Here is a 63,531-nt window from a genome sequence, read left to right as displayed (position 1 = left end):
CTGAATATGTTAGGGAAATCCACTGCAGCAAAGCACAACTTGGATTTGTTATCCCAAGTTCGACTCTTGATGCGGATAATCAAAGGATGTTGAACATAAATGAAAAAGGAATAAGATTCAATCAATAAAATAGAAAATTCAAGAATAAGAACCTAATTTCTTTTATTCTAAATTACTCTAATTTAAAGATAGGTGGATTGATGCTTAAGTGCAAGAGAACGGGTACAATGTCTTGACCAACTACATAAAATTTCAAATTCATATATGCAAAACGATTTGTCCTTAGATAGAGTTGATCCATGTGTGTAAATATGTGTAAGTTGAGGCATCTTCCATCTCTAACTGAGATGTAGGTCGTAGAATCATGCATTGTATGAACTCAATGGCATCCAAACAGTCTAATGGCTCCTAAGAAATATTATAGACAATCGCAGAAATGCGAGTGAGAGATTTCTGGCTGTTGATGTATAAGAGTTCATAAATGAATCAATGATCGCACACATAAGTGATGTGTTTATTACATTTTGTATATAATATACACAATGCTCTAACTAACTGACCTAATCCATATTTGTCATCAACAAACTGATCTAATCCAATTCTATGTCTCAAACATTTCTTTAGCTCACAAACTTATACCTTCCTATTATGATACTAGTAAAAGTGAACCAATCAATATCTTCTATTAGAGATTATATACGAGTATAACTTGATATTATTTATTTAAAAATAACTTTTTACAAGTTTATAATTTTGGATAAAATTATATTTAACCATTTCAAATGAAAAGGAGGAAAAGTATCAATATCCTGTCCAAATTAGGAAGCTGCAGTGGGCCCCAACCAGCTGTCCAAATCACCCACGTGGCGGAACTGATAGAGAGGATGGATGCCCAATCTTGTTGGACACTTGTGTCAGTCTTTTTGTTGTCTTTCACATTATTCCCATTATTACCGCTCATCAAAAATAAAAAATACAATTTTATTTAAATTTGCAATTAAATAATTTTAAATTTATAATTTGGTTGGATCAAATTTCAACGATTATTTAATTTGATGAATTTGAAAAAAGGATCGGAGAGTATCCCTTTCCATTATTTATGTATCACAGAATTTCCAATTTATTTATTTTTCTAGTCCATCAGATATTCAGATCTCACTCTTTCTAATTCGTCTTCCTCCTCCTCCTTTCTGCTCCACTCGCTCTCCCTCTTCCGCTTGGCTCCTCGCGCTCCAGATCGAAAAGTAGGTACGCTTTCAGATCCGTACGCATTATCAGCCGCTTGATGGCAGTTTACTTGATTCAATTTGACTTTAACCGTATGATCGTCGACTCCAAAAGGCGCGAACTTCACGTGATTGAAGACCACGTTCATCGAATTGTTGTTGCAGATCCAAATTTGGTTATTTTTAACCAAGTATTGGAATCAGCAATTGGCTTTGTTTTTGTTTATCGTTAGTTGCTTTTAATCAATTTTGAGGCTTGTTTGGTTGCTGAGAAAATTGATGGTAATGAAGAATAGCGGAATGTCAAAGATTATAGTTTTCGTTGTTTTGATTCGGAGAAACTCTACCGTACAGTTACCTGAACTTTGTTAAGTATTTGGACATGTTGGATTAATGCAATTCAGTGATTTATTGTGTTTGATTATATTTAGTGTGACATCATTTTCCCAGCAGCCAAACAGAAAGTAAAAGACCGAGAAATTTTTTATTTTTTTAAGATTTTCTGTTCTCATTAACCTGCGTGCCATTAGTGATAATTAAGCACAATCGTATTGATATGATCTAAATCTTCACTCAGTTGGTTCGACTAATTGGAAATTTAACTTTAGGAAGTGGTCTTAGTTGTCATACAGATTTGGTTTCAGAATTCGCAGTTGATTTGGATTACTTCTATTGATTTTTGTTCATAATTGTTGATAATTTTTCTTTTTTCATGAAGATTGCAAATGGCTGTTTCACAAAACAATCATGACATGGACGAGGGAAACCTAGAGGTCGGAATGGGTAAGTCTTGGACTGGTTTACTTCATACTTTTGTGGTAGACAGGGTGAAGTAATTTGATGAGGTAATAGCTGTAGTGGGCATCCAGTTTTTGGTCAAAACTCATTAGTCGTAATGGAATCAATATGAGTCAGATTTCAAACTCTTCAAATATGTCCTGTTAGAAAGTCTTAGCATTGCGATGATTGTTTTATGGAGTGTTAGACTTACATTAATGGTGTCAAGTTTGACATTTTCATCTTACATTGACATTGCAGAATACAGAACTGTGTCTGGTGTGGCCGGACCTCTGGTTATCCTTGAAAAAGTTAAGGTAGGTTATCCGCTCTCTTACTCATTTAAAATGTTTTTAAGCTTTCTCAACGAGGAATTTGTCCTCTTCAGAATCAAAAACTAATATGTACTCTTAAACTGCCCCAGGGACCTAAGTTTCAAGAGATTGTTAACATTCGTTTGGGAGATGGAACAACTCGACGTGGTCAAGTCCTGGAAGTTGATGGAGAGAAAGCTATTGTACAGGTGACTGCTGTGTAGCAATGATTATTGGTTTCTTGTGGTTTTGCCCCTTCTTATCATCCTGGCACTGGTGCATAATTTTGAGAATTTTAATTTTTGGGGGTTTGTGTGCATCTTCTGGGACAGCAGCTGTTTTGATTGTCTTATCCTTTTTAAATAATAGCATCATTAGGTTTTCTGCAATGTGGTTATTATTATTACTGTTTACACAATCAATTTATATGCTGCCAGGTTTTCGAAGGAACATCTGGAATTGACAACAAGTACACTACTGTGCAATTCACAGGAGAGGTATTAAACCCTCTAATTATATTCTTCCTTCATTGTTTGTGGAATCAAGAATAAATATATGTTCTGACATGAACCGTAGAACTAGTTATGCTGTTTTGACCTTCCCCCTTGCATATTTGTCAGGTTTTGAAAACTCCAGTCTCACTTGACATGCTTGGGCGCATCTTTAATGGCTCTGGGAAGCCCATTGATAATGGCCCCCCTATTTTGCCTGAAGCTTACCTAGACATATCTGGTGTGTTATTTGTTTCAATGATAATAAGTTCTGCTCCAAGTTTCTTTGCATTAACATGTGTGTCAATCTATTGTTTGTCGTCTCCAGGGAGTTCTATTAATCCGAGTGAGAGAACATATCCTGAAGAAATGATTCAGACTGGAATTTCTACTATTGATGTCATGAACTCCATTGCGAGAGGACAAAAAATCCCCCTTTTCTCTGCTGCTGGTCTTCCTCATAATGAAATAGCTGCTCAGATATGTCGCCAGGCCGGTTTGGTCAAGCGGTTGGAGAAATCTGAGAGTCTTCTTGACGCTGGGGTATACTTTATGCTAAATATTTTTTTGTTAGCCAGCAGAGATCACATATATCTACTATTTTCATGTCCGACAGTCTTAAGTGCATGTGTAACATTATTTTTTTCATCTTTGATTTCAAAATGAAATTCATTTACATATAGTCATTTGATAAGATAGTAATCTTGTTGATACTAGTACATTGGAACTCTTAAATGAGTAAGTACCAAAAAGCCTGCTCAGCTCGCTCGAAATAGTTTGAGCCCTTCACTGAAAATTTTGATTTGGGCCTCTTTATGTTTTTAAGCTTTGAATTTTCACAGAAATTTGAAAAAGAGTAATTGCAAACAAAAAAAAAAGCAACAGTGAGAAAATACATAACAGTAATAGGCTCCTTGTGAAGTTAATGGATTATTGTACATGGATAGGTTCTTGATTTATCACAAATTATCATTGTCTTCTAGCATTCATGTGACTAACCTACTTGGTGAAATTACAGGACGTAGAAGACGACAACTTTGCCATTGTGTTTGCAGCTATGGGAGTAAATATGGAGACTGCACAGTTCTTTAAGCGTGATTTTGAGGAAAATGGTTCAATGGAGAGAGTGACCCTTTTTCTGAATCTGGTATATTATGAAGTGAACATATGAAGTGTTTCATGATATGTTTGTGACTTTTTTTCTTTTCAAATATCTCATGAGATTTCTATTTAGCCTAAATGTGTTTTCTGCCATTTTCTTCTACAGGCAAATGACCCTACAATTGAACGCATTATTACTCCTCGTATTGCTCTTACTACTGCAGAATATTTGGCATATGAATGTGGGAAGCATGTTCTTGTCATTCTCACTGATATGAGTTCTTATGCTGATGCTCTTCGTGAGGTAACATGAAAAAGTTTCTAATTATGAATTCACAAATTACGTGCCTCATTTCATTTTCGTTCTTATATTAATTTCCATGACACAAACTGCTGATTGCTACTGCAGGTGTCTGCTGCCCGAGAGGAAGTGCCGGGAAGGCGTGGATACCCTGGGTACATGTATACTGATCTGGCACAAATCTATGAGCGTGCTGGAAGAATTGAAGGGCGAAAAGGCTCTATTACCCAAATTCCGATTTTAACTATGCCAAATGATGGTAATGCTTGCTTCTTGTTACACGTTGATGGCCTCATATCATGCATCCAAGTGATATTCCTTAACTCAATCTTTAATTTCTTTATCTGCCCAGATATTACCCACCCCACTCCAGATCTTACTGGATATATTACCGAGGGACAGATATACATTGACAGGCAGCTCCACAACAGACAGGTAACTAAAATTTTATCATGTTTCATTGGATTATTCAGTGTTATGATCTGAGGGTGGGTCTATTATTGTATTACCTTAAGAAACAAGGTCTTGAGCATCTGCTCATGGCCATGCATTCAGCGTGCAAATCACAATACAACATGCGGCATGGTTTAATTCCAGGGAATTTACCATGGTTTTATTGTTTGTATTCCCATGGCCGTACGACTTCTTTCATCAAGGTTTAATTTGATGAAATTGTTGTTGCGGTTGCTGCTGTATCAGTCCATTAAAAAAACTATGATTTAGCTTGATACTAAATCAAGGTAATTAATGATGCATTTAGAAAGTTGGATCTCTATGTTTGGTAAAAGTCCAAAGAGGTGGTAATGATCAGATATGTGGAGATTATAAATGAACTGAACTAACTATTAAGTTCTTTAACCTGTGCAGATATACCCACCAATCAATGTCCTCCCATCACTATCTCGTCTGATGAAGGTAATGATACATCGATGTCAACTCTAAAGATAGAGAGCGTTTTCATCCTCCTACAATAATGGGGGTTAAAATAAAATTGTTGGCTATAATTGCAGAGTGCTATTGGTGAAGGCATGACTCGCCGGGATCATTCTGATGTATCAAATCAGGTTTGTTTGGGATTTCCTGGTAGTATCTATTTTAATCTGTCTTCACTTAACGCCTTCTAATCTTTCCCTCTCATGCAATGTTTGACTTTCAGTTATATGCAAATTATGCTATTGGGAAGGATGTCCAGGCAATGAAAGCTGTGGTCGGAGAAGAAGCACTTTCTTCGGAGGACTTGGTAATATTACCCATATTCTTATTAAGAATGCTTTCTGTTTATTAGCAATCACCCTCTGGAAGAAATTGATGTGATTTTTCTTTTGAATGAAACACAGCTATACCTGGAGTTCTTGGACAAATTTGAGAAGAAGTTTGTGTCCCAAGGAGCCTATGACACCCGTAACATCTTCCAGTCCCTCGATTTGGCATGGACGTTGCTGCGAATCTTCCCCCGTGAGCTTCTCCACCGTATACCTGCAAAGACCCTTGACATGTTCTACAGCAGAGATGCAGCTAATTGATGGAGTTCAGAGATCCCCGTTTGTCGAAGTTCTTCAGCCTATTTAGCCATCAATGAGCTCTGCAATTCGTTTATTGATCCTCTGCCTGCCTAGGTTTGCATCTCTTCTTCCCCGGCATATATAATAAAGGTTGCGGTCGGTTCAAGTCCCTGAAAGGTCTTGGCTAGTCCAGATCTTATTTCAATGAGCACGTTTAGAGATCTTGTAGCACTTTGTATTTTCGTTTCTCATTTGTTAGTTGGTCACCCAGTTGTGGTTTGATTATGCTTTTTCCCTCCCCAAGTGAAAGTTTCGGACCCAGTCGAGGCCATCTAGGATCTAAAAAGCCCTTTCAGTAGTATATCTTTGCTTTGTTTCAAGACCCCTATTATTTATTTTGTAATCTGTCATTTTTGCTTTTTATTAAATATTTCCTCTGACTTTGATGTCTGTCTTGTGTATTTAGACATGCGAGCACGCCCAAGTTCGGTTCATTTAAATCTGAAATAAAATGAGTATTAGTATTCACTATCTCACCAAATCAATACGAGGTGGTTGGTTTTCTTCCCCCATTATAAGAAAGTCTCGCTGCAGATGTGGATTAGACCAGTTGGCTGGCAGTGTGTACGCTTTCTTACATTCAAGTTCGAACCTCTATAGATTAGAGAGAGCTTAGGATATTATTGCCATATTGAGAGAAAAAAAAGACCTAAAAAAATTAAAATTCATGCTTGCCCTTAGATCTACTCCAACACTTGGAATAAAACTCAAAATTTAAGTTCTAAACTTACTCCAACTTGCTCCAACCTTGGGGCAAATATGAGTTTTAATCCAAAAGTCATTTCTGGGGCAAATTAACCTAAGATCTCCCTGGATTAGTGGGGCTGGGCCGTTATATATGTGTACATTTTTTTTTTTATATTTATAAATTCACTGAATCTAACAGCTAAGGTCTAATATGATCAAATCCAACGGTAAAAAAAATGATATGACGGTCAAACTTTAAATCTAACGACTAAAGTATTAAAAAAAAAAGTCTTTTATGTATTTCATATTCTTTCATAGTGTTTCACAAGTTTCATGGTATCGGTTTAGTATTTTTCAATACTTATCGGAATCTAAATATTTTTAAGTTAAAATGTTCGTAAAATTAAATTAGGATAGTCTACATATTTTTTTCTTTTAAAAAAGTTACTTTAAGAAAGAAAAAAAACTATACTAAATTCATCTTTTAATAATTTCGTGCTAAAAATTTAACCCACAAAGATTGGAGGAGAAAAATTGTTTCTGGGTTAAAATTTTTTAAGTTTGAACTTAAAGGTTGGAGATGGTCTAGAAGAGCTAAAAGTGCTTAGTGCTTTGTCTAATAAGGTCCTTACTCCTTTCTATAAAAGTTTTGTTGCTTTTAAGTTTTCAGCAAAAGTGCTTATAAAGCCGAAGCGGTTGCACAGAGGAGTTATAACGGTACGGCAAAAGACAAGAACCTGGGTAGGGTGGAAGCTGCAGTTACACATTCTCCACTTGAGTTGTGCTATACTAATGCCTTGCAAGACAAGAAAACAAAGGGATGCTCAGAAACAGACTCACTTCAGATCATAGTAAAATACGGAATGGATATAATACGTGAAAAATACATACATGTATTATTCGGCAACTTTGCTAAAATAGTACTTTGAAAAATTTGGCCTTTTTTTTTTTTTTTTTTAAATTTTAATATTTTATTTATCATTTCTTCAATAATATGCTACATATGCATATAAAAAACGTGAATTTTATGTGTCAAAATAACGTGTAGTAAACGTACAAGATACGTATATACATGTATAATACGTTGAAGTTATAAACAACATGCAATATAACTAATAATTAAACGTGTATGGAAAAGCAGAAGTATTACTGAAAAATATGCACATGTGTACAATACACATATTCACTAATTATGCTTCAGATACACATTAATCAATCAATCTTGCATTTTTTTATTTCTAAAAACAATAAATATACTCTATTCTGTTTTTCCTTCCATTTTCTACCATCGGAACTCAAACAGGTGCTAAACAAACGGTATCAAAATAGTACACAATGTGTTTCCAGTTTGAATCTTAGTGGTACCAGAAAGGTTGCTGCAATTTCCTTGTTAATCATCTCTGTAACACCCAGACCCAGAAATTTAAAAGACCCAACGCCGCTATTCTTCTTCCTCTTCCTCTTCTTTTTATGTACCGTTCGAGTCTCTTCTGGGATGACAGAAAAAAGAGAACCAGGAAGAGCTCAATAAAAACTTCACAAGACCAAATGGATCGAATTGACCCCTCAGCCAGCTTTCGACGTTCTTGCCACAGGGGGTAGGACAACTGAATCAAGATTTGCAGGGTAAGGAGTCCACAGGCCTAAGCCTCCCCTACTTTCTATCAAACCATTTTTCGCATTGGCCTGGTCCCAATCTTTACCCTTATTCGAAATAGTTCCATTCCCCTTGAGCTGATTCCAACTTGTTACCCACTCTATACGAGAAGAATGCTCCCTTATGTGTGGATGCAACACAAACAGGGAATTGTACTCGCAATTCGGAAACATAAAGAACTTAAACAAACCCCCTAACCGGTACACAACATAACCAAAACTCAGTTGGTCTCTTGGTGTGAAGAGGTGGACCTCATTGAACCACAAGCAGCTAAACAAATTACTCATCGCAGTATGTTCCCGTATGATAATGGCACCCTCTGGTACATCTGCATACAATAGCTTCCATCAATACTTTTAATAAATAGTATTATACCAGTACATATGTAGATAGTATTAGACATTCACTTTGTCGGCAGGTGCCTGTTAACTTGAAGCAAACAAATGACAACTCAAAATCTACGGTGTTCCTTCTTACCACTAACGGTTTTCTTGGTTGGATCCCACGACTCCAAACCCTCATAACGATAAATTTTCATGTGTAGATCAATAAGAGGTCGAGCATATCGCTTCCTCCGCTTGTTTGCATCAGCCTCCTCGTATATACTGCGATGGTGCTTGTGCTGAGAAATGGCAAATGTATGCTTCCCACGCCATAAATATCTGCAAATCAAATTAGATCCCTTGATAATAGCTATATGCGCACAAACAAATATAGAGAATGAGAAAGATAAAGTCGATTTATTACCTTTCTAAAATTTGCAATGGATCAACCATGAGCTCCATTTTACCATCGATCCAAATGCTATACTGTGCGTTAGGGTACAAGCGGTGGGTTAATATCTTGGGGACCTTCCCATTCCTTCTTGGCTCATCATATGGCGGATGCTTCAACAAAACAAGACGCCAGATACCAACCCATTTTCCCCCATCATTATCCTCTCTGACAGTGACATTTTCCTTGATAAAATTAAGAGATGTTTCATCGACCGCCATGAGAAAACAGAAGAGCTTCTTAGAACGAGGACTTAAATCTGAAGGTTGATGGGGAACATCATAACCATCAAAAATGCCTGATGCAACCACAAACCTACATTTCTTGGCATATTTGATGTCTGCAGGAGCCATTTCAGCACCACCGTTTCGAATAAAACCACAGTGCACCTGCAGGATATAAACATTAACCAACTCACAATGGAGAATGGAAAAAGAAATACCCCTTAAACAGACAGAAAAAGAAGAATTCGATAAATAGGAAAGAGAAACACTACATTAAGTTGACAATTTTCTCCATATCCACCACCATTATTTTCGATTATTTTAACATACTTGAAACATGGGTAAACTACAGTTTATTTATAAGAAGTTGCTAAGGAAGTCGGGCCCTATAACTCTTTTACTTCTGATACCAAAACAAATAATTAAAGAACACGCTTTGATGGAAGATAACAGAGTATTGATGTTTGTCCTTACCTTCATGTCTGATTTTAGTCTAAAACTCTCCTCTCTCTGTGTCCAATTTTGATGTCCTCCGAATAGTGGGGATGACTGAGTTCCGCCAGGCAAAATCTCATCTTCCAAAACATAGGTTAAGTTTTTGACAATTTCATCAGGAGTTCTTCCCTTTGGAATTTTTATCTTATCAGGATCACTGACAACAGGAATCGGACAGCCTATTTGATATGAAAACAAACAACATCATTAAATAAAACTAAAAAGTTATCAATAATCCAATGAAAAACTATTTTAATGTTCTTACGGTGTTGCGATTGTCCTTTTGGTACAAACCCCAGGGAGTCTAACATGGAGAAGACCTTGCTCTCTTTGTTACACATAGCTGCAATTCAAGTGGATCAAACTACTAAGAACACATATCTGTTTGCCTCAAATTAAATAACAGACACCTTATTTACAAAGCATGCGCTGACAATATTAGCACCTATTGCAAGTTGTACCAATAATATTGACAAAACGCCCTTACTATTGGACTTTAGGGGAACTATTTGATACTCACAAGTTGACAACTATGACCCCTCATACTACAGGAAACTTTAAACCAACAATAGCGATACATTCAGCATTTGTTCATGTATTTCAAGCCAGACCTTTACAGGCTTACTAAAATATGTTACCCTGACTCATATAATTAAGTTTTAATTAAAAAAAATCATAATAAAAATGTTTTATCACCTATGGTATGCAAAGAATTCCTAAAATCCACGGTTTGATATCGCTAAGATGTATATGAATACCAAAAACAGTAGATATAAACTCAAGACTTTTCATTTTTTGGAACAGGGCACCAATCAACTAGCCTACTTCAAACATTGGGCACAGCAACAAAAAACATGTAAAGCTCAAGCTCTGTGTTTATAAAGCATGAACTCAAACAAAGAACCCAAAGAACTTAATGCATAGTTCCATCAGAAAAAATTACGATACCTGAGAAGAAAGAGATAGAAGACTGGCAGGACCAAACATGAAATAATGATGCGAGGAGAATTAGTAGCATCCACAAAATGCCACCTACAAGAACCAATCGAATAAAGCCCTTCTTCCAAACGATCTTCATGGGATAATCCTGCGGCACCCTTCCCAGAGGAAATCCCTCTTCAACATCTGCACCACCAGCACCACCAAACGACTTATTCACATTTTTCATGCTAAACAAAATTTCTATTTCATCGATCCAAGAATCAATGCTACACCAAAAACCCACATCAATATCTTTAGCCTCAACAATTAACATGATACAATTCACAATGCACAATGGGACGACGTTAGGCTTTGCTTACCTTTACTGTGTTGGTTTAAATTACTCCTTTCTCCCCTACGATGTGTGCGAAAAGACACAGACCGCGGACTCTCTTTATCCATAATCAACCACTACAACTTCTCACAACTGCAGCAGAATGCATACATTACTACCTTTTACATCTAAAGTAAGAAACACAATCCAACACTATCACCATATTGATTAGCATTATATTATACTTACCAAAAAGCCTCAAAAAACGAATTGAGATTAATATTGGCGAACACAAATCGAATCCAAGCGAATTCCAGATCTGGGTTACTCACAAAATTGATCGAGTTAATCGGCTGCAATTCAAGTTTGGTTTTTGAATACTGAAACGAAATCTTGGGTTGTGAAAATTGACTTACAGATTGAAGATGGCGTGGTTGGAACCTCTCCGCAGAAAAAGAAGCTTCAGGATTTGTAAAAAGAAGAAAGAACCGCAATGTGGGCGGTAAATACAAATTCACTCAAACTTTCCAGAATCCAAAGGGAAGGGATTGAAGCCAAAAGCTTGAAATTTCAAAACCCAGATCAAATCTCAGCCGCAGATGCCACCTGAAGCGCGAAAGCAAGCTCCTTTTTCTTGTTTTACCTTAAAGAAAGCACCTTTTTTTCTTCTGGGTATCCTCCAGAGATTAAGAGCAGAAATTTAAAAACTTGCCCAGATTGAATTAATTCGGAGAACACAGAGTGATCGAGAGAGCAGAGGAGAGAGCAGAGGAGAGAGAGAGAGAGTATAAATCTTTGTTTCTTTTTCACTTTGCTTGGGGATGGATTTTTTAGTAATTAGCTGACGTGGCCTTTTATGAAGGTTTAGATTCTTGATGGACGGCTCAGATTAAAAAGCAACTCAATGATGTGAACTTCCAAGTTTTCGGACTTGTTCAGCTTGTATGGCATTTTACTTGAGAATACTCCTCTTTTTTTTGTTGCCAAAATCCCCAAATGTCATTTGTTGCCAAAATTACCTGAACTTCCAAGTTTTCAGATTTTGATAAGAGTGAAATGCAAATGGGGGTGCAACTCGGACGGGTTGGGTAGGTTAGATGATCAACCTAATCCTAACTCAACTTCCATAATTCGAGTTTGGATTGGATTTAGATTAATGTGTGTTTAGTCTGTTTGGATTTAATTAGGTTCAGTTTTACATGAGTTGGGTTCGGGTTCGCCCAACTTTATTGAGTTTAATTTTATAACAACTTATTTTGGATGACTTTTCAAATCTTTAACCAAATAACGTCAATATTAGTTAAAATTTCATTGATACATCATCATGCATACAAAAGTTAAAACCAACAATTTGGAGACTATTTTTAATGTTTCAAATATTCAAAATAGAAATTAAATTAAAAGACCTATATCAAAACTTTAACCAAAAGAAATGCAAAATTAGCACTATTAATCATTATCCATATGAAAACCGACAATAAACTTCAAATATAGTCATTCCAAAACTTATACATAACTTATATAATATGAAGTGGTATAGTTAATATGTACATGAGTGAATTTAAGCTCAAAATCGGGTTAGGCATGGACGAATTCGAGTTTACCCAACTCAAGTTGCACCCCTAGATACAAAACACCATGGGCCCTAGTTTTCACTTTTCAGAGGGCACTTTAGGAATAAGTCTTTTAGAAAAATGAAACGTTTCAATTTTTTTTTTTTTTTTTTTTTTAACAAACGATATTATCTACATTAAAGGAAACGTGGGGAGCTTAACCTCACGATGGGTTAGCAATAATGTGGTTCAAATCCGCCTTTGGCGAGAATTGAACTTAAGACCCCTTACTTACAAGTGAAGAGAAATACCACTAAATTGTAGTATTAACTGGCCGAAACATTTCAATTATTGAAAACAAGTCAAGAATTTGCTTCTCAATGAATTTCAAGAAAATTTAGGGTCTCACAATGTGTTACGTGTATACGAAATATTCATTAATCCCAATAGGCCTGGGTGTATATGGCATTTTAAATAAAAACCTATTTTGATTTAACTTAATTATATACTTTTATTTATTTTATCATCTTAAAGACAAATTTAAAATTGCTTCCGATATCAATTTTCTAAAACTGCACCCTTTTGAGTTAAGAGACGGATAAATAGACAAAGACGATGAAAAATTATCCAAAATTTTATACAACCAACCCCAATACATGGAAAAGGAATTAAACCTTGATCCAAAAGCAAAAATTAAGTTTGAAATGAAGGGTAAGAAACACATAATTAAGTGAAAGCAGAGTGCAAATTCAAATAATCCAATACAACATGTTTGATTTAGATTCTACCTGTCTAGTATGAAGGCATCATCCCTGTTCTTGCACTCCTTAAACCCTCTTTCAAGCTCCCCTAAATAGCATTGGATTGGCCAAATAAAGGGCAATAACCTTATATATGAATGTGTGATTGAATGCTTCTGTAATTGAATCCAAGAGATGAATACAGAGAGCAACGTACTCTCCATTTTCAGAAGTGTGATCTTTGATGGAAATGCAAAATGGGACTAAATTGGTTGGTCTAGAAACATCTAAATTATAGTAGTCTTTTCTAGAAAGGCTAGAAGCTACTAAAATGTGTGGGCATTATGCAAGGTCCGAGTTGGTGGCAGTGCATAATCAATGCACTAGCTAGAAAGTTCTAGCCATGCTTAGACCAACAAGCATGCCTATAAATATGTGTGCTTGTTGTGTAAAGCAAGAAAGAAGCAAAAGAAGCGAGCAAGGAGCTAGAAGTGAGTGACAATCAAAATGAGGAGTATGAGTGTTTTAGAATTTGTCTTTACAAAGATAGAAAGTGTCATAACTTTTAAAATTGTGTCTTGAGAGTTTGTATATTTTAATATTTTGTGAGTGTAATACAAGTAATTTGTTTACTTGTTTTGTCTCTCTAACACTTAAATATGAGAGTTGTGTACTCTAATTTTCTCATCAATTGGTATCAGAGCATTACGATCAGAAACCAGCTCTGTTGAAACTTCCAAGAATCGTAAGAAGTTTAGTACTTCACAAAATTGCTGACTAATCTTGTTTGGCACATCGAAATTCTGCTGGCACGATGGAGATCTTCGACTTCAAGTGGTTGGAGGAATCAAGAAGCTTAACAACAAAAATTACAACACCTGAGCAATGTGCATGGAATCTTATCTACATGGTCAAGATCTTTGGGAGATCGTCGGCGGTAATGAAGTTACTCAGCTGGTAAAAGACACCAATGACATTTTACATAAGTGGAAGATCTAGGCAAGAAAAAAAATGTTCCTTATGAAGACCACAATTGAAGAAGAATTGTTGGAGCACATAAGAAAAGCCACTATACCAAAATAAGCATGGAACATTTTCGCCACACTCGTTTCAAAAAGGAACGATATAAGGCTACAACTTCTCAATAATGAGCTATCATCGGTGTCACAACAGAACATGACAATTACTCATTATTTCCACAAGGTAAAGTCCATACGCCATGAAATTTCTGAATTAGACCCAACTGCTGTCATTTTAGAATCCAGGATAACACAAATAATTGTCCATAGTTTGTGACCCAAATACTGAGGCTTTATTGCTGTTATACAAGGATGTCCAACTCAACCATCACTTGTTGAGTTTGAAAATTTATTTGCCTATCACAACTCATTCTTAAGAAGCTATAGCCTTGTATCGTTATGTTTTTAAAAGATTGTGGTGAATGTGTCCCATGCTTCTTTCGGAGTTGTGGTTTATCGTATGTGCTTTTTCAATTGTGGCCTTCAGGGCAAACATTGTTTTTCTTGCCTTGATCTTCCACTTACGTAAAGTGTCGTTGGTGTCTTTCATCGGCTGAGTAACTTCATTGCCGCCAACGACCTTCCAAAGATCTTGTCCTTGCAGATAAGACTCCATGCACATCGCTCATGCGTTGTAATTTTTATTGTTAAGGTTCTTGATTCCTCCAACTACTTGAAGATCACCCATTGTGCCGGCAAAATTTCGATATGCCAAACAAGATTAGTCAGCAAGATTCTGAGAATTGACGGGAAAATTATAGTAGACAAATCTAATATTTAAGTGTTGGAGAGACAAAACTAATAAACAAATTACTTGTATTACACTCACAAAATACTAAAACACACATACTCTCAAAGACATAATTTTAAAAACTATGACACTCTCTTACTTTCAAAAAGCTAACTCTAGAAACTCACACTGCTCACTTTGAGTGTCACTCACTTCTAGCTTCTTGCTAGCTTCTCTTGCTTCTTTCTTGCTTTACACAACAACGCACATATTTATAGGCAGTTTCCCGATCTAAGCATTGCTAGAACTTTCTAGGCAGTGCATTGATCATGCACTGCCACTAACTTGGGCTTTTACATAATGCCCTAGTAGCTTGTAGTCTTTCTAGAGAAGACTACTATAACTTAGATGTTTCTAGACTAACCGACATTGTTGTGCATGAATTCTAGAATTCTTTAGTTTATTCTAGATTTGTGTAAAACTTTTAAAGGGCTAGGGTTTGGTTTCTTTAACGATCTTTTCGTCACACATGCGATTGTTTGAAGAGTTCATTGAGACAGCTTGAATCGGAAGTAAACAAGTGTGCAGAAACCAATGTGGATCCAAGTTTTCAGATTTGTTTCACTTTTATGGCATTTTCACTTGTTGGGAGGTAAGGAATGGAAATCGGATCCACACGGTGATGGATTCATGAATTTTTTCTTGGCTGGGCGAGGCATAAAAACTTGTGCGATGTTCTTGCTTAGGCTTCCTTGTTAGTGGGCGGATCTTAGCGATGGTGGCAGCGGAGGGATGTTGAGAAAAGAAGTTTTGATGGAGAAATTTGTGCTAAGTGGGTGAATTTAAGTGAAATAAGTATAAAATGGAGGAAAAAAGCCAAAACTTACTACTCTTTTAGGGCTTGTTTGGAAAATGCATTTAAAATGATCGAAAGTGCTTTTGGTAAAAATATTTTTGGAACCAATCCTTAGTAAAAACACAAGAAAATCTTGGAAAAGTATTTAAAGTGCCTTCCGGAAGAAGCTAGTTCTTTTAAAACTCAAAAACATTTTCTCCAAAATGCTTTCAATCATTCTCAAAGCATTTCCAAACGAGTCCTTCATTATCATAAAATGATAAAAATCAAAATTAAAAGTTATCTCGACGCAATACAGAGTGAAGAAAAAGGGGAAAACTGCAATACAGAGTGAAGAAAAGGGGGCAAACTGCAATTTCCAGTAAGTTAATGGAGACAAGGGCTACGTGCTCAAGCACCACATGCTCTACTTTGCCTTCTTTGCAAGGTTCGAGTTTCGCGACCGCTTTACTTGATTACAAGCCAGGAACTCACCATCGTCTCGGATAAAACTCCACCAAATATAAGTTAGGGGAATCGTGGTGGCATGCCAGGCAGCATGAGCATCCAAGAATCCGTAATATGGAGGGAAGTAGTAGATTTCTAGGAGCATTGCAAGGCCTACCCCCACTGCTACCCACCCACAGCTCCGACGTGATGGATGGCGAGTGACGCCAGTCCAAATTGCCCAAAGAAGAAGTTGAACCACCGCCATGACAACACAAATCTGCATGTTCCACCCTGCAAAGTGTTTTGATTAGTTAGGTCAGATCATTCCACGTGATATTGCCATGCACGTCAAGAAACTACATGTTACCAAAATTATTTGAAGATTAAAGGAGGTGCAATTGATCAACATTCTCTCTCCCTCTCTCCAACTATACATTAATGAAAAATTTTAGTACAGTGCCATACAGTAATCCAGTTTGTAGAAGTTGAGATACAATATGTGGGTGGTTACGAATGCGTGCAGTGGAGCAGCAACCATCACTCTAACGGCGTCATCTTTCACATCAAAACTTCTTGGTATGGACAGAATAAGCGAGTACCCAAGTATTGCCACTGCACATGAGTAGTCTAATTTCTCTGTCAAATCCACGGCCCCGTAGTTCATTAGACACATTAATGATCAAGAAATGCGCTAAGCGACCAAACTCTCCCATTTCCCACGTATTGTAATCAGAATAAAACTTACTTGCTATGGAAAACAGCACTCGCAAACCAGGAGGTTAATGATAAGAGAGCATAGATGTGCCATAAACTAGCATAACAATAGTATGTCTTCTTATCTCGTCTCAAGGGCAACTTGTTGTATAGAAGGATGAAAAAGGATATCCAACCATGAAAACGCATTGCAAGGTTGAGCACAGAGAAAGCTACGGAAGCAGGCTCCTAAAAAGGATAACGTGTCAAGTAGCACCAACCACAGAACTATGATACATACCTTTAGAATATATTGTAAAAGAAAATGCTGTCAAGGCAGGTAGTCCAAAAAAGGCAAACCTGGATCCCGTAAACGCGCTTGAAGGGCCATTTACCATGATATTTGACAGGACCGTTCCCAGCTGCTTCTCTTTCTTTCTCTCTGTCAACCATACAATAGTAACGGCAATCAGTTTGGCAATCCCATTGTTTCCACTGCTGATAAAGAGGTTCTTGCATGTACCATGGACTGTCAACAGAGGCCCCATAGGAAGAGAAATTGCAATGTGGAAAGCATCTCTGTGCTACACATCTGGTTTCTCCACATTCTTTTAGACAAGCCCTAAAATTGCAATTAATCATAAATCAAGTTCCAAATTCGCAATGTGAAATCTACATGACAAGTTACAAGTGAAGGCAAAATAACAAAATGTTGATTCCGCCAAAGAAATAATACTCAAGGAACTTGTACAACTTGGGAATAATCCAATTATTACAAATTAATTTCTAGCAAGGTACTTACCAAAAATAATTCCAACTGTGTAATAAAGATTGGTAAATTAGTTTTATGGAAGCTATTTAATTCAAGGGATGTTATGTATTAATTCATCCACTAAATTACTGATTAGTGAATCACCATATAGGAATTGCGAACACAAATATTTGAGGGAAAAGAAAGCTCCCTGTTCGAAATTCAAATGAGCACTAATTGCTAATAACGGGGAGCCTCACACCCTGGAACGGTGTGGACGAAAACTGGCCCTTTCCAATAGAACTTCCAATGAAGACAAGCAATCTAGCCATTCAGGATTCAGCTGAAATTTCAGTCATTTGGAAGACAAATTGTGCATGCTAGAATAATTTAGTAGGCTACACTGTGTTCTAACTGATGAACAAGAAGAGGTGACAAGATACAGTTTTTAAACTTTAAACAAATACGAAAACCCTCAAAAAACATACAAGTTGCATAACTCAATATGAACCATAAAAGAATATCTAAAAATGGATAAAACAATTACCTAAAGCGCGGATCAGCATCCACCAGCACCGGCATTTAAAACTGTGAAGTTGACAGCCCATGACACCACCACAAAGAAAGCAACCCAATAATGCTTTAACATCTGAACATAGAATTGCTGATTGATAAGAGTCTAAAGGTATCAAAACTGACCGCTACAAGATGCCGAGATCTTCACTACTTCAGTGCATCACAATGCCATGATGTGGGTTAAACAATCATTTAATAATAAATAACATCATCATAATCTTTTCTGATATCATTCGTTACAAAAACCAACCTAGGCAAGAATGAAAAAAAGGAAATTTACAACCGTATACAGCGAAATGTCTGATCTTTTTGAAACTGTATCAGTTTAATTGGGTGCTGAGAAATTATTGACGGCTGTGATCGGAAAAACCATGGATGCGCGCGTACCTGGAGGGGCAGGATCGTGGCGGCAGAAGAGCGGTCAGCAGAACAGAATCGGAAGAGGGTTCGACATTCTTCGTTAACGCGAGAGGGTGAGCAGCTCAGGTCAAGTCAGGGGACGACGCTCAGGTGGTTTTTCAAAATTTGAGCGACAAACCAAGAACCGAACCAATCAAATCCAAAATCGAAAATTTTGGTTTCGTTCGGCTCTGTCGTTCCGGTTCATTACGTTATTCAAAGCCCAAGTTCATTCCGTCATGTCCTGTCCAACCGGCCCACCAAACTGGCCCGGCCTTACACTCTTGATGGGCGGTTCAGATTAAACGCAAGAACTTGCTCGTTCATTGGACACACGCGACACGCGCAATTGAATTGGGAGGGAAAAGGCAGATTAGGGTTTGGATTTCCTAGCTGAAAGTAAAATTGGGGATTTCGAAAATTGAAGGAAGAGGCCGGAGGAGAGCGCTGCCGATTTCCAATTCGAAACGCATTCGGTAAAGGTAAACTTCTGAACAAAGTGTTTGAAAGAAATTTCTGCTTCTGAATATTTCTGTACATTTCTGTGGTTTTTCATGCCTTCGATTTTACTTGTTTTGACCTCCATTTTGGATCCAATCGCCTCCTGCTGGAAACTGTTCTCTAGTTCTATTATATATATAAAATAGGGTTTAGTGAAAATATATATATATATATATATATATATAAAGAATTATTAGACAAATTTACTGATTGCAATCATTTCTTACCCTAACAGTGTATTGTGATTTTAGGGTTTAGATATGGATGTCGAGGTTGATCACTATAAGGTTCTCGGCTTACCTTCCGGCGAGGAAGGCGCCAAGCTTACAGAGAATGATATTAAAAAGGCATATAGAGCGAAGGCTTTGGTGTTGCACCCAGACAAGAGGCCCGATGATCCCGATGCCCCGGCCAACTTCCAGAGTCTCATGTCATCCTATGAGATACTCAAGGATGAGAAGGCCAGGAAATTGTTTGATGATTTACTCAGAGTTAAGAGGGACCAGCAGCGCCGCCATTTGGAGCGCGATGCCAAGCGACAAAGGATGGTCTCTGATCTTGAAGCAAGAGAACGATCTGCCTTTGCTCCGGATGCGGCTGCCAGAGATAGAGCAGAAGAGGAGAGAATCGCTAGGAAGCTTAAAGAAGAGATTGAGAGAATACGCAAAAAGCATGCGAAGAAAGGGGCGGCAACTGCTGCTGCTCCTAAGAGAGAGACTGGTGGAGTTGGCAAGGAAAATGCGGGTGGTGCGAAGATGGGGTTGGATGAGGAGAAGATGCTTAAAGTTTCATGGGAAAATGTTGGTGAAGGTTATACGGCAGAGAGGTTGAGAGGTTTTTTCTCGGAGTTCGGCAAGGTTGAAGATATTGTCATCAGGGGCAAGAAGAAGAGAGGTTCGGCTCTTGTTGTGATGGCGACTAAAGATGCAGCTGTGAGTGTGCTATGATTTTTAGATTTGCTCTTTATAATTTGAACGTCTATTTTCTTAATGTGCCTTATGATGTGTACTATTTGTAGGTTGCTGCAACAGGAACTCTGTTAGGTGATCTTTCTAATCCATTGCTGGTTATACCTCTTAAACCAGTTTCAGTGACTGATGCTCCACCGGTTCAGAGGCCTGAGGAGCCAGATCGACTTAATAATTTGGTTGGGGCTGGATATCAATCATTTGAAGATTCTGTTTTGGAGAAACTCAAAAAGGTTTGACTTGGATCAACTTTTCTTTATACCTAATCTAAAGATTGGAATTATCATGACGAGACATAATAAAATTTTACTTGCCATGTTCAATGTGGCCTCTTTTCTTTCCTTATCGAAAAGAGAAGTTACCTCTCTTACTTTTGATTGTACCGTCGCTGCTGTTGTATTTTTGTAATTAGATGTTTCTGTCATACAATTTTTGCATCTTATCAATTTGAAGCCGAATATATGTTAATTAACTGGATCATTCATGGGCTATTATACCTGCTTGTAGTTGTAGTGTTAAAAGGACAATACAGTTGCAGATGCTCAATTCTCTGACAGCAGTTTTATATTTTATTAAATCTTGATCTGCACTTACTTCAGTTCTGAGTCTTTGTCTGGTTTGTCTAATGTAGGCTGGGCAGAAGGACAAATAGTATTCGTTATCCCAAAAGCACTATAAGGTTCTCGTCTCGCGAATGGAGCAAAGGGAAAGCTTATCATTTCCCCTGTGGTTGGAGCCAAGGTTGCTCAAGGCCTTTGAAAACGGTTGTTTGGACCTGTATCTCTTAACCAAAATCTATTTGTGAAAACTTACAAATAGGGAATTCAGAACATCCTCAAATAAAGTGAAGATTAAGTGTCGTTAGACCAAATGATCAGCAGGTAGTGCTTTTCACTGTTAATCCTCTGCTTCTATATATTCCTTGTTCATTAAGCAGATTTGAATGTTTTATATTTTGTTGGGAAAAGTCATTGCCATTCTGGCGGCCGGATCTTATGATACAATATCATGTGTCGGTTTTTCATCACATTATGTTGCATTTTAAATTCGAATGTTACGTGGTGGTAATCTTTCCATGCAAGTCGCTCTCCTATTAATTCAAAATATCATGTATAAGTTTCTTTCCTAATGAAGAAGTAAACTCGTGGTTGTGTCCTGATGATTGAGGACAGGTGTCTGAGAGTTGGTGGTGCTTGGCTTGTAACTATGTAGAGTCAGCTCTCTTTAGGTTTAATAGCTTCACAAAAAATTGGAATTTTATTCGTTCATAATTGTTGCAAAATGAAAAAGTTGTATTATTAAATTTAATATACTAACAATTAATAATTTAACCTACTAACGCTGAGTTAAAAAAAAATAAAAAATCGTACCATTGCATTTTCATTAGAGAAGTATGATATTTTTAAAAACATGGTTTTGAAAATTCCGACCCTTTTCAAAGAAAAAGAATTGGACTTTCAAATTTCTTATGTGTTTCTCAAAATGATAATGATATTGGGAAGATAAATCGAACTTAAAAACTCTAATGCGAGAGTTAGCGCCCTTGATCGCTTGAAGTACTTACCCTTTGTTCACTTTTATGTATATTTATCTATTTAACAATGGAATCATTGATTGTGCTTATGGGAAGACCACATGTAGTTCTGGGGCAAAGTGGACTTTGTTTAATGCCTACCATTGTGATAGAATGTTTCGCTTTTTATACATCGTGTCTCTCATTACTCCTTTAGCAATTTCTTTCAAGCATGTTGTCATGGAAGTGAATCAGCTTTTCGAGCGAAAATGTTTGATGACTCTACTATTTTTTTATTTTTATAAATGATAAAATAATTTACATTAAATTCTAATAAACCAAGAAGAGCTGATTTTAACAAGGAATTTCGGATGCATGGGCGACACGAGTAATTCAAAATGAAAAATTGCACCAAAATTTGATTGTTTGTAGACTGTCTGCTAGGCGCTTTAAAATTTCTACAAAAGAAAACAAAAAATCAAATACAACGATTATTTTTTTATGTCTCATGACTCTCAACTGAGTAATGTTCATATTATTTTTTATTAAAGTTATATCGTACACTAATTTATACTGAGGAAAAGAGTAGAATTTGAACTCCAGACGAAATGAGTAACCAAAAGTTAATTTCACACATTATTTTTAACATTCATATAATCCTCTTTATTTTTAACCGTCGAATTAATAACTAAAAAATAACAAAGAATATTAAATAAGCAAAAAATGAGAACTTTTGTTCATAAGAAAAACAGCAAAAAGGAACTCAAAAGAGTGATTATATAATTAATATAATTATATGATAATTTCGTGTATTATTGTTTAAACAGAGATCAATAACCTTTGCCTCGTCGCCGCCCACCAAAACCCCTCGAAGCTGTCCTAAAATCCCCTTTTCGTCTTCTCTCTGCTCAAAACCCCCAAAGCCTGCGTGCGCTTCCAACATCCAGCTTGCAGAAAACGAAAACCTTCTGTCTCCATTTCAATGGCGGCAACCGGCCCGTGGCAGCCCAAGGAAGAAGGGTTCGCGGCGATCTGCGGGCTGCTGGAGCAGCAGATTTCGCATTCGGCTTCCTCCGCTGACAAGTCTCAGATTTGGCAGCAGCTCCAGCACTACTCTCAGTTCCCCGATTTCAACAACTACCTTGCGTTCATTCTTGCACGTGCCGAGGTATGCTCCTCCTCCCTCCACTTCCCCCCAATTGTGTATTCATTTCCAATTTGAGTCAGTAGGGTTTGTGTTTTTGTTTTTCAATTTTATTTTTTTATTTGATTTGGACGGATGTTGGTCTGATTGGATTGCATACTTAGAAATCGATAGTCGTTTTTCGAGTGAATGGGGGAATTGTGAGTTTGGGTCTGATGGAAGATATGAGTGCTGAAGCAGTAGGGGTTAGAATGTTTGCTTCGCAATTTGGATTGTTCTGATTGTATTTGGTTTCGGTTCTCTTGATTTTGAGAGTGGTTTTCAGCTGGTGAAACCGGAAAAGCCTTGGAAACTAAAGAATGTTTGTCCACAAATCCTTTTTAATGTAAAAACTGTTTGCTGTGATTAAATAGTTGGATAGTTTACAATCCTGATGCGTGCTAACATGTGTTTTGAAGAAAATGTGATTTCGTGTTTGTGGTTGTTGGTTAACATAGCATGACACTTTCGGTTTCTATGTGCTGATGGAACTTTGAATTTGGGTAAATTGTGGATAGGGTAAATCGGTGGAGGTTCGACAGGCAGCGGGATTGCTTTTGAAGAATAATCTTAAAAATGCTTATACTTCCATGGCTCCTGCATACCAGCAATATATAAAATCGGAATTGTTGCCTTGCTTAGGAGCAGCAGACAGACACGTCAGATCTACAGTTGGGACCATTGTAACCGTTGTTGTTCAGCTAGAGGGAATTTTGGGGTGGCCTGAACTATTGCAAGCTCTTGTAAATTGTTTAGACAGTAATGACCTAAATCACATGGAAGGTGCTATGGACGCATTATCCAAGGTAAACACAATGATTATATTCATTTCCCATGCATATTTCCCCAAAGTTCCCTTGTTTTGGAGATACATTTGTGTTCCTTTCTCTTTATTCTGCTGTGATCAACTCTGCCTATGAGTTCATGATTGGTTAAGAATATTGGGTGAAGGATAATCAAATGTTTTCCAGCGAGTTGCTTATATCTTGATACATTTGTAGCTGTCTGTTTTGATGAAAAAAATTCTGCCAGCTGAAACAACAGTACAGCTTTTTGTTTTTCAATTGGCCTTTCTTGCAAGAAGTGATTTAACTTAAACAAAGTCAGACCGTCATTTAAATGCTATAATGCTATAATATTTTCCCTATAAAAAGGTTTTGTTATCTTGAACCACTGCACACTGGGAGAATAGATTTCAATAGGATCCGGCTCTTAGTCTACAAAGGGCTATTTGTTTGCGGTATGAGAGAGTATCCTTTCTTATTGTCAGTTGTTTTGAAAAGACTCTGTGTTCGAGCTTTTTTGTGTGCATCAAACCCTCTGTTTTTTTATCTTCACCCCTTACCAAATTAAATTCAGTGAAGGCGTTCATAGGGACCATTTATGTTATTTTGGTATCACCTTATGATAGCACCTAACAAGAACAGACATTGTGACAACTATAGTAGTTCCTAACCGTAGCTCTTAATACTAATGGCACAATCAGAACTTATTAATTTTTACGACGTCGATGTTGTGATGTATCACAGATTTGTGAGGATATACCTCAACTGCTTGATTCAGATGTACCTGGATTGCCTGAACGTCCCATCAACGTTTTCTTTCCAAGATTACTTAAGGTAAAAATAAGAGTGCTGTATTGTGTTAGACCCTCTCCCTCCCCCTTTCTCTATGCACTGATATTATGAACTTTTACTGATGATCTTTTTTCTTTTTGGCCTGGTTGGCTGAACCTGGCTTCCCTTTACACAGTTTTTCCAATCGCCACATGCATCACTTAGAAAGCTTTCCTTGGGTTCTGTAAATCAATATATTATGTTGATGCCAGCTGTAAGTATATCTCAAACCTTTAGGTACCTTTTCAACCTTTTTCTGATGATTGGTGGTGGGAGCAATTATGTATCTATTCTATTTCAGGCGTTGCATGCATCTATGGATCAATATCTTCAAGGTTTGTTTATCCTTGCTAATGACCCGTCTTCAGAAGTGAGGAAATTGGTGAGTACATAAGCACTGATTTATCTTATCTAGGTTGATTCTGAAGCTAAAGGTATTGCATGGAAGTTGAATTAGTGGTTCCACATTTCAAATAAAAAGATTTCCCTTCACAGTTAACTTCCATTTACGATTTAATTGCTTGCTATTCAGTCTTACAATCAAAGAACGCTCCTATAATGGATATACAATGTTGCTTTCATAGTTTGTCTTTGTTCTCATCTGCTTTTTGTTTTCTCTGTTCAACAGGTTAGTGCCGCATTTGTCCAACTAATTGAAGTCCGTCCGACATTCTTGGAGGTGACATATTGCTCTGTCATTATAGTTTTCCCCTGGTTTGTGTCATTTCAATTATGTCTATGTGCTACATGCATATGTTGTGTCTAACATGGTATAGAACAAAATTGAATTAATCCTATATGCACATTCTATCAGGCATCTTAATTAATACTTATATAAGCTATCTTTTGGGTCGGTACATAATTATATACATATATATGTGTAGCGTGCATATATATGCAGACAAACGCATCATACACACACTTGCATGTATATATGTGTGTGTATTTCAATGTTTTAAAAGACTTACCTCAAGGTGCGCCTAGTCGTCCTCTGAGGTTGGGCGTGAGGGTTGCCGCCTTTGTTTTGAGGGAGTGGGCGGAAGGCGTTGCAGGAGCCGCCTAGGCGCGCCTAAGGGGCTTTTTTATTTTTTATTTTTTATTTTTATACTCCCAAACCCAAATTTTGTGTAGGTTTTAACTGCCTCATACCTCTTCCTTTCACTATCGTCTCTCTACCTTTTTTTTTTTTCTGATTTTTATTTATTTTTATATAATGGATGTGTGTGCTATCTGCGTGCATTGTTATATGTGTGCTCACTGTGCATTTCATCCTCTATTATATATATATATATATATATATAATATAATATATGTATATATATGTGTGTGTATATATATTTATAATATATGTGTGTGCTCAAGGTGATTATTGATTAATAATTTTTTTTAATATAATATATGTGTACGCTCAGTGTATATATTAAAAAATTTAGGTCCATGAGGCTTCGCCTCACGCCTAGGCCGGGCTATCCCTCGGATGCCTCACCCATGCCTCACGCTTTTAATACATTGTTGTATATGATACACATGCATAGATGCACGTGCACACACACATAATCGTACTTTTGATCTTTATCTCATATTTCTCTGATCATTGTTTTCTTATTGTCATCCACTGTCCTTGTCATACTTTGAAGTGACTCTTACCTGGTACTGCAGCCACATTTGAGGAATGTAATTGAATACATGTTGCAAGTCAACAAGGACACTGAGGAAGAAGTGGCTCTTGAAGCCTGTGAATTTTGGTACTTTCTCCTAATTGAACATTTTCAGCATTAGCCTATGATTCATTGGGTACATTTCTGAAATTAAGTGAATAAATTTGGTTTAATTGCTAGGCTCAGTTCATTAGATTTTTATGTAGTCTTGATGTAAGTCTGCAAGCCTTTTCATGTCACTAATAATTCTGCTTTATATTTAGTCTTAATGTATGTGTCAAAGCCTTTTGGTGTCTCTAATAATTCTGCTACAGAGACATGAGAGTTACTATTAGAATTGACAATATTGTATCATTTGCATGACATTGATGTCATTACCAATATACACTAGGTTTCAAGCATCACAACTTAGTATCGATTCACACACCAAGTTATATGCCTCTGTACTCCCTCTAATTAAGCTTCTTCCGCGTAACTTGTCTAATTGTTAATACTTAATATCAACACTAGCCTGAGGTAGTGGTGATAAATGGTATGGGTGGTGGAGAATCGAATGTGGTGGTCTATTGTGGTTGGTGAGCTAAGGAGGTAGGTTTTTTTACTAGGAAGAAGAGTGATGGATATGTGTGATATTTGTAAAAATACCACATTTCAGATCAGAGATGAAATTCAATGAGTGATGATGGAAGAGCATGCTATGACTACCTTGTGGCTTACTTTTCCACAACTATCAAAATGTTGAATCCAATAGCTGTATCCATTTCTTGTTTATTGTAAAACCTGGAGATACTTTTCATGCTTATATATTGTTATTATTACTTGAAAGATCTCTTCTTGTGGTTGATATGTACTCATCACGGCTTCATTCATCATCTCCCAATTGTGTATTATTTTCATTTGACATTCAGTGGTTTGACACAGGTCTGCATATTGTGAAGCTCAGTTACCGCCTGAGAACTTAATAGAGTTTTTGCCACGCCTAATTCCGGTATAGCCAATTTTTTGTTGAACCTTATCAAGTTGTGATAAACCATACTTACTATGGAGTCTTTGGAATGCTTTTTTAACACACCTGGTACAACTTCTGCAGATTTTGTTATCAAACATGGTTTATTCTGATGACGATGAGTCCCTTGCTGATGCTGAGGTTAGTTCTAGGTTTATTTATGTTTTTGGGTGATTTTGAACTGCCATTTGTTGTAGTTTGATATTTATTTGGCAACACTTCATTATTGCAGGAGGATGGATCTGTCCCAGACCGTGATCAGGTTCATACAGACATTTTTTGGTTGTTTTATGATTGTTTTGGTATCTTAATTTGTACTCTTGATTTATGGAGCTGATATGTGCACTGCAGGATATCAAACCTCGGTTTCATTCATCACGGCTTCATGGATCTGATAACGTGGAAGATGATGTAATTTGCTACACCATTATTTGCTGTTTCTTATTTAAATTATTTGTTGGATTACTTGGACTCAATTAAATATGACTCAAAATTTTCTACTTTATGTTGGGTTTAGGTATGAGGGTAATGATTATTATATCCTTAAATGACAGGATGATGATATTGTTGGTATATGGAATTTACGCAAATGCAGTGCAGCAGCTCTCGATATCCTGTCAAATGTGTTTGGCGATGAGATTCTCCCAACGTTGATGCCGTTTGTTCAGGTTAGAGATTTGTTTGGCGTTAAAGTAAAAGAATTGTTTGTGAAGATTTTATTCTTTTATTGGTATAAAAATGATTTTATTTTTCTCAACCTACCCTTTTTTTTCTTAAAGAAGATGATTTAGAAAATAATTTGGATGGTTCTCTTCATTAGAGGATTACACAAATCTTTAAATTGGGAAGTTACTCAGTTCCCCTCCAAAAAATGCAGGTTCCAGTAATCTTTTGGTTTTCTTATGTCATATATGCATATTCATGTTTATTTTTCTCTGTTCTTTCTTTGAGAAGTAATGTGAACAGCATGCTCCAAGTTTCTAAATGTGAAATGCACTGGCAGGACTTGTGTGCTGTATTTGGGCAGGTGATGATTAAGTAGATATTCGAATAGAATTGCCAACTTGCAACAAGAATGAATTGTACTTGTACAGCTTGTCTATTTGCCTTATGGGTTGACCTTGCCAATTAGTTATAATATTGGAAAATAGACGTGTATAAAATAGGGCTATCTGGTCCTGCTTTTCTTCAAATGGAAATGAAGGAAGCAGAATTAGTTAGTAGAATCATACCATTTTAAAAAGGTCAATACTAATAGTAAGATCCATTGCCTTGTAAGTTATTCAATAAGGGGTAGCTAAAATTGTTTTCACTTTTCTAATGAGTACTCCTGTTTAAATACATGTTTTAACATCTCAAACATTTGCAGGCCAAGTTGGCCACCAGTGATGATGAAACCTGGAAAGGAAGGGAAGCTGCTGTTTTGTCTCTAGGTGCCATAGCTGAAGGTTGCATTAGTGGTCTTTATCCTCATTTGAATGAGGTAATACCTTATGGCCCGATTTTTTTCTATGTTTAGAACAAAAAGAAATGTTTATTATCATAAGCTTCAATCAGCACGAAAATTCACTTATAAAATACACCTTAATAGAAACAAGAGTTTTGTTTAAAGTGTTGAAGCAGATGCTATGACTTGTTAGTTACTTACAGAATGATGCTTTGGACCAGTTTTCCTTATTCTTTCGGGGTTTTTGTTTTTGTTTTTGAGATTTTCTTCATTTGTGTGCTTGCTCTCCATTGGCTTCCTTCTACCACTTTCTTTGAGAAGATTAGTTTCGAGTCACACCTGTTTATCCATTTTCCATGCTTAAAGGATTTTGAAATTTTAAAAGAGTAGTCATCGTTATTTATTATCTATGGAGATCAATGTTCTCTTTCTAGATATGCCTGCTATTTTGCATTCTAGATTGCTGCACTGAATTTGGACTACACTTTTAAATAAGAATCTACCCTATCAATTGCCCAGATTGATAATTTGAAAACTGTCTAGTGTGAGTGAGAAAACATTTCAGCAAATATACAACCTGCATATTTACCCAAATAAGATGAAAACTAAAGCTTTATGTCCTATTAGATTGTTCTTTGTGTATGCGTTCTTGATTACTGAACTGCTCAAATACAAATTGATTTCCTGCAGATTATTGCATTTTTAATCCCCCTTTTGGACGATAAGTTTCCACTTATAAGGAGTATTTCTTGTTGGACACTTTCTCGTTTCAGCAAGTTCATTGTTCAGGTATGTAAATGATGTTTTAACTTTCTTGTTCTGGTATTTCTCTCAGTTTTGCTATTTCTAGTGATGTGAAAAAGCACTTCTTTTGCAGGTTTTCATGCATTGCAATTTATTCCTCTAATTCATGGTTGAAATTTTATGTTTGAAATTATCTCTTTATCTGTGTGTGTGTATATATATATTTATGAATCTTATAGTTTTTTGCTTAATTGTAAATATTGTTCTTGCACTTTGACATTTACCCATTTTTTTTTTCTGTCTCAGGGTGCCGGACATCAAAAAGGTTATGAGCAATTTGACAAGGTTCTTGTGGGTCTATTAAGAAGAATATTAGATAATAACAAGCGGGTGCAAGAAGCTGCTTGCTCTGCTTTTGCAACACTAGAAGAGGTATAGATGTGGTCCAGTTCGTTCAATAATGTTGTTTAGCTATTACTTTTCTGGTTTTAAGTAATGATTATTTAACATGCAGGAGGCAGCAGAAGAGTTGGCACCACGCTTGGAAATGATTTTACAACACCTTATGTGTGCTTTTGGGAAATATCAGGTTTCTTCCAGACATTTACCAGAGTTTCTACAATTTGACCATGAAGAGATAAAACACTGATTTTTCCCATTCTTTAGTTGATTATATATAACATTTGATTATTGTTATTCAGAGGAGGAACCTCAGAATTGTATACGATGCTATTGGAACTCTAGCAGATGCTGTCGGGGGAGAGTTGAATCAGGTATTTTGAATGATGAGTTATTAAGTTTATCAAATGCAAGTGATTGTGGTGAAACATTGTGCCAATTGACTGTAGTATTGCTTTGCAGCCCACTTATCTTGAAATTCTGATGCCACCATTAATTGCAAAGTGGCAACAACTTTCAAATTCAGATAAAGATCTGTTTCCATTGCTAGAGTGCTTTACTTCTATATCACAGGTACTTATCGCTGTTTCTTTAGTTGTCTTTTAATTGATTGCTTTTTTAACCCACTACATGTGTATATTTTCAAGGCACAGCGAAAGGAAAGTATTTTGTATTACTCTTTATCAGTGGTTAGTAGATGGAATCAAGAAGTTTGGATATAAAATATTATTAGGGATGACTTGTTTAAAATGTCAGTGCCATGAATAATAACTTTTTCGCCCTTGGGCTAAAAAAAAGATCAAATCTCTTGGTTCTAGGAACATTATCTGCCTGGAAGTAACTGAAGTGCATTTGATTGTTACTCTTGTTATTGTCTTCTGTACCTTTGATGTATAATTTGACAAAGATTTGTGAATTATGCTACACTGCTGCCACCATATTCATTTTTACTCCTGTCCTTGGACATATGTCCATAGGTATAAATCTTTCTCATTTTAATAATGAGTACTCCATGAGCTAACAGCCTGAAGTAACATTAATTTCAAAAATTAACATTTATGTGTTACATCTAGTGGGTACAAAGCTTGATTTGTTAACTTATTTACAGGCATTGGGTGCTGGGTTCTCTCAGTTTGCTGAACCTGTATTTCAGAGATGCATAAGCATCATCGAGTCCCAACAACTCTCAAAGGTTCAGGCAAAGGTTCATTCCTGATTTTTTGGTTATACGTGAATTATTTGTGATAAGTATGGACCCCTTCACTATATTTAAATATCTGGTTCTTATGTAGATAACTTCTGTTTCTTATACTAGGTTGACGTTATATCTATTGACTTCTACCATGTGCTTTCTAAAAGTGACTTCTAGGCCACCTTAGTGGTGTCAAATATCCATCTTAATGGGTTCCTTTCTTAGTTTGAGAGAGATGGCTAGGAGGAATGTCTCATAAATTGTATGGTTACATTATACAGACCATAGTTATTTGTTTTATAATATATATATATATATATATATCTAGACTGCCTCTTACAGTGTTCAAAGGTGGGAGTAATAGCGTTCTTGCTTTCAAGTCGTAGCTTAATTTGTATCTCTTGAAATTGGAGAAATTTGTATATGTTGACTCCTAAATAGCTTGTCATGCATATGTGACCACTAAAAGGCATAATATTTATCTTGCAATTCATAACGTTATTTGAGTATTCAGAGAAGTATCAATCAATCTGGAAACTGTGCTAACCCCAAATGTTCTTAAGTCTCACTACATTCTGTATCCGCCTTTGGAATTTGGAGTATCTCTATTATGATTATGAGTGGTTTTTCATTTTTTTTCCTTTAGGTGGTGGTAGGAAACATAAACTTTTAAAAATGAGAAGGATAGGTTCGAAGCAAAACCTTTATCAAACCCTAGCAAGTATCAAATTACACTAACTCAAAACACTTGCTACACAAGGTCCTTAGAAAGATATCTTTGATCTTTGTAAATGTCTCACTAGTTTAAGTTTTTATGTAGTCCCTCCTCTGGGTGCCTTTAATATATTTCCACACGAATGCTTGATTTATGAAAAATATGTACATTGGTGGTTCAACTTGCAAGTTCGTATGAGAAAATGTTTTGGACTTCTTTTGCAGATCAATCCTGTACCTTCCGGGGTCCCGTATGATAAAGAATTTATTGTTTGTTCTCTTGATCTGCTCTCTGGACTTGCAGAAGGTCTTGGCAGTGGGATAGAGAGTTTGGTATTCTTCTTTCTCATTGTTTATTTATCAAGAATAAATATGGGATAATGGGTATTTACGTCATTATAAAGGTTCTCTGCCTTAATTACTTCTTTTCAGAATTTATATATTCGGTTCCTAGAAGGGAATTGGCCTAATGCGTTTCCAGGGTTTGTGCACGGGCCTCTCTATAGTGTTTCAAAACTAATGCAGCCTCTCCTTTGAAAATTACATTGAATCCACACTTATTCTATTGTCCATGTTACTGCCCCTTTTAATGCCTTAGCCTGTTCCATTGTTCAACTACCATATAGCTTGCACATAGAAATGGTTTTTCATGTTTTCTTATTTGCGCTGCTTCAAGGTTTCACAAAGCAATTTGAGGGACCTGCTTTTGCAATGTTGCACGGATGATGCTTCGGATGTCCGGCAGAGTGGATTTGCACTACTTGGGGATCTTGCAAGAGTAAGTGAGAATATATCTAACCAATGATATAAAGCCTTCAGGTTGGGTTCCTGCCCCATCCGTGTGCATAATTTGAGAACGTAGATCTAGTAAATTCCCGAGGAGGAAACTACTAGATAGCACAAGGCTGCAAGGCTAATGTAGTGGAAGATACTAAAGCTGTTTATTTATCTGTGAATGTATTTTTTAATGCCTAACCGTCGTGTCTACATGATTTGAGTAGGTATGCCCAGTTCACTTGCAACCTCGTTTGCCAGAATTTCTTGATATCGCAGCCAAGCAACTGGTATGGAAAAATTATCCGATACTTGTTACTATTGCTTATGGCAGTCATGACTCATGATTAATTGATATATTGTGGTACAGAATACTCCTAAGCTGCAAGAAACTGTTTCAGTTGCAAACAATGCATGTTGGGCCATTGGAGAATTAGCAGTTAAGGTAAACATTCCCATTCATGCTGCAGCATTCCTAATACCAATTAAAGTCTGGTTGTAAAGTCATGCCATGATGTTGGGTAGACATTAGATTTAGATCGTAAAGCTTCAGCTGAGATTTTTTGCAAATTAATGACTTGAAATTTGTGGTTGATTGCACTCTTTTTAGATGATCATTGTAAGTGCATAATCTCATCTATGGGAGGTCATGGCTTCTGCCATCATATTCCCATGCTTTGGTAAATAGGCACAAATTTCTTCAGCTTTGTGTATATATCTATTTTAGGCAAGCAGAGATGGTTCTACGTAAGTAGTGCTGTGTGTATTAACACACGATGGTCCTTTATTTTTCTAGGTGTAATGCTAGATGGTGGGGATTTTATCAATTCTCTGTTCTTTTCTAAATATAAGCAAGCTGATTTTGTACACACATTTTTGAAGTTCTAAGAAGCTTTTGTTATCAACACGCAGTCGCACATATGCATGTGTCTGTTCGTGTCATCCGGTCGGCTTCTTATGTTTCTTCCTTGTTACTTAGTTCATTACCTAATTGTTTAACTATAATTGCTTGATTATGTTATCATGAAAGTAAATTTGAATTTCAGGTTCGTCAGGAAATTTCTCCAATTGTTCTGACAGTTATCTCTTGCTTAGTTCAAATCCTTCAACATGCAGAGGTGACTCCTTTTCCATTATAATTGCAATAAGTACTACCAGTCTACCATGGAGGATGTGTCATCTTATAATTGAATCTATTGATGCTGAGCAGGAGCTGAACAAGTCACTAATTGAAAACAGTGCTATCACCCTTGGGAGGCTTGCGTGGGTCTGTCCAGAGCTTGTGGCTCCCCATATGGAGCATTTCATGCAACGATGGTGCATTGCTTTGTCAATGTAAGTTCTATATATCTACGTATGGCATATTAATAACAGCAGACTAGTTGCAGCAGAAGCATCAGTAGTCGTAATATAGATTATTATAAGCAATGGATATTGTCCAATTTGACGATTGGGCAATGGACAATATACTTTCTCATACCGAAGTTAAGAGAGAAGATGAATGCTTGAGAAACTATATTGTCCACTTTGCTTTAAAAGTCTGGCAGGGGCTTAGGTATTATGTCATAACAATGGTCTGCTTCTGAGATGCAAAAGTGTTTGTAACAGGATACGTGATGATGTAGAAAAGGAGGATGCCTTCCGAGGTCTCTGTGCTTTGGTATGCATCTGCATTTCTAATTTTTCTTTTCCATATATGTACCACATGAATTTCTATTTACACTTAAGCTTGGATTTTGTTAACTTTTCAGGTTAGAACCAATCCATCCGGAGCATTGAATTCACTCATTTATCTGTGCAATGCTATTGCAAGTTGGCATGTAAGAATCTTACTATTCCCATCTTAGATGTACAAGTCAAGTGTTCGTGTTTTTGTACAAGCTCAAAGTCGTGATTTGTTATGTTCCATAGGAAATACGGAGCGAAGAGCTTCATAATGAAGTTCACCAGGTGTTGCATGGTTATAAGCAGGTTAGTGTTGCTTTTTAGATTATGAAATTGAATTTTTTATTTATTTAATTTTCAGAGAGATAAACACAAACAATATGAAACCTTGCCCAAAATATTCAAGTTTCGTATGGGGATGAAATTTTCTTTCTGAGATACATGGTGCAGAATAAGCCCAACATATTTTGATTCACTTGTTTCAAATAAATAATCCGGCAGATGCTTACGAATGGAGGAGCGTGGGACCAATGTATGTCTGCCTTGGTGCCACCAGTGAAGGAAAAGCTTTCAAAAATATACCAAGTGTAGTATTGTACGCATAGCTGATGTATTGTACCGGTGGGTTCTCCCCTCCATGTGCTTATCGGAGCTTTGTATTTGCGTCCAAACATTGTGCATCACCATTGCATTGTGGTCATGAGTTTTACAGGCGAAGTCCAAATTTTCGGTCCCATATTTTTTGGGAAAGCTTTGTTGTTGACGCAAATGAAGCTTGAAGTTAGCTTGGAATTGGTCCGTGCAGCACATGGCTTGATAAATGAAGCAGCTTAGGCTGTGGACGAGTATGGTGTACAGGGGTGCAGCTTTCCAAGCTTTGAAGGTGTGTTTGTTCTTTTTGTCTTGTATTTAAAAGAGAGGCAAGAAGCATATCGTTCATGTCATGGATTAATAGAATTTTCATGTTAGATTTGGAGTTTTGCATTATTCGACGATTCTGGTGGTTAGGGATTGTGTCGGTGATTCCCGCAGATTTCGGGGTTTTCACATTTAGCTATTAGAATTTTCCATTAAAGTTTTGCGTTGTTTCTTATATTTTTCAAAAAGCTGTAAACCTTTATATCTGAGGATGGAACACACTTAATTCTTGCTGTGTTAAGCAGCTGTGATACTCTAGTCGTGAGAATGCTGAAATTTTCTGTAACGGTTTATCTTGCGAATTGATCGAGTGTTTTTTGTTTGGAGAAAAAGCATGCGATGTTTACTTGTTGACATTGATCATGTTCATGTAGTCTTCCTCCATTTCATCCTCTAAATTTACGTGTTATAATAGCATCAAGGTATTTGGATGGTACAAGGAAAAATGTATCGACGGTAAGAGTCTAGATTATGGTTTCCGTGATGCAAATTTTGGTGAAGCGCACACTAGAATTCGTTTGAAAATCTTTTTGTAAAAAAACACCTATGTTCGCGACTTTAGGGGTTATAAAAGCACTTTTTGGAATCATGATACAGATGTATTTCACAACTTGATAACATCTGGGTCAAAAGCACTCTAATTTGTAATTGAAATTCAACTTACGAATTAAATGCTCACGAAAGCATTGTGAGGAAGGACCTGTTTGGAAATGCTATTTCTAAACTAAAAGCACTTTTAACCAAAAGTGTTGTTGGCGATGTTTAGTCCAGAAAAAGTTTTAAGATGAATATGGATTACCAAAAGCTCTTTTTCATAGAGAATACATAAGGTCTTTCTTTTTAAGAGGAAGAATAGTTCATTGTACATATGTGACTTTAACCCCAGAAAGTGAATCATTGGAAAGTAGAGAACATGTAAATCCATCCATACTTGTCGCCCAAGTAAATACCTAGCTAATTCTGGAGGGAAGCTCCAATTCAAAACCAAAAAAGAAGAAAATAAATTGCGAGGATGGATGGTAGATCCATAGAAGAAAAATAAAAAAATAAAGAGAAATTAACCACTAAACCAAATGGGTCATCGGCCGGTTGAAATTGCTTGTTCGGGGTTTTCATTTATGATGAAGAGGATGGGCTTCAAGAGAATGATTTGGAGTTATTGCAAGGTGGAACCGTGCAGTACCAGACACGAGATAGATCTTTCAAAGAACAAGACTTTTTTCGAATAAACCAATTCATTTGGGACCATGCGGATCCACTCTTCATTGCAACTAGACGGCAAGCATACATAGAACAACAGTGAAGGTCTATCTTGTTTGATAAATATCTCTAACTGCTAAAAGAACAAGGTACACTCGCATCATTTGGTGTGTTCATTCGATAAAAACATACCAAAGGGGCAATGGTCCAATGGAATGTGTAATGTAGCGTCTCCAACAGATGAGCTCGGTCATAATTCTGGTATTGATGCTTGGTCCTACTTCTGGTAATATTATTTGAGTAGGGGGTTCGCCTGAGAATCAAAGACAACAAATAGCTGAGGGCAGAGTCCGTTGATCAAAGTGCCACGATGAGTAGCGCCACAAGAACAAGAGCAAGTGTAGCAGTCTTAACCTGCATGAAATCATAAAACAACCTCAAATTTGCAATACCAGAAATTTGTAATCACTTTTGAACTCAATGAAAGATGGACAAGCAAGTGTTCACTGGTTGACTTAATACATTGCAAAGTCACAACGTAGAATTCACAATTCTACATCTTCCGAGTGTAGTTTTGTCTTGCGCATACCGTGCTATGGAAGCCTGGACATTCGATGTACTTCAGCTGACTAGGCTGCTCAATCAGAAAAACGAATAACGATCTCAACCCCGGCCAATTAATGATAATTGCAACGTTTTGTTTATCACATAAGATAATACTAATTCTTTTGCAAGACCACCAATTTGTGCTCCTAGTTATCAAGGGCTACTGACAAATCTATGATCCGAGTCTGAGGCGAATTACCACACTGCTTCTTGGACAAGACTTAAAAAGTAGGGCTCCTGAGGTGAATCGTCATCAATTCTCAATCGACGATGATCCCTTCCCACAGATGCAGCGCATATGGTGCCAACACGATGAGCACGCAACTATTGAACCCCTCTTCCTCCTCTAACAATCTGCAATAACAAAGCTCTATCCTCAATATGCGAGCATCCGCAAGATAATTGAACACAGAGCATACATTCCGAAAAGAAGATAAAATCACCCTTGTGGATGTTACTGAAACGGAGTTGCAGTAATCGATTTTGGCCCCATTATACTGTCTCATTCCAAACGGTAGTTTAGCATGACTGGAACGATGAACCAACCCTATACTACGGAAGAAAGAATGGAAAATGTACGTTCAGTAAAATTTCCCACCATATATATCCAAGAGAAAGGAGAGTCCAGGGATAGTGACCCGAGCACAACAGCCGCCACTTTCTCATCAAACAAACAAACAAATTCGTATAAATCAGAAAAGTAAAACTACCAGCTGCAGCGTGCTCCGTGGCTCGTATGATGGCGTTCCTCCGCCTGCAACGGCTCGATGTTGCTTTCGGCGGCGATGAGAGGTGGACACGGGGTCAATTGTCGGATTCTGTGAGGAGCAGCTGCTCCTAAGTCGCAGCAGAAACCGCCGACGAAAGAGTTTGTGAGGGGCTGAGAGGAGAGAAGACGTGGACTGCGTGAGAAGAGTAAGCAGTGGGCCTGTAAAATTTTTAAGTTAATCCGACACGAAACGAAACAAAATAACAAATTTTAATTATTTATTCAAGTAAAATTTGACGAGGCCAGTGACGTTGCAACTATGCTTCAAGTTCTTGGCCATATGCTGTAAACCTGCTAGTGCTAGTTTTTATTTTTAGGCACGTTTTAAAGCCTGAGCAAAGTGTAACATTACCATATACATGCCCGGAATTAGGTGAAAATTATGGATTCTTTAGTTAGGAGAGGAAAATCGAACTTGAAACCTCTTCTATCAAAAGAACATATACATCACTTGATTGAAAGTTCGTTGATAAATTTAATCTCCTTCGAAACCGCAAAACACGTATATAAATTCTTATAAAAATATATATTAAAAAGAAGATATTTATCTACCCAAACCAAACCTTAGGACTTCATGAATTTGAACTTTCAATTTTTCAAAGTTTGCCGGCCTGCCTGCCTGCCTTGTTCCAACTTCCTCGTAATCCTCACAACAAGAGAATTTATCCTTGGCCACTCTCAGCAGTTTCCATATGCAGCACTTAATTAACAAACAAAGAATTAGGTTAAAACCCTTAATATAACTTGACCTGTCTTTGTCATTCAATTTCAATTCTTCACCACCTTGAAATCATGCAATGTAAAGTGACATACGTACCTGTCAATCAGATCACACATGTTCATAACATTTCACCTTGATCTGACATTATAAGTATTTTACTCGCACAATTTGGCAATAACCAACTAACCCTTGGTGGTTGAGACTATGGTGCAGTATTAGAACACATGCACGTGGTATAATAAATTTACATGTTAATATAAGTCTTATGTTTAACTACTTGTTCATCCTAATTATAATACGCGGAGTAATTATATGATGCGGCCGCGTACTAATACACAATGATTAAGTTGGCTTTATGTTGGAAATAGTTGTATTGTGTTTTGCTTCAAAAGCCCTAGTTAACCACAAAATGTAAAGTTTTAGCATACATATCATAATCTAATTGATTTGTAAGAAGGACTAACTCGTTACACATAAGGAGTTGAGTATTTTCTTATAATAAATAGAAGGACCAACTAGAAACCTTCTACAATGGTTATGAAACCAAACCCAAAAAACGCAGCAGAGACTACTTGTTGTATACATTGTTGATTTAAATTTTAGTGAGAAACACACATGAAATGTTGTGGTTGGAGGAACTGATGCTTGGCTGCTGCAGCCATTTCTATTCGGTCCCATTTCTCCTTCCTCTTGAGTTCTGCTTGGTTGGCCTTGGATTCTCTTAGCTCAATTTCTTCCAGGCATTTGGAGTACAAAACTGGATCCATTTCTTCGAGCATCACCTTCACGTTTTCTGTCAGTTGCCGGACGCTTTTGCTCCAATGCCACTTCAAGTTCTTCTCCATGCCTTCAACCACGACTGGAAACACTTCCTCCATTGCCACTGATATCATCTTCACAAACTGCTCATTGTTCCAAACATAGAGGGCTCTCTCTGCTACCTAAAAGTACAACACAATATTATAGCAAATGACTTTTAAACTAAAAAGGTATACACTTAGTTTATGTGACTGGCAAATAAGGAGGAATAACTCGTTAACTGTAAGGAGCCAAACAGTGTTAAATCTTCAATTGTATTTTGAAGATTCGGAGATTATAACACTTACAAATAATTGAAGGACCCTAAAGCAGCTAAAGCTATGTAAAACTTCAATAGGGAGTTCAAAGTACAATAGGATTCCATGAGTTTTTTTTTTTTTTTTTTTTTTGTTTTTTGCCTCCAGTGCAGTGGAGGGAATCGAGCCCTTGACGGAGTAACCTTGACTCATTTGCCAGCCCGCCTTCATCACTTAGGGTAACCACAACGGCTTGATTTCAAGAGGGTTTTACAGGGGCACAGTTTCATCCTTAAAAAGGACTCAAGAAACTAGTTTCCGCTGTCGAGCACGTGCAGTCTTTACTAGTTTCAGTTTTCAGGCATTGGAAAGAAGAGTGTCGTAGTTGTTAAGAAATTATTTTCTGTTTGTTGTAACAAATTCATAGGAAAATACGATTATAGAATCTTGATATCTGAATGAAAAATTTCCAATGATAGCTATGGCAACTTGAAGTTCTATGAATATCTTATAAACTAATGGAAGTAACCATATAGCCAGGCCGAAAACTAAACCTTCCTTCGAACATTAACAAACGAGGGTACTAATTTTCAGAATTAGCAATTGTTTTCTGTTTGGTTGCTAAGAAAGCAAAGGAAGAGAAGATGGATTTTCAAAACTTGCTATCCGAAAAATCATTAAGCCAGAAGAAAAAGAAAAAACCATGTACCTGTGAGTTCCAACTGTTCAAGCATCTTGTTATCTGTATGCACAGAGGCAGGGCCAACTTCCTATACTGATCAGGGTCAATATTCTCCACCAGCTCCTCCAGCTCCCCAATCAGCAAAACCTCCTTCTGGCAATTCGTCATGGGCCAATACCTCAGAATTCCTCTCACCACAATTCCGCCAAGTACGGGCTCCTTCTGCACAAATTGCGACACACAATAAGCCAGCTGCCTGTGGTAGCCCTGCAACCCCTTGGTCTTGTGGAAAGGAATAAGCACTCTCATCAAAAACAGCTTGTGCTCTTCCTTCAGCGGCACGGTGAAGCCATTGATTATGCTTCCCCATATCTCAAGCAACTCTCTGATCCCACAATGCCGCTCTGTCTCAAACACATAGTGCAAGAACACATCGTTCATCGATTTCCTCATGGACGAACGGTAGAATGTGAATCGAGAATATATTCTATGGTACACATTCTTCAAGCTGTTGCGCTCTCTCGGGTCTTCTGATTGGAAGAGGGCAAGGAGGTTGACAACAAACTGGTTGTCAATGTAGCCTCTGAGTAACTTAGGATCACTGTTAATCACAAGGCGGATGAGTATGTCGTAGACTAACTGCAGGTGTGACCACACAGGGGAAAAGGTGGAAATGGGGTCTTCATCGTCGGGAAAGTCCATGGCATATGTGGGATTGGAAGGAGGAGGGAGAGGCCGGAAAAGGTTCAACGATATCATGGAAATGAGAGACGTCATGACTTGATCATGCAGAGGCTTTTTCGAGGATTTGACAATCGAAAGAAGCTGCAAAAGCTTCTGTCTTTTAAGTTCTTGTTGCGTAGGGCATTCGCTCGGATCGGTGAAGGTGAAGATGAAGTTGCAGATGGAGATTGCTGACAGGATTTCTTCATTTTCCAAACTGGAAGAAGATTGACTGCCAATAATAGTTTTGCTGTCAGAAGCGCTTTTGGCATCGAGATCAAACAAGTGTTGAAGGGTTGTAGATTTTCTTCTTGGGGAAGGTCTTGGACTGTTGTTTTGAACTCCCATTTTCTCTCTTTCCTCTGCTTTTTCTCTATCAGAAAAAGCACCTCATCCTCAAACTGCTTATGAAAGTGCTTATTTGGTCAGTTTTTCTTCAGTAGCTGATGAAACAAACAACATTTTTGCTATTCTTAATTCTAGTAAACGGCCAAAATGACAGCGGTGTTATATAGACAACAAAGTGTTGTAAAATCCGATGGTTAACAAAAGACTGCAATTTTGACATAAACCCAATTGGCTGGTGAGGTAAGGTTAACCAATACATGTTAAGGGCCTCGGAATACTCCGTTTCACTGTTATAAACACTTTAACAACGATCCGATTACTAAACACAGGTTCAAATAATTTTTTGACGGTTTTATAATATAATCGTCAAAGTGTTTCTCACTAACATTAACAGTTGTCAGGGACTAACTAATAGCCCGTTTAGGGATTAATTAAGCATGGATCATTCTTAGTTCTTGTGTGAGTGCCACGTGGATTATTTTGACATGATTATTGTTTGCAGACAGAACAGCTCGTGGCAACTCACAAGAGAGGGAATGGATGTTAATGTCAAGCAACAAGACAACATGTCATAAATATTAGTCTGGTTCCGTACACATGTGCCTCACCAACCTATCGTCTTCGACATTTTTGAGTGTGGGGTCCACAGTGTAGAACACGATACAAGTAGACTCACCTGCCAAGGGACTGTTTGGCAAGCAAAGCAGATAAGTGTGAAGTGGTTAACATGTAGTCAATGAAATGTCGAGGGAGAACCAAATATTAGGAACCATCCAAACGCAGCATGTAATTTGACCTAGAGCCCTTTAGTGTATAGTTGCATATTGGGTTGGGCATTCGACAAGGCTAATCCATATCATTTTCATTAAGGCCGTTTAGAATTGCTTCTCTAGAAAACAATTCTAATACGAAAGTGATTTATTGTAGCATTTTTTTAGTACGTTTTGAAAAAGTACTTAAAAGTGCTTCATGAACTAACATCTATTAGTTGCTTTTTTAAAAAGCATTTTTATGAATTAAAAACTCTTCTAAGCTGCTAACATTGCATGACCTATGCCCAATTTTGAAGACCCAAAATATACTCTCTTGTTATCCCCTTATCTCAGCGAGTCATCGTTGTTGAGGAAGAGTTACTCCTCACGGTACTTATCGGCCTTTTTATAGAATTTCGTGCATCTTTTTTAAGGAGGAGTTACTCCTCATGGTAATTTTCGGCTTAGTTACAGAACTTCATGCTTATGCAGAATTGTTCATATTATAAGGCACTATGTAAAGATATCTTTGCAAAATATTAATTAAAACTAAGATCGTTGGTCAGTTGATTGTAACAAATAGATAGACAGTTCGGAATACTTTCATCAAATCCGTCCTTGTGTTTTTATACAATTCAATGACTAAGGATCTTGGTTTTAATAGATTTTTTTTGTAGAGATAGTCTTTTACAAAGTGACTTATAATACGAGTGGTTCCAATCATAAACACGATATACTATGAATAGGCCACAAAGTATTTTAAAGAATTCATCTTCAATCTTCAGCATATAAGTCTTTCTCCAATAAATATCCTTTGAAAAAAGGAAAAAAAAAAAAAAAAAAAAAAAAAAAAGAAGAAGCAATATCTACCTGTATATATTTCCTTACACCACATTTTATAAGGGTCTCGAGATTTTTATATGCATACTGCATCCATCACAATATTTCAACTATTAAGTAAAAGGGAATATACCAAGCATCCACAGTTCAAAGTCAAAAACAACCAATAATTTCAAACACCAAATGATTACAATCATTGATGGAATCATGCTACAATACTACACTGATCATATGCATTGTGGAAATCTGGAAGGTCAGATTTCGTGGAGAAATTAAACCACCTCTTGTTTTTCGTGTACTCGATACAAGGCTGCAGAAGAAGCCCGATGATCATGGCAGCGATGCTAATAACCATTACCTTTGGAGTAGCAAGAGCTAAAACTACAAAGATTAACAGCGTCGGAGGAATGCAGATCAAAATTGCTCCCACTGTACCAACCGGTATCTTAAAAGGCCGCGATGCAGCCGGGTGTTTCATCCTCAACTTCACAAATGCGATGAATTCCATAATCATTCCAAAGCAATACAAGTAGTTCTCAGCAGCTACGATCTCTTGGAAGCTCAAAAAGGAAAGCAAGATTACACCGGATGCAGAGAATAAGATTCCGGTAAGTGGAGTGCCATAACGAGATCTTTTGGCAAAGATTGAAGGAAGCATCCCACGTTCTGCCATACCCAAAAGTTGAAAGGAGTCGCTGCTCATTTCAGCCACAAACATACCCATGTTTGACAAAGCAGAAGCTGCCAGGACCCAGGTTCTTAACCATACACCTCCAAGCATTTTAGCAATATCTGCGAAATACCCGTCTGACCATAGTTCACGTTCTACTGGAACAGCTCCGGTACCAATCAGAAGAGGGAAAATGTATCCAACCACAACCAAGATAAGAGCATAAAAGAGAGATTTAGGAAGAGTTGTACCAGGGTTTTCCACCTCCCCTGCAAGAGTACTAATTGAATCCCAGTAATTAAGATTCCAAAACAGCGTGTTCAAGTACATAGTCCAATTCACAGTCTCCAGATTTACCACAAACCAATTTGAAGGATTTAGTTCGGGGATTGCTATAAATCCCATGAATATGAAGGGAAGAAGTGAAAACACCCCCAGTAAGGTAGCAGCCCAACCCACTATTGTCATACCCCTGTAGTTCATGTAAGTAAGCATTGCTGTCAAAACCAACACGGCAATTGTCCTTGGGAGACCGCTCTCTAAAGCCGGAATTGCTGATTTGAGATAGTCAAGAAACAGAACAGGGTATAGAGCGTTATCAATCACCCCACTGAGCCATTTTACCCATCCTTGCTGAAAGCCCCAGTACGGACCCAAAGCTGATGAGACCCAAACAACATATCCCCCATTCTCGGGGAACATAGTACCCATTTCTGCAGTTATCAATGCCTCTGGAACACTCCATATGATGGCAAAAACCAGAAAACCAAGGAGGGCTAAAAGGGGACCAGCTGCCTGGACACTATCTTCGACACCAAATGGACCTCCTGAAACCTCGTAGAAGATCAAGAAGACAAGAGGTATAATTGAAACCTTTTGATACTTATTTAAGTCGTGCGAGGATCCTTCCCCCAAACCAACATACTCAGCAACATTGTTGTCCGACATTTTAGGATTACTTTGCCTAATAGGTAAGTTTCTATGTTTCTGCACATAACAGAGTAAACATACCGTTACGAAAAGCCATGGCTTTCTAGATTGGAAAGTTAAAGTGGAAATAGGAACCGAAAATTGCAGGCCTTCGGCCTTCCGCTAATCACCATTTCAAATTATCAAAATCTACCTTTGTTCTTAGCTATCAGCATATCTAAACCTACTAGCCAAATCAAAAACTTTCAATCAAAGACAGATACTTTCGCAAATCAAAAAACATAAATTTAATTGAACTCCTTGGCTATTTTAAGTAAATGCCACTCGCACACAAAAAAGACAACTTGCTATCATTCACAAATACAAAATTCTCTACTCAAATCGCAAACGAATCTGCTCATTTCATCAATCAAAGAATTTCCAGCCACAAAATACAGGCAAACAGGCAAAAGAATCTCAAAACACAACACCCACCAAAACTATCACATCAAATTGATAAAAAATAAACCAAATAACAATGTGGGTTCTGTCAAAAGTTCAAAACAGCCATTTAAACCAAAATTCTCAAACCCCAATTGGGCAAATTCTAAATTAATACAGCATCAATCAACTGGAAAAGTACCTCTTCTCTGACTCAACAATCTGAGATCTCTAGAACAAATCAGTGAATGAAGAAAAAAAGGCCAAAATTAGGCGTTGAGTAAATACAGAGGAGGAGGAGCTAACCATGAAAAGGAGGCGAGATAAAGAAGTGACGTAATCGGAATTGCTGTGCGTTTATGGATGCGTAGTGATGTCAGGGAAGCGAGCATCCGAGTCTCCACCACGCGTCCGACTCGGTGGACACCCACGAGGAGTCTGATTCAGCTGCAGAGTGAGAGCGCTGCATCGCCAGGTTGGACACGGTTGGAGAGAAAGCAAACACGGATTCTGAAGTGTTGCATTTTGAACTTCCGAAGGGGTTGATTTATCATAAGGGACTATTGGGCTGTCAGATACGGGAAAAACATGTTTTTATCGTGTTTGATTAGACATGGCAAAAGAGAGTTTTACTTGGTGATATTCACATATTTTTTTATCATTCACGCGTATGATCTTTCAATTTTTGTTTGTCCAATTAAATAAATTGAAAGAGATTAAAGAACAAAAATTAATAAGGTACGTGTGAGATAAAATAAGTGTGTGATAACATCATTTTTTTTACTAAACATCGGGTTGTTAACTTGGTTGATTTTGGACATTGGTATGTACGAGTCTTGTAATGATCTAGAGTCAATAACCAACCACTTGTTAATAGTGAATAAAAATTTGTTAATAATGTTAAGATATTGTCATTTAGTACTACGATTTAATGTCGTTTTTTCGTTTATGAATAAGATGTCTTAAGTTTGAATTCCTAAATGACGAGGTCGATACCAATTTATTCACCCACTCCCTCAAAAGACCCTACACCAGAACTAACATTGAATTTTTCATCATACTATGATCTCTATACACTATTATTTTCTCATCCCTAGGGCCTTCCACAGTAGGCCGGACAAAGTGAGTGTGATACCAATATAGTGAACTCATAAGAATCACACTTATACAGTGAACCAAAATTTTTGAGTGTAATACCAATATATTGAACTCATGAGATCAATATATTAAACTCATGAGTGTGATATATTAAACTCTTGAATGTGATATCAATATATTAAACTCACACTAGTATAACAGTAATGATATAGGTATCAACCTCAAGTTACCCAAATCTTATATATAGGTATTGCATTCATTTAAACTATTGTGAAATGCCTAATAAAGAATAACAAACTTAATAAAATGAAGGCAGTATCAACCTCAATTTGACCTGTGATAATGAAGTGAAGAACATCGAGATGTGTCATCCGGAGTTGATCGACAGGGAGTAGGATCCTCTCCCTTCCTATTTTCATCCCCTTCCCTCCCCTCCTCATACACTTTGCTTTTTGTCCTTAAAAAAAAAAAAAATCAATATAAGATGTTGACATAGTTTAATTGTAATTGTAGGAGGGGAATGAAAGGGAGAAAGATTAAGAGGGGAGAACATTCTCCTCCGATATCTACTGGGTTGAAATGGGTGTTACCATGGCGGGATGTCCATCAAAAGTGATGGTGTTTAGGTTTCCAAATCCGATGATAGGGACTTGGGTTTGTGAAGTAGTTTTGCAAGCATTCTCCAAGGCTTTCATGCGCCTTTCAATATCTACAAAGTTTGAGCAATTCTCAACTTGCAAAGCCTTTACAGTCTTTTGAACAAGGTTATAAAAGATGTTAGGCGTTAGTCGAGTGGTGGGTTGGGGCCTAGCGCTTAGGCGGATTTAAGTAGATTTATTATATCTTATAAATAAGTGTCTGCTTATATTTAAAAACACATAATTGCATTGAAATACATAAATGAAAAAAATAAAATGACAGATTATAAAGTATTAGAACATAACGTAAAATGAAAGTTATCTATTTTTTGTCTAAGTAAAATTTGTGAACTAAGCGGGTGCCTAGAAAGATCTAGACAAGCTAGGTAGGTCTAGGCGCACTTTTTTATTTTTCAAACACTTAGGGACTAATTGGGGTCGTGGTCAACTACCTAGCGCTTAAGTTGGGCCTAGGCGGCGGTAGACAAGGATTTTTAGAATAGTGCTTTTGAAGATGCTAACAGAAGCATTGATTTTCATTAGGGTTTCTCATATCTGGTCCATGGTGGGAAAAAGCCCTACCAGCCAGAGTGGGGTTGTTGGCAGAAGCGATCAAGGTATTTGGGGACCCGAGATAGTGACGTAGGCGTTTACAAAACTATCCTCTATAGACATGATGTGGTAGAGTGATTTGGCTGGGGGATACAAGTTCAATCAATGTTCGCCGCACAAATCCAATTACCTGTAAAAGTGAAAACAATCATGATTAACCTTGGGTACCAGTGTGGTATAGGCCAACGGTTCTTTGACGGTCAAGTTAGTCAGCAATATTAGATTCAAATAGTGAGCAAGAGAATAAGAAAAGTATGCGGGGTTACTATAAATGAACCCTAGATGGGTGTATTTATACTAGTCGAGAAAGACCCTTTAGGATATGAAATCTACGCCAATCCCTAAATTGTAGGAATCTCCAAAAATATAGGAAATTAGTTTGATCCCCAATCAGAGCAAATTTCCGTGCGTTGTGGAACAAGAATGGTCAATCTTCACCTTTTTGGAACACACCAGAATGTGGTGGCACCGTTGGTCTAATTGAGTAGCTCAATTTGATAAGAGCTATTGAGTTCATGATCGAACTTTTGAGTTATAAGTATTCCAATCTATCTTACTCTGGTCTTGCAAAATCATGCTTCCACATTTATCTTTAATTTTTATTTTTTTCTTTGTTTCCTCTGCCCTGCTTTTCTCCCATTTTTCTTCGTTGCCTCATTTTTCTTTTTTCTTCGTTCCTCTGCCATGCTTCTCTCCCAGCAACCCATGGTTTACCCTCACTTATAAATATTAAAAGATCCAAAAAAAAAAAAAAAAAAAAAAATCCAAAGACGGCGTGCTGTGGCGGCGTCGAGTTCAAAGCCATAGACAATGCGAGTGTTTTGAGAGAGTGCCTGGTTTGGTAAATTCTCGCACCAAAAAATGCTAGAGATGATGAAGCCAAAAACTGCGGTGCTAGAGATAGCGTCCATTTCGAGGTCGATAAGATTCCCTGTTTGTATTCTCCTTCAATTTTGATTGACATTGGCGTCTTTTGATTTCTCGAGTGGGAGACGAGGAAGGGAGAGATGGAGTAGGAAGCCTAGGAGACCAGGGAAAATGTTTGATGCACAAAAAGTGGGTGATGGAGAAAGAAGGTAGGATCATATTAAAATTTCATTGAATAACTACTGTTCGCCAATGTTTTGGTAAACAGAAAGGCTAGCTTTTGAAAGCAGCTCGGAGCTTCTTCCACTTTTCTACCTTGCTTTGTTTGGCATTCATGTCGTGTTTTTTGTGTTTGTGTTGTTTTTGTGTCATACCTTATATCTTAATAGTTCATGTTGTGTAACACCCATTAAAGTAAATGGGTAATATGACCCAATCTAAAATCGACTCATTAATATTATCAGGTAATATGACTCGGATCGTTACCCATTAAAGAACAAATATTTTAAATAAATAATGAAAATGAAAAAAATAATTAGACCCAAAAAAATAGAAAACATAATACTAAATCAGTATATGCACATTTGTCACATAAATATTACTTCAAAATATTAAAAAAAAAAAAAACATTTGTCTTTCAAGTATTACATACTACAAAATAAGACCCTAATGAAAAAACATTAGTACATTACTATAAAATACCAAATGTTCAAGGATATGCAAAATGAAGGGAGTTGCGTTTCAAGGTTGAGGAACCTTGTACATTTCCATGTGCCTTCACATTTTTTAGCCTTGTACATTAATGATTATGAATTTTATTTATTTTGAACTCCCTTAAAAATACTATTCATGAGGGTATGTATGATTTTAAAAATTCAAACGATGATATACTCATACTCAAAGCATAGAGGATGCGATCACGAACCTTTGCATATTTTTTTACATTTTTCGCACTTGTAATTAATTATTATGATTTTTTAATATGTTTGGTATTTTTAAATTACTTGATACTTTAAATTTTAATGTGTTTTATAGTTTTTTTAATCTCACTCTTCTCCTATAATATACTATAAAAATAAATAAATAAATAAAAATCAAATGTTTAAAATTATATAGAATAATAATACAATAATACATATTTAATACACAACATATACATATACATATACACTATGACTATTGTATTTTATAATAAGCTTTTTTAGTAGTTTAAAAAATTAAAATCATCAAAATAACTTTTTTCTTAACATGTCGAAATATGTTACACGCGTGTCACTTTCATGTAAACCTATTAAGAACTCGTTATTAACGAGTTTTTATCGTGTGATCAGATAACGACCCGATTAGATATCATATTACGTGTTGCGTAAGAAATTCTCAAGCCTAACCAAACATAAATTGAAGCCCAGCTTTTTGTCACCTCTCCTCCCAAAAAGTTAAGAAGAAAAGATAAACGTATCAATTCAATGGCTAATAAATATTCATATTAAATATAAATTTGGTACTAAGACATAATTTTCTCTTACTTGAAAATAAAAATGGTGGCAACTGGCAATCAATGTATAGACTCTGGAGCAAGAGTTGTTGACCCAAAAATATAAATTTATTTCTTCTAAAATTATATAAGAGTTGTTGACCCAAAAATATAAATTTATTTCTTCTAAAATTATATATATATATATATATATATAAATTAAAGAATTCAAAAGAAAATATATAGTCATACAAATTAGTTATCCATACCAATAAGCTAATTGAATATTCACCCAAAAACGACAAATCAGAAAAACAAAAAGGGTTCATTGACTAAATCCAATAGTAACTAGACACGTGCTATACCCACATGGATCCAGCGCCCCCAAATGCGCGTACAGCGCGTGTGCCATCCCTTCTCCCGCTTCACAAAAACTCCAAACGCAACACAAAAACCCTCCCGAATCAGTCTCCCACTCCTTCTCTAATCGGAATCGGCGACGGAAAACATTCCATGGAGACCTCCGCCGTTAAAAAACCTACCCTCAATTCCCATTCCCCGACGTTTCTCCTCCACAACGGCTTCGGCGACGAGATCGAGATCTCCGACATCGAGATGGTCACGATCCAGACCGTCTCCTACACCAGCCTCAAGGACCTCCTCCCGGCATCGCCGCCGCTGTCAGTCATGTCGCCTATCCACAATTCCAGCTGGCACGACGAGATTCCGATCAAGAACCCACTCGTCAAGCACGCCGCACTGGCGTATCTCCAGCCGATGTCCACGCCGCCGGAGGTCGGTGATAAAGGATTACTCCGGATGCTCGGGGAGAAGTGCCACTGTGAGTTGGGGTGCCTCGCGTGGGTTGGCGACGTCGTTTTGAAGACCGTTAGGGACGTGTTTGGTGGCGTTTGTGATCGTACGAATCGTTATGGCGAGATTGTAGATGAGGAGGATGAGGATGACGACGAGGAGTTTGTGAAAGTTGACTGAGGATATTGGAGGAGAGGGGTAGTTTTGGAAGTTTGGCGTGATAGATTGTACAGAGGAAATTGAGTGATACTTTTTTGTATTATAAATTCTTTTTGTTCCTTTTTTGTAATTGAATTTTGGGTGGGTGGCTTTGTAAATAGGTATAACTTGTGTTCGAATTATTAATGGCCGAACACAAGATTTTTTTTTTTCCTCAAGGAAAGAGAAGAGAAAGAATCATCGTATACCATAATCATCATTTAATTAATTAATTTTTTTTAATTATTAGTTTATTAAATAATAAATTAAATTTAAAAATCTGATTAATTCAGATGATGTGGCTGTCCACATCAAATGTTGGTATGAAAATGTGGTACCAAAACATGATATGAATAACATTACTCTTCAAATTAATTTCTTGATGTTGTTACCAATGACGGAGCCAGGAATTTAAGACAATGGAGTCAAAAGTTGAGCTTACATTACTAATGACACAAAGCAAGCAATTCCGAATTCAAACATTGCCTTGATGTTTTGTTTGTCATTACCTTGAGGGTCATGGATGGCTCTCCTGAGAAAAGCACTCTCGTCTTTGATAGGGCAAGATTTACAACATGTAGTATCCTTCTGGCCACACCAAGAATGTCACCTTCTTTGAGTAATAGATCACACTTTTTTTGGTATTATTTCTGTGAATTAAGCCGAAATAAAATAATGAGCATTGGATACAAATGAAGCCCTCTGAAACAAAGAAAAGAGTGGCCGAAAGGGAAGATCAAGGGGCGAAAAAATGACAAGGTGCTGCCATGGTCCAGTCCTAATTGTTTAATGATTATGGGCATCAATAAGGATAACAACAAATCCATATGTTAGAAGAATTTAACATCTCATGCACTGCAAATTTGAAAGAGTGAAAAGATGGCTCAAAATTTCTAGAGGATCTCCAACTGTTTAAGACATTTCGATACATATTTCGTTATGGGACATCGACAGCATTGGACGAACGCTTTCAATGGCTTCTTATATTAAATTGGATAGGATCCACAACAAAAATCCTATATCCAAAAGGATGATCCCAGTTTGCCCAACATAATCCAAAAATCCACACATATATTTTATCTAATTCCTTAAAAAAAAAAAAACAGATCTACGTACATAATTTCACAAATTTAACACATAGGTAACATTCTTTTGGCATATTGAACTCGGTACATATTCACACAAAAATCAACCTAGTCAATAGTCTAGATTCATAGTCGACAAATGATATTTCCTTGATCAACAAAACAAAAGGAATAAAAAGAATTAACAATCAAAGACACATCACCTGCTTGATGATCTTCTGCTGAAGATCGTCCGGGATCACATTCTTGGACCGATTGGAAAGCGGATTGATATTGGGATTATTGGAGATCAAGTAAGGATGCAATTCTTGGTCCTAATGTAAATCCAATCAGGGGAAGCAGTGTCACCAAGAAAGTGAAAGCAGGGGTAGAAATAACCAGAAATTGGCATCTGGGCATGTGATCTTGGCACAAATTCAGGTGCTTGTGCATTGAATTTGAACGATGGACTTCTTGGGTTTTCTTTCACCTCCATTTCTGGGACTTCTTGGGTTTTTTCCCAAGGTGGTTGTACTTGCACCATTTTTTCGCACTTTGATCTTCTTCAGTTCTCTCTTTCAAGTACCAGTTTTGTACAAGGTTATTGGGGTCAAGGAATCCCAGTGCCCCCACCTTGGCTCCGCTACTGGCTGTTACTGCTATACATACATCTTTTGGTCAAAATTTTGTTGGATTAGTTGCATAAATTGATCGATCTGTCAGTTAAGATTTTGTGGAATTTTTTTTCTTCTGGATCGTTTGGTAACCAAGTTTTGTGTTTTTTTGTTATAAAAAATTTGACTATGACTTTCTAATTGTTATATGGTGTATAATTGCCTTATAAAGTTGTTTACTGTTTAGTAGCTTTAGCTATGGAGTTTTCAGCAATGAATCTGTGATATCGAATGAAAAAAAATACAAAGTATGAACGGTTTCGATTTTCAAGCTTTAAATTCATAACCTGTCACCTAAACTCTAAAAGATGTTGATAATGTCGTTATTAACCGAAGTAAGATACTAATTCGATCAAATAGTGACAACACCAAATTTATTTTTGCATATCTAAATACAAACAAAGAAGAAGTGTATGTTTACATTTCTAGAGTGTTAATTAAAACTGATAAACATTAGTTTATTCAAACTTATTCTTGAGGCAAATATTTCAAACTTATTATTTTAAGCAAACATTCAAACTTCCACGATTATTTTAAGAACATAGAACCACTTTACTAACTATAAATCATGAAATTCACAACCACCACAAGTGGACCAGTAGTAAGGACGCAGACTGCGGCTCCCCAATAAACAAAAAAAATATGGGAGGTTTCGAGTTTGATACTTCGAGCTAGTGAGTCTATTTGATTGTGTCCACATATAGGGTGAAATTTCCTATAACCTCTTCAAACCCAACTAACTGCCCATTTAAAAAAAAAAAAAAAACCATAAATTCACCAATGTTTCTATAACATTTTCATGGTTATCATAAGAGTTAACACAATGCTTAAAAAAAAGGCGCCACGGCAATAGGAGTCAAAATAAACAACTAATCATAGTAACATGCACACTTTATCTTTCTTGCCCCTCTTCAACAAATTAAATAAAAATAAAAACAAAAACAAAAACAGGTACACCACTACAGTGCAACTTGGGTTGCCGATATATTATTGAAATTATTTTAATTTAAACTAGCATATGACACACACATAGTGTGTAAGAATATTTTTTATTTTTGTTTTTGAAATAGAAGGAGAGAGGAAGAGAGTGATAGAGAATGTGGGAGTGGGAATTTTTTTTTTAAAAATTAATTAGAGATATGTTAGGATTATATGTAGATGAGGTTTTGAACAAAAAAAAAAACAGCAAAATTTGGTTTTGTGAAATTACATTTCTGCCCCATATTTCTTATTCATGCTCTGTTTTAATTAGAAGTTTAAACTGGTAATTTCATAGAATTTTGATTGACAATAAGTGTTTTATTAATTAGTAGAGATAATTAAATACGTTGTAGCAAATTTTTAATATCAAATATGGTAATTTCCCAACATCAACTATGCATGAAATATGGGAAACTTTTGGTCCAATATATACTTGTGGTAGCAAAATTTGAACACGAAAATATATATGCCCCCAATGCCCGTGTACTGGTGGGGTATATAATTCACTTGTTTGGAACAAATTAGTAATTAATCCCAAATGCCAAACAGAAACTATTCCATGAGAGTATTGGGACCATGACGACTATGACATTTTTGGGACCTTACTCACTAGTATATAATAAGATCATCACTAGGATCATCATGCATTCCTCCAACTGTGTTTTCTTTCTTACATTTTTGTTCTTGGAGTGCAAAATGACTTTTTGAAATATCTTTAACAACTCTCTTTATATAATTCTATATTAGAAATTATATAAATTTTACGATGAAGGATGATAAACACATATTCTTTTTAATTTTTTATACACTCATATTTAATTTTGCCTATTGTTTTGTTTGATTTATTCAATCCGATAAACAAAAATAAAGAGGAGTGATTGAGAAGCTAAAAATAATTTGTGAAAATCACCCCGGTAGATTTTAAAGCACTAGAGCCCGTTGTTGCACAACTTACAAATTATGCGACTTATATGGTATCAAGTTCTTTTCAATTAGCTGATCAAATATCCGTTGTTGCACCACCATACAAATTGATAAGAGCAATTTCCGATACGGTATGATGACCGGGAACCCTCATCTAATGGCATAGCCGTTGATTGATTCACCCTCCAATAGGGCTTCTAGTTGTTTGCAAAAGGGAGGAAAGCATGAGGATTCAACTTATCTGCCTCGTGCATCTGTTTCATGCAAGAAAATTAAACAAACAGATCAACGAGCAATTATGACCTACTTAGAATTGAATTGGATAAGATAACTCACTAAATTCAAGTCCGAGCCTCCCTTTCCGCTTTTTGCTCCATCCAAATTTGACAGCCACTTCAACAACAAAATATAAAAGGTGAAAGGAAAAACACTTACCATTTGGTAGTCCTATAAATGGGTTGGGTTTGCATCAGGTTCAATATGACCTGTTAAGCTAATGGATCATCTGAACATAACCCGTTAAGCTAACGGGTCATTCGAACCTAACCCGTTAATCTAATAGGCCACCCATTAACTTCCGTTAACAATGTTTTTTTTTTTTGGGTCAGTGGTGTCAATGGCTTTACTGACTACTTGGGAGGTCGAGGTCAAGGTCGAGGAGGAACCCACACACGAACAAGTGTCATGTTACGCCCATGTGCTCTCACCATCGCGTCTCGCATCTCTCATCGGACAACCTTCACCTCATCCTTCACCTTGCTCAACGTGCAAACCAATGATAATGATATGCTCAGTCAGGTGCGGGTTCTCGCCACCCGTGGCCACCTCCAGGTAGCGCTCTCACTCTTCTACTCCCTTCATCCCCACCACCTCATTGCCCCCAAACCTACGCCACTCTCTTCCACGCCTGTGCCCGCCACTGCCGCCTTCAAGACGGCCTCTCTTTGCACCGTTACATGATCGCCCACAACCCCATCCACCCACCCGACCTCTTTGTCACCAACCACCTCATCAATATGTATGCCAAATTTGGTCACTTGGACTACACCCACTAACTGTTTGATGGAATGCCCAGGAGAAAACTTGTCTCTTGGACCGCTCTCATTTTAGGGTATGCCCTATGCAGGCAACCCCAAAAGTGTTGGAGTAGTATTGTTTAAGCAAGAGCAAAACATTAAATGAGAAACATGCACCCAAAGTGACCCAAAGTGAAATTACTCAACATCCTCAACTAACGGATGCTCACGGGTTGACCCAAAGTGATCTGTTATTTAACAGGTTCATCCGTTAGCGACCTGACCCGCTGAGCATCCATCCAAATACTAATATTAACAGATCAGTTAAGGTCGGGTCCAAAATGCCAGGTCTACCATTTGGCATGTTTCCTCTTTGGACTTGTAACAATTTTATTAATTGATTGAAATGAAGGAAATTACTGGGCTAGTTTGTAGAAATGCGAAGTCCAATTATTAACATCAACCACTTACAAACTTCAATAATTCCATTGCAATATAATTGAGTTTCCAAAGCCAAAGGAAAGACTAAAACTAGGGCAGACATTCCTCAATATATATATAGGGTTACATTAAATCCCTACCGTTTACGATACTTATAATGACCATTTACTTGATATACAAGGAACTATAACTAAGGAGACGAATTCGGAAGTAAGGAATTTATTCAATGTTTTAATACCCACAGTGCAATTACAAACAAGAAGACAAGGCCCGAACTAGGCGCCTACCACATTTGTTGATCTTTCTCCTTAAATATTTTTCTAATTTTTTCTTCTTTGTGCTTCACCAGTTAGTTCCCTCCGACGTGACGATCTCAGCAGCATCTTGTGCATACAAACAAGCAGAGGCCACACTTTTCCACCTTCAACCTTGTAGCGGGTCTTTAGGATAATCTGACATGTCATGGACCCAGAAGTCAATTGAGGCCTCAGTCACAAGTTTTTGTTTCGTCAAGTCAGAGACAAGTTTGTAAAGTGTAGTGGAGCATGTTAAATTTGTTGGATATATGTCAACAATCTGTGATAAATTTATATATACTAATAAATAATAAATGTGAACAACTAATTAATAGTGTATGAACAATGAAATAATATTAAACAAAAATATTGAAGATTGAGGCTTGTGTACTGCAATGTCCTTGAAATAGAAATTTCGTCCCTACTCAGTGCTCCCTACTTAGTGCTTGTAGTTTTACAGACGTCTGCTTCATCAGGATTCAACAATTAAGTTAGAATTCCAGCACTGGAAAACTGACTTCTGGCGATGGATGTATATATAGTGAGATTATGCATGTTCGCAACAGGTATGAGAAAGCCCAACCCCAAGGTTGAGCCCAATTTCATTTTCAACGGTCCATTACTCCAATAACTATTTATAAGAGACAAAACCTTATAAAGTGAGGAAATCTTTTAGGAATGGCTAATATGGGATAATGAAATTTCTACTCAAAATTTCCAACGATACCCCACATTTGAGTTGAAATTTCATTCAAACTCCAACAATACCCCGCACTTGAATGCAAATGTATGACTAGGCTGCCTAAAATTGAGAGAGAATAGACATGATATGCATCGGGTGAAGTGTTTTTTGGACTTGAACTTACCCTAGTGAAAACATATCGGGTTGACTTGGTGACGCAGTGAATGTGGAAGATCTTGAACTGTTCACCGCAGTAGTAAACCGAGACAATATGCTACACACATAGCATGTCTGCCACACGTGGAAGACATGTGGAAGACATGCTACACACATAGCATGTGGAAGACATGCATGTCTGCCACACGTCAATTCGTACGGTTGTGTTCATTTTGGCCCTGAACATATCCTAGATTTCGTAGGAGCTTTAAAGAATTTAGCCATTTCAATTCTCATAAATGCGGCCCCATTTACTCCTATATAGGTGACATTAATTAAGAATAGTCTGCCATATTCCTCTTGATAACAAGATATTAATGTCATTAAATGTGTAAAACATAACCCCTCGAACTCAACAGACAACACACATTTTATCATAATAATGGGTAAGTTGTGTGTTCAACTTGTGAATCAAACTCAACCAGTTTGCCTATTGAACCTAGACCATGGGATTTCCAATCAGCTAGGTTAGGTTTCCGCCCAGTCCGATTCATTGAATTGGCTTGAGACCCATTCCCCTCGATGTAAATAATATTTGCTCTCTTGGTAGGCCTTTTGTCAAAGGATCAACTGTATTTTCCCTTGACTTTACATAATCAACAGATATTATTCCATTGGAGAGCAACTTCTTAAGAGTATTATGTCGACACCTGATGTGTTGCGACTTTCCATTGTATACATGACTCTTGGCCCTTGATTGCACGTCCATACTGTCACAATGTATACATATAGCAGTTACAGGCATTGGCCACACTGGAATATCCTCAAGAAAATGTTTGAGCCACTCGGCTTCTTCTCCAGCCAAGTCTAAAGCTATAAACTCTGACTCCATGGTGGAACGAGCTATACATTTTTGTTTAGAGGATTTCCAAGATATTGCTGCACCTCCCAAGGTAAAAACATATCCACTTGTCGACTTGGATTCTGTTGTGTCAGAAATCCAATTGGCATCACTGAAGCCTTCTACAACAGGTGGATATTTTATGTAGTGTAATCCATAGTCAAGTGTATTTTTCAAATACTGTAACACTCTTACTAAAGCATCCCAATGCTCTTGTGTTGGATTACTTGTATATCTACTAAGCCTACTTAAATTGTTATGTGGATTCAAACACTGTTATTCCTTTTATTGTTCCTCCATTTTTCTGATATGTAGTTGTTTTCATTTATCTGTTAGAAATTGGAAAAATTGAAGTTAATGTGAACATATGACAATTGGATTTGTTAAAAGGATAGATTGCATTGAAATGTCGCTGTAATGATCATCGTATTCCCTCATCTGGGTAATATTGAATCTTATCGAGTTCTGCGTGTGTTGGGTTTTCTGGCTATCCTCTATCTGGATGCTCGAAAAGTTTGGAAATTGGAAATTCAGTTTGGAAATGAGAATTTGGAGTTGTTTTCTTTGTCGGTTATGGGATTGACAATTTTCGGCTTAGTTTTGGTTAAGAAAGAATTAGACTGTTACTTATTAAGTTGAGTTAGGAGGCTGCGGTGTCCAAAATTAAGAAGGGTTAGTGCTATTGTAATGGCACTTGCATTTGTTTTGAACCTAAAAAATATTTGGCCCTTTTCTGTATTAAGATCCGATGACTTAACAACGCAATGGTGGTGGCAATAAGCATTCTCAGGTATCTATGGATGTGATATGAATTAGGTGGATGATGTTGAAGCATCAGTCAATAAAAAACAAATAGGATCTCAGATATTTCACATTAATCCATACATTAGTGCTTGAAAGATTAGCCGCTGACAAGAACAACACACTTTTTTTGCTTTTTTGTTTAGCTGTTAAAACATGTGTCTGGCCTGCAGGACATATATTTTGCCATCTTAACTTAAAGGGCAATATAAGTGTTAAATGCATGTTGCTTCTGTTTCTTAGGAAACAGAGCATTTTTTTGCAACTGTATCTTTTGTAATCAGCTCGGTTGAATGTATATAAAAGCCGAACTGCTCATCTTACCGACACCTTTCAGTCATCTATCCCTTTTGTTCGTTCATGATTATGTTGATTTTTTTTTCTTCAGGTTAAATGTCTTATTCATGTGGTTAAGGCTGGTGCATTCAAGTCCCGCAGCAACGCGCGGACATTTGTTCGTAATTATCTTAAATTTATTCAACTTAAATGTGTTTTATCCATCCGATTACGTTTGAAACAGCTGGTTCTCGCAGCAACGCGCGAGCGTAATTTCAAGTCTTTTTCTATTTTTGTCCTAAAATTGAAATTATGAATCCTTAGAAACAATCCTCAGGGAAGACATCTTCCCGATATGCTTCGCCACAGACAGTTGTATTGAAGCTGGAAGATGGGACGAGTCTTCTCTTCCCCTCACAATCTGAAAATGCCTCTCTCAATTGAATAAAGAGTGAACACTGCCAATCTTTTGATAACTATGAACTTACATAAATTTAGCTTCCAAGCATCTCTATCTTTTGAACAGTGAGCAATTAAACAATCTCAATCTTTTGATAACTATGAACATTGCCAATTTCTATAAATCTAGCTTCAATAATTTATGTTTTCTGCAACGTGCGGGGCACTTTTGTTAGTGATTATTATGAAACGAATTATTACAAGATAAGATAAGATAAGACTACATGATTTTTGGAGTTTTTTTTTATATTAATTTGTGAATTAAATGATAAATTAAGTAAATGAAATAGTAAAAATTAATAAAAGAGTGTTTGATCAAAAGCCTAAAAGCTATAACAATTAATACTACAATCTACATACATTTCTCTATTAAACCCATGATATTGATGGTTAAAAAAAAAAAAAAGAGTCAGCAGCTATAGATGTTTGATATAAAAAATTTAAAATTGAACCATCTGTATCAAAATGACTCTTGTAAATTACTTGGAAAGCCAAAGCGTTACAATAACAAAGACTAATACAAGGAATCCCTCGGCCACAAGGCTTACAAACAGCTTAAAAGATGAGAATACAAAACAGACCTTTTCACCAACCCGTAGTTCCTCCCGACTTGATGGTATCGACATCTTGAGCATACAGCAGGCTGATCCCACACCTTTTCACCGTTAATCGGTCGCCGAAGTGGGCATCCCCAGCGTTGAACTCAAAACAGACCTCAGTGACAAGGTTGTAAAAAGAAGTGGAGCGATTTAAATTTGCTGCCTCCCCAAGTGCAAACGCACTAAACCACACAAATATGAATTCGACCGGCAAATAAGAAAGCTTCCCCTCTCTTTCAGTAAAAGGAATAAAGGAAGGATAAATGATTTCATGACTTTGGCCACTATTAGTTTTGAAATTGCACTTGCATACAATCTTCATGAAACCCAAAGAAAGGTAAAAAGGTATGGCATTGTCAGCGACAACAAGAGAGAATGCAAAACCCAAAAAATCTGTACCATACCAATCTGGAGGAAGCTTGATAGTTATCGAAGATCCCTCATTTTGATGGCAGAACCAATCTGGAATTTGATTTCCCACACATATAGTGCTAACTAAAGTCTCATCAGAGATTTCCTGTAACATTGATGCATGGACATCAAATAAATTATTCAACACGTGAAAAAATGGCATGAGGGAGATACGAAAGTGTGCGTGTGTGTGCGTGCGTGCATGTGTGAGAAGGAGAGAGAGAGAGACCGTGTTTTGGTGATCAGCAAAAGGAAAAAGCCCTCGAAACAATTCATATTTATCCCAAGCTTGTGTGAGTGAATTCACTGGCGCAGTTGCCACCCGCATAATTCTCAACCGTGTGTCCCCCATTATATTGGTCCTTGCATTTTCATCCAAGTTTGTGCACTCACCAAAATGAAAACGCCCCCGAAACAATTCATATTTATCCCAAGCTTGTGTGAGTGAATTTCTTGAACTGGAAACTGTCTTCAGTGAAGTGCAGCCCTCTGCTTGAAGACAACGTAGCACTGGGAGCTCTGGTAAAAATTTTAGACTTGTGCACCATCCCAGATTCAGAAACGTAAGCTTGTCAAGATGTTTAAAATAGGAAGGAATTCGAACCAATTTCGTACAGCCGTAAAGATCTATATGCTCAATTTTTGGACAGCGAGAGAGATCTGGAACTTTAGTCAGATGCTTGCAAAAACTTAGTTCAATCACTTTTAAGTTCCCAATATTCTGTAACATATTAAAGAGAAATGGAAAGAAGAACATTATTGACTTCGGCCAAATAGATTTCCAGAGGCACCATAGTTTATACGAAGAACAAAAGTAAGCACACATACTTGTATTAAAAAAAAATTGAAAAACAGAAGAGGAAGCATATATATACCTGGTTTTTACTCCAAAGTTTTTTCCCAGCAAAGCTGTAGGGCAATCGAAGCTCAACAAGATTTTGTGGAGAAAATTTTGTTGGAAGAGATTTCAACGGGTATTCCTGCCAGTAAAGATACCTGAGAGAATTGGGAAGAGACTGAAGACCTTGAGAAAGGTCCAGATTGTTGTTGTACCTCTTGCCAAAGCGAGGAACATATAATAAGTATTTCACCAATTTTGAACCAAAATCAAAGCCATAGTTGTACTCGACTCTTAGATGAGGATCATGAATCATCAACAATCTTAAATTAGACATCTTCTTGAAGGGTGATCCACATAATTCCAACCCTGTAAAGTTAGACGTGTCAAAGGATATGCATTGAACTGTTGAAGTTCCCTGGAAATCAAGAGAAAATAGTATAATGAGAATAAATGTACAACAAAGATTACTAAAAACTACTTTTGTTGACATATGCTTATACAAAATGAGTTTCCACAACCTATTACGTTTTCCTGATTTTTGGTTCTTACCGTATCATTCTCCAGCACTTGATAGACATCACCAGCAGCCCACAACCTATTACGTTTTCCTGGCTCGTCCTTGCATTGTTCGCGAACAATTGTCCGGCCCATTTCTTGCAGCAAATCATGCATCTCTAAGCAATTCATCTCTGAAATTGATATGAGAGACTTCTCAATGAGAATTTGGATTCCCGTCACGAAGAAACCCCGAATATCTAATATTCTTTTTGCAGTAAAAACATCTGCTCCTTTCAGGAAGCATGCAATGTCGAGAAAGCATTCCTTCTCATTTTCTTCTAATCCATCATAACTAAGTCTCAACACATTCTGAATTTTTTCGCTAGGAAATTTTTTCAATCTGTTCAATTCTTTTTCCCAGTCTTCTTCTGTATCGCAGCGACGGAATAAGGCACCCAAAGTTTTAAGAGCCAATGGAATGCCTTGAATATAATCTATCACCTTTCTTGAAAACTTTGTATAAACTGTCGTAGGAGACTTATTTTTCAGAGCATGCAAATGAAAGAGCTGAAGAGCGCCATCATGTTTCAATCCCTTGACCTCATAAATTTGGTCATCATCAACCTTTTCATCGAGTAAGCTCCGATCTCGAGTTGTTATAATGATTCTACTTCCCACACCAAACTTAAGATCATCTCCAACTAGAAGTTCTAATTGCCTTGAATCATTCACGTCGTCAAGAACAATGAGTACCTTTGTACGACGGAGCCTCTCTTTAAGAAGCTCTGATCCTATAGATGGAGTGTTAATATTTATATTTTCATCATCAAAAATCTCACGGAGAAGTTTATTTCGTAAGTTATATATTCCGTCTTTTCCTTCGGAATTTTCTCTAACATTTTTAAGAAAACAACAACCTTCAAACTTGGAAGAGAATCGGTGATATACAACATCAGCAAGGGTGGTCTTGCCAATACCACCCATGCCCCAAATACCTACATTGCAAACAACCGGTGAATCAAGGCATAGTAACGATTCAATTTGCTCAACTTTGGTTTCAATTTCAACTAGACCCCTTAAATTACTTGAGCTTTTGCAATCCAATTTGTTCAATATAACTTGGACAAGTTTCTCAATGGAATCGGCCTCTGTCCTGGAAAATATAAGTAACCACGAAGGAAAAAAATAGTTACTAAGTCCTGCATTAATGAATCTTGTTTGAAACAAAGGTCACAAGTAAAAAATTCTGCAAGAGTTGCAAAGTTAGTTACCCGGCTTTGTTTGAATAATCATAACCAGATAGGTTGGCAGCTTTCTCCAAAGCATCCCTCCACTCAAGCACCTTGTCCATACAGTCCTTGAAACGTTCTTCTAGCTTGGCAAATGCATCTGCATAACTCCCCTGTTGTTTTCGTACATCCTGTGGACTGATGTCGTAAAAAACGGGTATAACAAACTGTCCATCCCTTTCCTTGCATCCTAGTATATGGACGAGTTCATCCAGACACCATGTGGAAGAAGCGTAGTTTTTTGAGAAAATGATCACCGAAAGCTTTGATTTCTCAATAGCTTCTAGAAGGGCAGGTCTGATTTCATCCCCTCTCTCAAGTTTGTCATCTATGTAGGTGTGAAGTTTCTTTCGAAGTAAAGCAGCATGAAGGTGGCTGGTGAAAGTGTTGCGGGTGTCCTCACCTCTGAAACTAAGAAACACATCATACTTTCTTCGAGGTGACGAGATAGCAGCAGCAGAGGAAGAGGAAGAAGCCATACTAATAACCTGCAAACCCCACAATTTATATTTCATAACCTGCAATCCATCCATATATATTTTTCATAACCTGCAAATCCATCCGGATCTATTTCATAACATATACACACATGTACATTCATAAGGGGTCCATTAAACTATGACAAAATATGAAATTATTCATTTAATTAAGCCAAAATCCCCCATATACAACTGACATACATCTCAGTTAGTTTAGAACATTTACCCTTGAATGCACCCGAGGTCACTGAATTCGAATCTCAGTTAGTTTTCATACATCTCAGTTAGTTTAGAACATATAATCACTTCTATCAACAAAAAATGAAAAAAACAATTTTTCTATCTTGGTGGGCTTCATAAACATTCTGAGGGACCAAAAAGTCACCACAAATTAACAGTCGCCTTGCAATATTATAAGA

General features: G+C 37.0%; 6 protein-coding genes and 1 pseudogene across 9 annotated transcripts; 3 read left to right on the top strand and 4 right to left on the bottom strand.

Moving 5' to 3' along the window:
* The first annotated feature begins 1,057 nt into the window (after positions 1-1,057).
* Positions 1,058-6,158, top strand: LOC137724432 (V-type proton ATPase subunit B2). Of its 2 annotated transcripts, none has more exons than XM_068463174.1 (15): positions 1,058-1,244; positions 1,945-2,009; positions 2,265-2,320; positions 2,428-2,526; positions 2,755-2,814; positions 2,938-3,049; positions 3,137-3,351; positions 3,827-3,955; positions 4,076-4,213; positions 4,319-4,469; positions 4,563-4,645; positions 5,078-5,125; positions 5,221-5,274; positions 5,367-5,450; positions 5,548-6,158. In XM_068463174.1, exons 2-15 carry the CDS (start codon positions 1,952-1,954, stop codon positions 5,731-5,733), a joined length of 1,473 nt encoding a protein of 490 aa, XP_068319275.1. In that variant the 5' UTR covers positions 1,058-1,244; positions 1,945-1,951; the 3' UTR covers positions 5,734-6,158. The 2 variants fall into 2 exon arrangements, with proteins under 2 accessions (XP_068319275.1, XP_068319274.1); XM_068463173.1 differs by having other exon boundaries at positions 1,058-1,248.
* A 1,512-nt stretch (positions 6,159-7,670) lies between these two features.
* LOC137726508 (probable hexosyltransferase MUCI70) lies at positions 7,671-11,624 on the bottom strand. Its single transcript, XM_068465442.1, has 8 exons — positions 11,281-11,624; positions 10,911-11,017; positions 10,558-10,734; positions 9,875-9,952; positions 9,589-9,788; positions 8,864-9,279; positions 8,594-8,778; positions 7,671-8,444 (listed from the first exon to the last, which is right to left on the bottom strand). Exons 2-8 carry the CDS (start codon positions 10,990-10,992, stop codon positions 8,026-8,028), a joined length of 1,557 nt encoding a protein of 518 aa, XP_068321543.1. The 5' UTR covers positions 10,993-11,017; positions 11,281-11,624; the 3' UTR covers positions 7,671-8,025.
* Positions 11,625-15,984: 4,360 nt separating this feature from the next.
* LOC137725583 (uncharacterized) lies at positions 15,985-18,767 on the bottom strand (annotated as a pseudogene).
* A 174-nt stretch (positions 18,768-18,941) lies between these two features.
* LOC137725581 (uncharacterized) lies at positions 18,942-21,350 on the top strand. 3 transcript variants are annotated; one of them, XM_068464314.1, is made up of 4 exons: positions 18,942-19,092; positions 19,363-20,043; positions 20,130-20,312; positions 20,711-21,349. In XM_068464314.1, the coding sequence occupies exons 2-4, from the start codon at positions 19,372-19,374 to the stop codon at positions 20,729-20,731; spliced, it is 876 nt and encodes a 291-aa protein (XP_068320415.1). In that variant the 5' UTR covers positions 18,942-19,092; positions 19,363-19,371; the 3' UTR covers positions 20,732-21,349. The 3 variants fall into 3 exon arrangements, with proteins under 3 accessions (XP_068320415.1, XP_068320417.1, XP_068320416.1); XM_068464316.1 differs by having other exon boundaries at positions 18,952-19,092; positions 19,370-20,043; positions 20,711-21,350; XM_068464315.1 differs by having other exon boundaries at positions 18,961-19,092; positions 19,347-20,043; positions 20,711-21,350.
* Positions 21,351-22,420: 1,070 nt separating this feature from the next.
* LOC137725018 (transportin-1-like) lies at positions 22,421-35,194 on the top strand. Its single transcript, XM_068463632.1, has 29 exons — positions 22,421-22,760; positions 23,294-23,581; positions 24,305-24,394; positions 24,528-24,605; positions 24,693-24,773; positions 25,020-25,070; positions 26,051-26,136; positions 26,971-27,037; positions 27,140-27,196; positions 27,288-27,317; positions 27,407-27,466; positions 27,610-27,723; positions 28,425-28,538; positions 29,193-29,291; positions 29,553-29,678; positions 29,761-29,835; positions 29,948-30,019; positions 30,108-30,218; positions 30,754-30,849; positions 31,777-31,884; positions 32,228-32,329; positions 32,553-32,615; positions 32,696-32,770; positions 33,372-33,443; positions 33,536-33,660; positions 33,934-33,985; positions 34,077-34,145; positions 34,237-34,296; positions 34,492-35,194. Exons 1-29 carry the CDS (start codon positions 22,575-22,577, stop codon positions 34,579-34,581), a joined length of 2,697 nt encoding a protein of 898 aa, XP_068319733.1. The 5' UTR covers positions 22,421-22,574; the 3' UTR covers positions 34,582-35,194.
* Positions 35,195-38,602: 3,408 nt separating this feature from the next.
* LOC137726398 (serine/threonine protein phosphatase 2A 57 kDa regulatory subunit B' beta isoform-like) lies at positions 38,603-41,230 on the bottom strand. Its single transcript, XM_068465323.1, has 2 exons — positions 39,969-41,230; positions 38,603-39,145 (listed from the first exon to the last, which is right to left on the bottom strand). Exons 1-2 carry the CDS (start codon positions 41,010-41,012, stop codon positions 38,804-38,806), a joined length of 1,386 nt encoding a protein of 461 aa, XP_068321424.1. The 5' UTR covers positions 41,013-41,230; the 3' UTR covers positions 38,603-38,803.
* Positions 41,231-42,658: 1,428 nt separating this feature from the next.
* Positions 42,659-45,166, bottom strand: LOC137725738 (probable polyamine transporter At1g31830). Its single transcript, XM_068464511.1, has 2 exons — positions 44,931-45,166; positions 42,659-44,261 (listed from the first exon to the last, which is right to left on the bottom strand). The coding sequence occupies exons 1-2, from the start codon at positions 44,931-44,933 to the stop codon at positions 42,810-42,812; spliced, it is 1,455 nt and encodes a 484-aa protein (XP_068320612.1). The 5' UTR covers positions 44,934-45,166; the 3' UTR covers positions 42,659-42,809.
* Between the last annotated feature and the right edge of the window lie 18,365 nt (positions 45,167-63,531).

This window comes from Pyrus communis, chromosome 2, assembly GCF_963583255.1.
Source record: "Pyrus communis chromosome 2, drPyrComm1.1, whole genome shotgun sequence".
Classification (NCBI taxonomy): Eukaryota; Viridiplantae; Streptophyta; class Magnoliopsida; order Rosales; family Rosaceae; genus Pyrus; species Pyrus communis.
The sequence above is the reverse complement of the archived record's forward strand: the minus strand, read 5'-3'. Positions and strand labels throughout refer to the sequence as shown.

Coding starts and splice junctions, on each gene's coding strand:
- LOC137726398 (XM_068465323.1), bottom strand. CDS start 41,012: ATGGGAGTTCAAAACAACAGTCCAAGACCTTCCCCAAGAAGAAAATCT. Junction 39,146..39,968: donor TGAACAGTTGGAACTCACAG/GTACATGGTTTT, acceptor TTGTACTTTTAG/GTAGCAGAGAGAGCCCTCTA.
- LOC137725018 (XM_068463632.1), top strand. CDS start 22,575: ATGGCGGCAACCGGCCCGTGGCAGCCCAAGGAAGAAGGGTTCGCGGCG. Junction 26,137..26,970: donor CTTGAAGCCTGTGAATTTTG/GTACTTTCTCCT, acceptor GGTTTGACACAG/GTCTGCATATTGTGAAGCTC. Junction 29,292..29,552: donor TCAGCAAGTTCATTGTTCAG/GTATGTAAATGA, acceptor TTTCTGTCTCAG/GGTGCCGGACATCAAAAAGG.
- LOC137726508 (XM_068465442.1), bottom strand. CDS start 10,992: ATGGATAAAGAGAGTCCGCGGTCTGTGTCTTTTCGCACACATCGTAGG. Junction 10,735..10,910: donor TTTAAACCAACACAGTAAAG/GTAAGCAAAGCC, acceptor CTGGTGGTGCAG/ATGTTGAAGAGGGATTTCCT. Junction 9,953..10,557: donor TTCTATCTCTTTCTTCTCAG/GTATCGTAATTT, acceptor CTTGAATTGCAG/CTATGTGTAACAAAGAGAGC.
- LOC137725581 (XM_068464316.1), top strand. CDS start 19,372: ATGGATGTCGAGGTTGATCACTATAAGGTTCTCGGCTTACCTTCCGGC. Junction 20,044..20,129: donor TGGCGACTAAAGATGCAGCT/GTGAGTGTGCTA, acceptor TACTATTTGTAG/GTTGCTGCAACAGGAACTCT. Junction 20,313..20,710: donor TTTTGGAGAAACTCAAAAAG/GTTTGACTTGGA, acceptor TGTCTAATGTAG/GCTGGGCAGAAGGACAAATA.
- LOC137724432 (XM_068463174.1), top strand. CDS start 1,952: ATGGCTGTTTCACAAAACAATCATGACATGGACGAGGGAAACCTAGAG. Junction 3,050..3,136: donor AGCTTACCTAGACATATCTG/GTGTGTTATTTG, acceptor TGTCGTCTCCAG/GGAGTTCTATTAATCCGAGT. Junction 4,470..4,562: donor TTTAACTATGCCAAATGATG/GTAATGCTTGCT, acceptor TTATCTGCCCAG/ATATTACCCACCCCACTCCA.